Source organism: Parasteatoda tepidariorum, chromosome 8 (genome assembly GCF_982258835.1).
Source record: "Parasteatoda tepidariorum strain Cologne lab strain chromosome 8, Ptep-v5.0, whole genome shotgun sequence".
Classification (NCBI taxonomy): domain Eukaryota; kingdom Metazoa; phylum Arthropoda; class Arachnida; order Araneae; family Theridiidae; genus Parasteatoda; species Parasteatoda tepidariorum.
In genome coordinates, this window is record NC_141762.1 from 3,898,243 (window position 1) to 3,970,331 (window position 72,089).

Consider the following 72,089-nt stretch of genomic DNA (forward strand, 5'->3'; position numbering starts at 1 on the left):
ATGTCTTCGGATCATCCTCCGGGATAATTCCCAGACCGTCGCCAATAGCCCATTGTGCAGCTCTAGTGCGACGTAAATTAACAACAACAACAACAACAACAACAACTAGCATTTAATAAAGTTACGGAATAAACTTCACGTGACCAACAATATTCTATGTTCACCACTTCATTTGGAATACCTAGTGTCAAATACCTTTTTGCTTAAGTTTTGACAGCATCATATATAACCTACAAGCTGTGAGCTTTTATCATATATATAGTTTCTGGGGTCATAGTAGTCAAGTGGTTAGTGTTTATTGCCCAGTGATTAAGGGATAATGATAGCGCATTCGAACTCCGGTCTATCTCGATGGATCTCGACTCCGCTAAGATCCACCGAGTACATGCGATATGTGTGTTCCGTGGAATCGAAAGTCTAATGGTCGGTCACCGAACTGCACCACGGGTGCAGAGATCTGGAGAAAATTTCTTTCTTCTTCAGATTTATGTCTAAACGGAGGAAGTGGCGTCACAAATGAGTGGTACGGCCATCTATAGGCTGGGTTCAGAGATAAGCTGTACTTTCAACATTGCAGTGCTTTCTTGTCAAACGAAAAGCGCACCCTCTTCACTTAATTCTCAAAAAAGAAAGATGGCTATTGATCTTGGTTTATCCTAGTGTAGTTAGACAATAACAACAACATATCTACAACTAATAGGGCCCCGGTAAAACTCTCTAAAGGTAAGAGGTTCGAATTCTCCTGTAGCCCTGTATGTAATTTGAGCTCTTCTTCTCAAATGTATGCTATCGATTCTTACATTATAAGTCGTTCGTTGAACACGCAAGGTCTTATAAGAATATTTATACCTTAGATATCTAATATAACAGTGGATAAAAGCTAGAAGTATATATATAATATTTCCTGTTATATAATACATATTATTCTATATTAGAGGTATACGTGTTATTTCCTATATTATTGCGTTATATTTTACCATAGTATATTTGATTATGACCTTACACAATCATTTCAACAATCTTCAAACAACCATACTTCATTTTATTGCTACTATCTCACCACTCAATGTTTTTTTAAAAAAATTTTGTATAAAAATGAGGGGTGTATGTTCATTAAAAAACGTCTTATTAACCATTGTCAATATTAAAACTATTCATCATAAATTAGCGAAAGTCATCACAAATATTCATTCGGGTTTTTGGTGAGCTTGAACGCACTCTTTTACACTGTGGAGCCTTTGTTGGTTCAGCGAGACAACTCAGTCTGCTTAATGTTTTTTCTTACCACTATTCATTGAAAAAATAAAAGTGAGTACCAAATAGTATTACTGTTACTTTTACAATTCCATTTTCATCAAACGGATTACTATCCGTCAAGATCTTTTCAGTAACGCTAATAGCGAAAATTATATATTTTATTCTTTTTATCACTTAAACTTTAGCATGGGATTCTTTAGTGAATTCGGAGCTTGAACTCTTTTCATTTTGTGTCACAGTCGGAGACCTCAGTGTCACAGCTAGCCCTCGACACACACATATTTTAACTTCAACTTTAACTCGATATCTGTGCGAGAATACTGCAACACTGAAACTGTCACTGGATATTGATCGTTGTTTGCTGTCTTTCGTTATTATAAAAGTCAGCTAATGCTACGTATTATCGCAGTTTAAAGCACAAGAACCAGTGATTTCCCCAACCCTTCCGATTACACATAAAAAACGCAAGATATCAACTAAAAAGAAAACGAAAAGCAAGCAAAATACAACTGCGGCAACTAAAAATGACGCCACCAGCAACAATGAAGACAAACAAATATTAAACGATAATAAACTAAGCGATTCATTGGAAACCGATGAAGAAAACGCTATGGAACTTGAAAAAGTTATTGATACGCTTCCATCAGCAGAAAGTGGCGAAGAAGAATTCAACAAAAACAAGAAACCTCGATTTGAAACTGATGACAAAAACAACGAGAAGATGAAAGTGACTTCTTTCAAACTCCCAAGTTTAAAAAGCAACGCATTCCACCAATCCTCATCAAAGACCCTAATTTCAACTGGAAACAAATCAAAGAACTGCTTCAAAATAACAACTGTTCAGACTTTACGGGCAAAGTGTTTGGTGATCAAATCAACTTAAAAGTAGCAGATGACGATGCTCATAGAAAAATCACAAAAATCCTAGATGACAACAAGGTCGAATATCATACATTTCTTCTTCAACAGGACAAACCACTCAAAGTCGTGCTCAAAAGCATACCTGCCGAATACGATGCAAATGAAATTGAAAACGAACTCATCAAAGTGGGATTTGTCCCAACTAAAGTTACCCAAATGACAAAATTCACTGAAAAAGGCAGAATTAACTTGCCCTTATTTATAGTGACATTACCAAAGAATAATCACAACAAGGAGATTTACGACCTCGCGAGACTCATGAATTTAATAATCACAGTAGACAACTACAAAGGGCGCGGTGGTGTGACACAGTGCCATAGATGTCAGAATTTTAACCACGTTCAACACTTATGCAGACATGCTCCTAAGTGCTTAAAGTGCGGTGAAGGGCACTTAACATATACCTGCCAAAAATCCAAAGATACTCCGGCCAAGTGTGCCAATTGTGGTGGTCCCCACCCTTCAAATTATAAACAATGCTCTAAATATCCTCAAGTTGAATCCAGACACAGTTACAGCTCCAATAACCAAAATAATGAAGTCTACCGAAATAGAACTGCTCCAACTGCAACATATGCTTCAACCCTTAAAGAAGCTAAGCTTCGGGATCTTCAAAATGCCCAGCAAGAAGACAGAAGTCTGGTTCAAGAAGCACACACAATCCTGAACGAACTTAAAAACCTTGTGGAAATTTTAAAAAACAATGAAGGATTCAACCTAATTCGCCAACTAAAAGCAACAGCGGAAGCCGTAAAATCAACCAAATCCTCAACAACTAATGAATAAAGCCACTTCTCGTAAAGCACCACTTCACATCATAAACTGGAATGCAAACGGAATTTTTAACAAAATACACGAACTTAAAGACTTTATTTCTGAGTATGACCCAGATATTATGATTATCACAGAGACTCATCTTAACAAACAGCATCACATAAAAGTTGCCAACTATACGACCTACAGGTGTGACAGGAATTTCAGAGGCGGGGGAGTTGCCCTCCTGGCGAAGAATAGCCTAATGACAACCGAATTTAACAAATCAAACCAAGCTGGATATGAACAAATCTAAATTTTTCTTAACTACGATAACAAAAACATCAAGATCACTGGAATTTACAATGCTCCAGGTAATACTCTCTCAGACGATGACATCAGACAACTTTTCCCAACAAACATGGAGACAATTGTAGCTGGAGATTTTAACTCGAAACACACAACATGGGGATGCAACAGAACCAACCGCAACGGACTACAGCTCAAGAATCTCGTGAATAAGCACGCACTCACTGTTATCGCGCCATTATGTCCCACATATCTACCAAACATGAGAAATCAAAGACCAGACATTCTTGATTTCGCTATTTCCAATTTGAATGCACCCATAGCAGCTGACGTTATAAATGCATTATCTTCTGATCACCTTCCAGTCTACATCTCGATTGGGATATCCTTAACACAGGCGAGTAAGCAGATCACTAGAACCGACTGGAATCTTTTTCAAAATATTCTCACATTAAAGAAACCAAACCTTGCAGCTCTAAAGAGTACCGAAGAAATTGATACACAAATTTCAATTCTTCAGAATGATATAGTAGCGGCCTATAATAAATCAACTGTATCAAAAAAACTCGCTTCAAATCACCTTAAACTTCCATCCGAAATCAAGTTTTTAATCAAACAAAGAAACTGGTGCCGAAAGAAATACCAAAAAACTTCTGATCCAGACTACAGAGAAGAGATGATTAATCTTAACAAGCAAATACACAAGAAATGCCATTATTACAGAAGAAGACAATGGGGAGACAAAATTGAATCGCTCAGTACGGAGGATAATTCTGTCTGGAGAATGATAAAATCAATTCAAACCACACCTCAAGTGGATAAACCTTGACATAAAGATACCGGGTATGTCTTCACAGCTCAAGATAAAGCTGAAACTTTTGCTGACTCTCTGGAAAAACAATTTTCTCCAAACCCGGATTTCAATCTGAACAATCACAACTTGGTTATCGAAGATGCTAAGCAATTCAACGTAATGCATTCATCTCCAGAGATAATTGAACCGACCAACACGGAAGAAGTTATAAACCACATCAAAAAACTAAAAATAAAAACAGCTCCTGGCTGTGATAATATCAAAAACAAGATGATCAAGCTACTACCAAAACAGTATATAAAACTAATAGTTCATATCTACAATGCTTGCTTTACCTTAAACTACTTCCCTGATGCCTGGAAGAACGCAAACGTCATACTTTTCCTTAAACCCAGCAAAGATCCTACTTTACCTGAAAGTTACAGACCCATCAGTCTTTTGTGCAACTTAGGAAAGCTCATGGAAAAAATTATCTACACAAGGATCAAGCCTCACCTTACTTCACTACCAGATGAGCAGTATGGCTTTCGGAAGCATCTTGACACAACCAAACAGCTCCTCAGAATTGTCGACTATATTGGTCGTGGACTCCATAACAAACAGAGTTCAGCACTACTGATGCTAGATATTGCAAAGGCTTTCGACCGAGTTTGGCATCAGGGTCTCATCTTCAAGCTTATACAACTGAAATTCCCAACTGGTATCATTAAAATAATACAGGCCTACTTACATAATAGAACCTTTCAAGTTAATTTTAAAAATATGAAATCAACAAACAGAAAAATAACAACAGGAGTACCTCAAGGAAGCATCCTTGGGTCCATACTATTTATATTATTTACCTACGACTCTCCCATCGACAGACAAGACTTTAACAGCATCACAGCACTTTTCGCAGATGATACAGGAATTGTCGTGAAGTCCAAAAATCCCAACATTGCCTTACAAAAACTCCAAGAAAAGATCACAGAAATAGAAACCTGGTGCCTAGACTGGAAGTTTGAAGTAAACGGCCAAAAATCGAAACTACTAATCATTCAACATAAAAGAAAAACGATCCTCCCCAAAAATCAAGTTGTACTCTTTAACGAAACGATACCCATAGTCAAAACAGCAAAATATCTTGGTCTGGTCATAAGCAGCAAACTTAATTGGAAAGATCACGTCAAAACAGTCATCAACAAAGCACAAACAGCCTGCCACAGATTACAAATCCTTCTTCAGAACCCTAAAACGGAACTCAGACTTAAACGTTTACTTTACATCTCGATGATCCGTCCCATCCTGACTTATGCATCTCCAGCTTGGTGCAACATCTCTACATCACTCCTTAAAAAACTCAAAATATGCCAGAACAAAATCCTCAGGAAAATAACAAAAGCAAGATAGTTTATCCGCAATAAAAACATACATAGCGACCTCAACATAGATTTTTTAGATCATCACATTGCAAAGCAAAACTTCAGATTTTTTGAAAAGACCATATATTGTAACACCGCACGATTCAACGAAATTTTTACTTTCGAAAACTTAAGAGAAGACATAAACCTCAGGCCGATTGCAGCTCATTTTTGTAGTGACATAATTTTAACTAAAATACAAAATATTTGATTTCCTTTTATTCCAATTACCAGAAAGAACCACCTTAAAGATTAAATACAAGATGAATGGGAAAAAGGCCGCTAACGGCCCCAGGCGCCCAGTTATATTACGATGATGATGATGATGATTATCGCAGTTTAAGAATTCTACTTGTAGCTGTATTGAGTGGACGGGCAAGAGTGTTAAAAATGGAAGCGTAAGAATCAGTATTATTATTTCAATTCTTCTTGAATTATCTGAATTTTTATTAATGTATGTACTTGCTGTTGTTTTCAAGCTATTGGCTTTATATTTATGAGAAATTTTAATAGATTTTAAATATAAATACTTTTTCCCTTCAGAAATTTAAAAATTCTATTTTCTCTTTAATAATTTATGTAACTGTTGAGACTTTTTTATTTTGAAGCCTTTATTTTCAGTACTTGGACATCATTTTTGTTCTAATTTTTTTTTAATCGTTCATAACTCAATAAAAACTCGTAATTCATATAAAAAGCTTTTTAGCGCAATTTTTTTGTTGAGATAATTTTGAAGTGGATCTTTTTGAAAAGTTTTAAAGTTTAATTCTAATTTATGGTAAGTGGTTTTCAAGTTACTTGTGATCTCAATTTCTATTATTGAAACTTGATTCATTGAGGTACAATTGCAGTTGGGCTATCAAAAATAATCTAAATTTGAATTTGATTAATTTTTTAAAAGATCTGCTTGTTTCTTGCGTTTTTTTAAGTCGTTGAAATGATTTTTAGTGCTGATTGAATACTCAGCTTAATGTAATAGTTACAAATCATAATTGTTTTTTGTATAAAGATTTTAACAACTCAACAATTTTTTAAGACTAATAATTCGTTCGATTATTTAAGAATAGAGTAATTCAAAATCAACATGACAATTGGATTTAACAGATAACATTAGGTTTAGCAAATTTGTTCAATACTTCAGCCGGTTAGAACCTTTTATTAGTGAATAGAAACCGGGGGGTGACCTCAATCATGATATTCTTAAACCAATCCTCTCGTCCATGCTCAAGTAAGTTGAAAGTAAAGAACATAAATGAAGATTAAGAGTTTCTTCCTTGCGAACAACATTTTGCATTATGATCGTAATCTACGTCGTCATTTTGTGGTGTCAAACAGTTTGCAGTAATTTGCTGTTTGCGTTTAGACTGTGCATCTGTGCACTGTTAAAAAGCCAGGTAACACTGACTTAAGCATAGCTGAGTAGTTGCAGTTATTTGGAATCTAGTATAGTTTGAAATTGCTAAAAGAATAAATTAGACTGCTTCAGTCTGTTTCCGCAAACTTTTTAGTCTTAAATATTTCAATTTTTTTTTCTACAATGGAGATTTTGGTTTTAGGCATATTTGAAACATGCCGAAGTACGAGTTGTAAGCTTCATACTATTTATTTATTAAGAGGATTTTAATGAATGCGGATTTCAATTATTCAGGGAAACAATAGTCAACCTAAATGTTGTAACAGCGGTTATTGCTTGGGGAAAATTTCATAAGAGTGCCGGTGTACAAATGCACCTTACCACTTTGCCCCTCTCATTTTTAGTTGCTTTGTAATTCAAAAAATGACTTAATAAAGTAAATTGGAACAAATTATAAAAAGAGACTATTAAGTGCTTATGTAATCAATCGAGTGTTTGCCTTACAGAAACTCGTATATATAACCTTACACCTAATATGTGAGAGAGGCCAGTTTGGTTCTTCGGGTAGTTTGGTAGGTATTCCTTATCCCTAGATAGTTTTCGGTATTATATACCCTTTGGTGTATATAAGGTACCCCAGTTTCATTCAACAAGATTATTTCATATCTATAATTCTTATTTGTAGAGATAGCAACTAAATTATCTTAACCAATGTATGAGTATAGTTGTAAAAAAGTGTTCCGTTTAAATGTTTTAACTAAATCTAGTAAAATAAACTAAATATAGTCTTTTAAAAATAAAATCTAATAAGCCTGCATGCTATGCTCTTTAACTAAATCTAGTAAAATACCATAAAAATTTCACAATTAAGTATAATGTATTTATAATATATTCTAAGATTATAAGAATTAAGATTATATTTTCCTTGCTTGATTGTTCTACACTATCTGTGAAGGTGGAGACTGGGCTCCCGCTATCTTTCTAGGTATACAATAACGTTTTGTTTCTAATGTTAATTGATTCTTCATTCTAATGTGTTAATGTTAAACCTTTAGCTAATAATACGATGATCGCTTAAATTTGACTGCTTCACCTAATGCTTTTATTCTATATTTATTTTAGTTGCTCTTAATAAAAATCTCGTTTAGAATATCCTGAATCATTTTACTTTATGTATTGAAACTTATGGAGAATCTTGATGATTCTTTGTGCTCGTGATTTTAAATGTGATCAACTTCTGTAGATCTAAGGCAGTCTCCATAAGCTTCGAATATGTTGATTCAACTGGTGAAGTAAAGGATAAGAAGAATCCTATAATTTTTCTACATGCTATGCTCTGCTCCAAGAAAATATTGGGTGATATTCCTCTGACTGTGGCCAATAACACAGGAAGACGAGTAAGTAACAAATTTTAGATGTTTGCAGTCTTCGCTGCTATTTAGATCTATAAAAGTATTGCATGAAAGATCAAATTAATGATTTGAGAACCAGCTACTCGCTATAAATGAATAAATTTTAATAAACCAAACGAACAGATAGCAAAAAATAACATGCATATTAATGAAAAATTTCTAACTAATAAAAAATAAACTAATGTAGTGTGCTTTGAACCGTAAATATCAGATATTTGCTTATTAATCGAGAATTATAACAGCCAAATGCTTAACCATGCGTGATATCGGTAGCAAAGCAAATTTCGATTAGTTTCAATTTGAATATTAGTACATTGTCTTGTTTCAAAATTTATAAGTTTTTTTGAAGATCTAATTCCAACTTATAGAGAACGTTGTTACTAAAGTAACGCAAGTAATTGATCTGAATATAAAGTTTTATCGCAAATATTGTCTAAATCAGTGTGTAAATTATGTTCTCAACGCTAAAGCTTACGTTGTACTAATTTCTGATTATGGTTTAATATCAGATTAACAGTTTAGTGTCTAAACCTTCAGTTTAGCGTCGGTTTTATTACTTAGCAGAGTAAAAAAATTTTAAGATTGCTTTAATAGGTTGTTTATCTTTATGAATCTATAATTATAAAAGTTGCTAGATATTTTTACTTTCTATAATTATTAACTATACGCTGTAATCACAAATGGTAGTTCAGATTAGGATTGTTCACAAACTTTGCTGTTTACATAGACACTTAATAGCTGAAAAATTTCCTTAAATCAATTGGTTACGAAAACAATATTTTTGGGCCTTTGAATGCTAAATAGCAATCATACTAAATAGTCCAAAGGAACTATTTATTCGTCAAAGATTTGAAGTACAGCTACACCAGTAGCCGTTTAGGTGCGTAGATCACTAATTTTAAGTTAAAATTACTTTACTTTTGTAATTTCCCTGAATTTGTAATTTTCCTAAACTCACAAAGTAAATTCAGTCTAAGCAAATTTTTCTGGTCTTTAAAGTTCAGTTTTTAAATAATTTTTTGAGCTTCATAATTTGTAAATTATAGCGTTAGTTCTTCAAAATACTATTTGATAAAATGCATTATAAGACCTGCTTTAATGAAGACTAAAGACTGTATCAAAATAAAATTGAAAAAACCATTCTGTGAATGAAGCTTTACATATTAAAAGTCCTAGTTGATATCCCTTAAAAATCCAAGTTTTGCATTTAATATTTTAATGAATGTATTTTCTGAAATTAATCAACCTCAACCGTTTTAGATTCTTAGATACAGTTTCTGGAAATGCTTCTAAATGTATAACTATTAAAATGCATCATATTCTGTTAATGGAAGGTTCCGTTAACAAAATACAAATTGGGTTTTTCATTTATCTCTTGTTTAAGAGCAGAAATATTAAATTTATAATTTTACTATTTATTTGACTGTTATTTTTTTACTATAATTAAATGAGGATTGCAGTTTTAGAATGCGGGATTTTATATCAAAGCACATTACTTTTAAAACTTGTTATTTCCCCATTTTCGCTAATAATTCAGAAAGCAGATAAATTTCTGCAGAGATACTGCTTGATCATAATTAATGTTCTGCCTTTCAGGTTTATACTTATGATGCCAGGAATCACGATGAGACAACACATGCCGACGAGTCTAACTTTAGTTTCAGCTTTAATGTTGACGACCTTTTTCTAATGATGGATCAAATTAAAACTGAAATGCCAGAACATCCAAAACAATTAATTTTAGTAGGTCACGATATGGGTGGAATAACTACCATTAGAGCTGCTCTGAAAAAGGTATATTTAATTTTTATAGTATATAATTTATATTAGACAACAAGTGGCTAATATTAACTTTTTGATCAGTCTTACACGAGCGTGCATTAATTAGGTTTAAAAGAAGAATTTATTAAATCTTAACTTTTTATTATATTTCCCGTTGCATTATTGGCAGATAATTCCTAATTAGCCATTTAATCATTCGGTCTGAATTGTTGCAAAAGTCTGATTTTAAAATGTTTAAATTTCTTATTTTGAATATTTAATGCAGTTTAAACATGGCCCAGTGATCTAGATTCTATTTGCAAGAATCTTTCAGGCAAGTGTGTTCAAAGCTTTGCCCTATCACTTTTTCGAACTAAGATTTGCATTTGAATATTTATATATGCGTTGCCCATTAAACAGCAGCCAACCTGGTTTTGATCCAGTGGGTATTTTAATAACATTTAAACTTGTTCTTTCCCATTATGAATGCCATATTTAACATACTGTAGCATATACTAGTCTCTTCTCATTGCGAAAATACTTATCCTGGTATTTGCCGGAAGTAAAATAGTCCATCTAGAATATCTGAAGCCTTTTAAAGTGTCTAGTTTAAAAAGTGCTTATATTTTAGAATGAGTAAATTCTAATTTTATTTAAAAACTTCCTTGAATGAATAAATTCAAATTGCCATTTTGTTAAACCGAGATTTATAGAATCACTAGGTTAAAAACCATAAAATTTAGCTTTTAACAAGAGTCTTAAATACTTGCACACTAATGCTACTTTTAAGTATTTTAGTTTCTAAGTATAAAAGAATTGTATGGATTATCAATAATATTAAAATTTAGGAAACAGCAATTTATATAAATTTATTCAAACTATAGAAACTCGATCTACTTTGACTTCCAGGCATTTATCACTAAACCTCTCGGTGAGTGATACAAGTAGCGTGGTCTGTTACACTGATGTGAGCAATGGTCTGAGAGGTTGGGATTGTAATTTTTTATAAAAATGAAACTTTTATTTTAACAAATCCATGCAACCATGCAGGATATTTTAGCAAATAAATTACTTCTATCATAGTCATACGTGATAAAAGCTTCGTTTATTAGTTAGTTCCTTTCAAAATAAACTATTCCCCAAGTATTTCAGAATTAAGGAAACTGATTAATCGTGCCTCTCAAATTTAATAAGCAAATTAGCAAACTGTGTTCAAAAGCATCAGTGTATGCAAATTAATACTATGTTGTTCTCTATAATCTCTGTATATCCGTTGCTTTGTTTATTCAGCTTAACGTTACACTTTTGGTGCGCAAAACCTCACTTAACTTGATTTAAACTTCATATTATATGGGTATGTAGAAAATGTACAGAATTTTTAAACTTGTTGGAAAAGCTCCATACTAGCAGCTATATCGGCCACAGGAATAAAATTTAAATTGATATGATGAAAGGGTTATACTTATGAACTGGAATTTTTTGAATTATAATTTATTGCAAATTTAACTACTTTTACGCGTAAAATATTAAATATCCGTTGTAGACTATTTCCCTCAAAGACTCACTTTTATAAGCTCGCGCTCGAGTAGATGCCCAAAATATCAGATTATGAGTTGCATGATATAGAACTTAATATTTATAGTGAAATTTTTAATAATTAAATAAACTTAATTGATATCGATTAGGATAATTTCCTTTTTGATTTTTTATTGGTTTAAACAGTTCCTCAAAGAATAATTATTTCTCTTTCATAGTTTACAGAATCTGTACTTGGGTTAAACGCGTTTTAAACATTTAGATTACCTGAATTTGAAAAATCTTCACTTTTAATAAGACTTCAAATGTTAGAATGTATATTTCGAAAGCATATCAATTTGTCAAATATCGATATTTTGGGGTAAAAAACAATGAGATAGAGCTGTTTGAAACCGGGCTGTTCTAGATATTTAAAAATTTTTATCAATGATCTTCAAAGTCTGAGCACGATCGTTAAGTTAAAAGTGCGACAACTTGATAAAACGAGTTCATTTTCACCAGATGTATTGGATCAAACTTTATTCCACATCAAGTTAAGTGAAGTTTCATTTTTAAAAGCATTAAACGTAGAAAATTTCCTAAAATAAATTTGGAACAAGCTAATAAAGCATTTTAAGGTATTTAAAATCTAAATGTAGTAATGCTAAACTTTGTTTCTTTTTAGCCTGCTAAATTTGAGATGGTATTTATTGTAGAAATGTATGCAAAGCCAGTATCTAACGAACTCATTAGTTTCGAGTTCGTGACTACGTGGACAAATTGCAACCAAGAACTTCTTGAAGGTACCCCAAAAGAGGATGTCACAAAATTGAGTGTGGAGAGTCTATATGGAAAACTGGAACAGTGGATGGTAGGTTTAATTCTATACTTTTAATTTTTTCTGCACAAAGGGAGAAATTAATTGGTGAAACCATAGACTACATTTTATTTAGGAAATATGTTAAACTTTAGCAATCAACGTTATTTTTTTGCATATGGTTTGCTTTTTAGGGAATTAAAATCTCTAATTTTTTCTGAATTTATTTACTTGATTAGACCTTTAAAAGTGTCCAAAATGTCGTGAACATATCAGATTATAATAAAATGAGAACGCATTAATATTTACTTTTAAATTGTTAAACGCACGTTAACTATTTGCTTATTTTATTTCAAATTCTATTAACATTCTTTTTTCAAAGTGCTGGAACACAGTTTTAAGCTGTTTCTTGTAAAGTAACTTCAACTTCAGAAAAATTTCAAATCTGGTTTTTAGTTCTCAAAACCTGAATTTAGGCATAAACTATTGAACACTGCAATAAATTTTCAATTGCTAGTTGAAAACTTTACTATAAAGCAGACAACAATGCAAATAAAAATATTTAACAAAAGACTAAAAATATTCAAATTGTCTATTAAAATTCTTGGTTATTTTATTAGTTTAGAGTAAAAATACGAAAATTGATCGTAGAATCAGAATCGTAGCATAAAATTGATCGTAGCAATTTTTATTAAAAGGAATTCCATTTAACTGCTTAACATTTTGTTCTGAAAGAGTGCTTTTGAGCAACTGTTTTTAGATTTCTGTTTCAGAGAGATACTTTGGTAAGGTACTCGTATGCAGCTTTTGATCTTTTTTACCTCCTCTTTTAGTCCAAATCTGTTTGCAGTGAATGATTTTCTTCATTTTTAGTTTTGTTTTGGAATTATTTATTTACAGAAAGAGGATAATGAGAAGGCATCTTACCTGACAGGAAAGTTTGAATACAAGGGATCGGAAAAGTCTTGGGACGCATGCTACAGCACAAATGCTCTTGTTAAAGCTCTTAAGGACCTTGAGAAGCACCAAGAAGACTACCAGGGAGTGTATGAGGGACCTACTTATTTCCTTTATGGCACCAAATCTCACTATGGAGTGTAAGTTTGATAGTTTTATAATTTGTTTATTCCAAATATGAAATTTGTTTTGAAAGTTGTGCAGAAACAGAATTTAAGGGAGCATAATCATGGTTTTAATTCTATAAAAATATAGCTAGAATTTATATTATACAAATAGTCTAGCTAAATGTCTGCATGCTTTAATGCAGACTAGTAGTTTATCTAAGAGTTTGTTTTATGCTGAAGCAAGCTATTCAAAAGGCTATGAAAGTATAAAACTCAAAGCAAAAACTCATCAGTTTGAGTTTTTTTGAAATGTTATTAGTAAGGAGAAACAGTAAGCCTTTGTCTTTAAAATAATAAAATTAATTTCAAATGCGTAGGAAAGATAAGAGAAATTTTAAATTCTATTCTATGTTTAAATCTACTAATAATTTGTTTTCATATATTTAATGACAAAAACGAGCATGTCTTTAAGACTTGAGCTCTACAGTAATCCTGAATAACTAATTTTAAGTCCTGTGATAATGTATTTTGTAAATGATTAAAGAAGACTTATAACTATTTTTTATTATAGAAATGATGCTAAGGATTCCATGAAGAAACACTTTCCAAAAGCTAAATTGGTACCATTTGAGAAATGGTCACACGTTTTTGTTACTGACAAGCCTGCTGAACTGGCTAAGGTGGTCGTAGAGAAAATCAACGCAGCCTAAAAGTTTAAAATTTAAGTAGTTCTATGTAACTGTGTGGTTTTACGTTTGTTCACTAAGCAAAGCTGCAATGTATTGTATAAATTGATTAAAGTATATTCTTTTAAAATTTTGATGCTTTTTAGTTTAAATGTTCAGAATAATATGAGGATCATATGTGAATAATCGCATATGTTTGCTGCAATTAACTAAATCTGCGTAATACTGTTTTTATTTTAGCTTGTGTCAATTCACACGCTCTAGTACTAACATGAAAACTTTTTAATACTTTTTGAATTTTTGTCTTAATTAAATGTTAATCGCCACTCTAAACTAGCACCGAAAATCTTTCATCCAGCTCTCTTATGCGGAGAGCGATTTTTGTTAATAAGCAAATATTTTTACATAACTTAAGCTAAGAAAATTAAGCATAATATTATCTTGTTGCATCGTAATCATAAGAGGGAATCATGAAATAGGTGTACTTTCTGCAAGAATAATAGTTACTTGTTACATTATGCTATTAAGCTATTTGATTTATGAACAAGGTTATAGTTCGTTAACCAGGAGTTGACACAAGGTCCCGCCTTCATCACGTGGTATCCGACAATACTATTTCGCCATTTTTGGGAGAAGGAGGTAAACAATCCTGAGCAAGAGTGCTATTTTGCGATTGTATGACAAAAATGTATTTCCCAATTTTCATGTGCAGTTATTAACATTAAATATTTCATAAATTTTAAATTAATAGTTTGTCCTTTTTGAGAAGTTTTGCTGCAATATATTTAGTTAGAGTAACGAAAGATATAATAGCAAATGATAAAGCGACTGAAAAAGAATTCACTGTTTGCGTTTAGCACACATTAAAGGTTGTCTCGATTTTAAGCACGGAGACGTTTCTAGTCTTACTCCTGAATGAACTCTTCGCCCGAAGGCGTGGAACCTGGTGCTAACTCCCAACTTTCTGGGTTTCTGATTATTGTTCAACTCTGTAGCCTTGTAATTTTGAACCCAATCCAGAGGACTAGGGAACTCCTTGATCAAGTATTGAGCAAAATGTTTGCTTCGAGGAGGAATTTTGGATGGAACTAACCCGCATTTACGTTACATGGAGAAGAATTGGGAAGGGGGCTCCAACCCTTGATCCCTCTACCACGGCGTTTTTACCTCAGCACAGTTGTCTGTGCAAGCAGGATGAGGAATTCGTATTGACCAGCCATTACTGGAATTCAAACCCAGTTCACTTCTTTAAAAGGTGAACGCCCTATCCCCTGATCAATCACGGCTCTAACATAATTGTAAAGATTAGAAGAGTTTTTTATTTTATTGACTAATTTCGCTTCTTTTAAACCATGAATGTCCGTATTTTTAACTTGTCTAGTTTATCTTTAAGAGTTTAAGCGAATGCGTTAGTGAAATATTTTTAAATTGAGAATCCTAAATATTTTAGCAGCTTTATTTTTGTTTCCTGCAAGACACTTGAGGCATCGTCTCTTTAAGAATAGAAACCTTAATATTTTTGTTGCTTTATAAAAGTGTTTCGATAGAAGACAATAAAAAAAGTAAAGTTAAAAAATTTTCCATTTATTTATTTTGTTTTGCCCTTGAGGTAAAAAATCACATCGTTAAAATTGTTCAGGTAGGATATGGTTTTCATTTATACCTGAAAGTACTTTTCTGGCCATATTGTGAGTGAAGCCAAATAATGCTTTATTTTGGTTAAGTCGTAGCACTTTAAAACTAAGTTATCAAAGTATTTATTCAAAATTAAATTGCTTACAACATAACACACAAGTGTTCAAAAATTAAATTGAAACTCACGTGAAGTTAGCTTTTAAAGACTGAGGAGTAAAATTGCAGGTTGTCCAGGGAGCCGAAGGCACAATTACTGACAGAAGCATAATCATCTGTTGTAAAAGAAAAAATTAGGTTATACAATTCAATAACAGTTTTGACTAGGCAAAGAATAGAATAATTGAAAAAAAGAATAATAGAACAGAATACTCAGAATGAACTCGCACTCTAGATCGTATGCTCCAAAACGTTATCAAAATGTAGAATGCAAAAAATAAGTTTTTCTTTTCTGATCTTCTGAGAGAATTTTAATTATAAAATGTTATTTGATTAACTATAAAATGTATTTTTGTAAATTTAAAAATGTTTATTGATTGACTATAAAATGTAATTTGTTAAATTATAAAACGTTATTTAATTGACTTTAAAATGCAATTTTATAAATTATAAAATGTTTTTTGATTAATGATAAAATTCAATTTTTGATAAATCATAAAATGCTACTTATTTTTTTATTTTATTATTTTTTGTTTTGTTTAAAAAAATTGACTGAGAGATCTTTAAGGTCTTATTAGTTTTATAAAAGAAAATAATAAGCACTCTGTATAGTTTTCCCATCTTGTATAAAAGTAATTATTGTAATAAAATTGAATATAAGATACTATGGGAAAACGATTAGACATGCGCATAAATATAAGGGACTTTTTTAAGAAACCACTTTATACGACCTACGATATCTGTCATCACTAGGTAGCAGTGTTAAGAATATCTATGCTATTCACTTTTATTCTGGGTAGCAAGGAGATTTAAACAAAAAAAGGATAAGAGCTCCCTCGATGAAGAGGAAACTAGTTATGTGGGGAAACTTAAAGATGGTATGGTTTATTATGACATTGGTGTGACATTAATGGTTTCAGTGTATGAAGATTCCATACACTGAACTCTGGAAGATAAATAATATATAGGAAAATGAGGCTGTAGAAATACATAAAGTGGAAGTCATGGTAAGGAACTAGGCGAGCAAGCTTAAATAAGTGGCGTATATTTTTTTTTAGAAAATCAGTTTAGTTATATTCAGTTAGACTAATTTAGTTAGGATTGGTTTGAAGAATTAGTAAGTTTATGAATTCGTCGCATACAGGAAGAATATTTATTACTACGTATACATAAGCAGGCTTGTGTGCTCAATACAAAGAAATGCTTTTAAGATTTTGTCAATTTTAAAAAACAGAAAAGCTTTGTCAAATAAAGGTCACAAATACACAAAAAAAGCACGATAGCACAGCGAAGCATCCGGAGTTACAGCTGGATTTGAACATGCAACATCCACGCTTCAGACCGTTTTGGAGGAATAACAATACACTTTATCCATTGAGGTTCTAGAGAAAAAAGAAGTTGGCAAAAAAGGAAAAAGATCGGGGTGTGAAGCGATATCATTTTTTAAATAAATTTATGCTTAATCATAAACTGAAATTGACATAAATTGCTTACAATACACTTATCTGCAAGAGATAGTGCACAAAATAATAGCTTAAATTAAAATGTCCTTTTCAATTAAAATTTGGAAACGGGCATGTGCAGATTAAGGTAATAAACGCCTGAATAAATAAATGAAAGAAATAGTAAAAAAATCTACTTATTGGTTTCCGTATGGTATGGTTTGGTATGGTTTTCCAATTGTTTTGGATCAATGTAAAATTTAGGTTATATTTGTAACTCTCAGATCTTAATAATTTTATGCATAATTTTTGTTTATTCATTAATTATTTTTTCTACAAGGCTGATGAATGCACATCAATTGCTTTATGTTTACTTACTTTTCAGAAAAAAGGGCCCTTATGATTTTTACTATCAGTTTAAAGGAGAAAAACTTCTGAAAAAAAATTTGATTTTCGTTATTTATAAAAAAGAAAGAACAGTAAATATTAAAAAACATATGTATGATATTTTTCATGGTCAATGATTCCCTGCCTATGTTGACTTTTTCTTCCCCCCACAAAACACCAATGTGGGATAAATTAATACAAAAGCTATACGCTACAAAAAGTAAGCATATAAAAATAAACATTTAAAACAACGTATTTATGCGCATCTATGCATTTCCTTTTTTTACTTAGATTTCAGCAAAAAAAAACAAAAAAAAAAACTTTTCAAATATATATTTTTTTCTATTGTTTACAATTAGTTTAGTTTAGTTAAAAAAATCATAATAAGAAAATCTGCTTTTTAAATACTAATTATGAAATTAGCTTACAACTAGTATCTTAAAATAATAGTTATTAGAAATGCTCTAAAAAATCGTGTTCCTTTCTGTATTCTGTTCAAGATTTTAGTACGATTCTCGGTTTAAAAAGAAAAACATCGGCGTTTTGCTTTCTTAAAAGCCAATACTGGCCACTTTTTCTCCTTTTTTTTGCTACCTCATCCCTCAACCGACTTAAAGAGTAACCCAGTTTCCAAATTCTTAGTTATTTAATTTTTCTCACTTTAAATACTGAGAGAGACGTCATTCTAATGTCATAGTCATTATTTCTATGCTCATATTTCTTTGATATTTTACACTACGGTCACATTGTATGTAAAGAATTTGAGGGAGATTTTCTTCTGTATTTAAATATGCCATTAGAATTTCTCTATCTTAAACCAACAAAAAAAAAAAAAAAAAAAGACGACCGGTGGCTGAGCGGTAGCGCTTCGCGCTGTCGTGCCACAGGTCCCTGGTTCGATCCTCGGGCCGGGCAAGGTTGACTCAGCCTTTCATCCCTTCAGTGGGTCGATAAATGAGTACCAAGCATGCTTGGGAACTAAACACTGGGGGTTCCGCGTTCGGCTGACCACCTGACCGTAACATCTGCTCCTGCACCCCAGAGCCCAAGGTCAGGAAAACTGAGATGGGCACAGTAGGCCTTGGCCCTCTATGGGCTGTCGCGCCACTGAGTTTAGTTTTTTTTAAAGGAGAGTACGTGCCTTTACGATCAGTCCGCAGTGATGCCATAAAACACATAAGAGCATCACAAAGTCAGAATGAAAGTTAAGTTCAGAAGTACTGCTGGAATCGAACCCTTTGCCTTTACGCTTCAGAACATTTGGAAAATGGGCAAAATTTTCCCGCATATACCAGTAATATTGAATTCTGAAAAGGCTTAAAATTCGTTGCCATATTAAAGGAGACCTGGAACGATTTAAAAAAAAAACTACTCAAAGAAAGAATAAACAAATACTGCTGGAATTGAACCTTGAACCCATATATGGCAGTACTTTTACTTTCGTTACTTGTACCGCCAGTACAAGCAAAAAGTACGTACTTTTACTTGTACTTCGTTGCTTTTTAAATTTAGTACTTTTACTTGTAATTTCGTTACTTTTTTAGGGAAGAAGTACAAGTATTTGTAACGGAAATGTCGAATGAAATCGTTATTTTTTTCTAAAACTCAATAAGCTTTCTAAAAAAAAAATTTAATTAAAAAAAATGCTTATGTTTTTTTTAATTTATAAAATTAATGTGCACTATATATGCATTCACAGCTAACTTCGTGTTTAAATACCTTGACCTTTTAAAATTGTCATTCCTGAAAGGAAGAAGACGACTCTTCGGATATTTTTTTGACTGCAACTATCATTATAAGTGGAGTGTTCTCCAGAATTGTGTGTCCAGAACAGTCATTATTTATTTTCTGAAAATTGCCTGTGATAAAGGATGACATGAATAGCAAAGAGTTTGAATACCGGTGGTTTTCATCTCAAGAAAAAGTTTCAGAATGCTAAAAAGTGCGCTTTGAAATTCTGTAAACCAAGTATAATGAATGTATACGATTTTAATGGATTAAATTGGATAATTTTAGATGGGAAAAAATTTAAAAAGATAATCGAAGAATAAAATATTAAGCAAATTTTTTCGATTTTGTTTTTCCCCATGTTTTATCTTAAAGAGGCGGCAGTATAATTCGTCACTTATACAGGCCTGAAAAATAAAAGTGTTATTTGGCCTTTTGCTATTGATTGGTTACAGAACTTTCGTTGTATACCATTAGTAATTGTAAGGTAACAATGGATTGATTGATTGATAATGTGAAAGCGTTGAGTTGGTAAAAAAATTTGTTATTACTGGAAAATTTGAAAAAAGATAGGAGAAGAATAGAATCCATAAAATATTTAGCATAATACGATTTAAAAAATTTTGCAGAACTTTTACATTGAATGTTAAGAAATTAGAATTTTATTAATTTGCTATAACTTAAATATGAATTCGGGAATTGCATATTAAGTATTTTTAAAAAATAATTCGATTAAAAATTCGATTTAAAATAAATATTCATAAGAATTTTTTATTCTAAAAATCATTTCTCGAAGTATAAAATTAAAATTCCTATGTAATCTTTGTTTTGAAGTAAATATTTTCGATAAAACTTAAAACTAATTCCCTTAAAAATTAAAAGATAATAATTTATAACTAGAACAATTCTTAAATTTATTGGAAAATGTTTTTTTTATTTAATTTTAATTGCTTATTATAAAATGTTTAATTTGTAGTATTAAACATGTATTTTAAAATATAGACTTTTCTTTTATTAAGTAAAAGATATATTTATTTTTAATGTTACATGATTCCTAAAAATTTATTATTTTAATAATAGATGGCAGCATTTGTTTAGTTCAAAGTAAGGATTTCTTATGAAACATACTTTATTTTAATTATTTGCAAACTTTAATTACAATTGAAGTATTGTGTTATAATAAATGTTAAAATAGAACATTTTTAAGTCATATAAATCGTTTTCAACTATTTAATTATTTAATATTTAATGTTTATTTTAACGTAAAATCTCTGTTTAATCATTTACTTTTTAAAAACAGGATTCAAAATATTTAAAAGGGTTTTAAGAATTTTGTATTAATAAAATCTGTTTAAATTTTTTGAATGGTTAGAACAAAAGTCCAGTAAAATAAACTCAATTTTTTTTTTTTTTTTTTTTTTTTTTTCAAAAAATTTTGGGGTCATATTTGTAAATTGTAATATTGAATTACTGAAGAAATTCTGTTTTTAAAAATTCGTTTTTTAATAATAACAAAATATTTGGAATTTTTATTAATCGAAATTTAAAATATTAGCCATATTACAATTAATTGATTTACTGATAATATGATTACTGATAAAATGATTAAATGAAATTTTAGTACAGAATTTTTTATTTTAAATTTTAGTACAGAATATAAATGAAAATCAAAATTATACTGTATATTTATTTTTCATTTACACAGCAAAAATATTCCACTAAAATTGCCGTAGTGGATATTCCACTATCCACTACGGCAAATCTTACATTAACAAATTAAAATGTTATAGAACAAATAAATAAAGTTTTATTTTAATTAATTAAAAACTCTTTTTTTATTTAAAAAAATTAATAAAGAAAGTTGATTTTTTATGCTTTAAACTTTTATGAAGAAAGCTTTTTTATAAGTAACCCTTTCTAGTTCAAACAAAAATTACTTTTAAAATGAATGTTGTTGTTCTTTTTTTATGATACTTGATATTTATCTGGTAAGAGATTGAGTGTAATATATGAAAGCATCAAATAATGAGCTGCGTGATACGCAAATCTTTTCCTTATGTTGGGATAAATAGAGTAATTTGAATTAATCTATTTTCTTTTTTATATTATTCTGTTTTTTATTATACAATTCTTTTTAAAAAGAATTTCTGTAAAAAAAGAACTCAATAACTCAAAAAGAAATCTATGCCTAAATTAAAAGGAGTAAAATAGTTTGAAAATCAATTACTTAATTTTTGGTGAGCTTCTTAAAAATTCCTGAGAAAAATATAACAATTGTTCTAATGATAATCATATTTTTTTTTCTCACCCTAAGTTGTACTGAATATATTGTCATTTAAAACTGTTATGTGTTACAGGAAAATACTGTTTCCCCTATGATGTTTTGATGATTTTTTCGCCTGCTCTTCTTTTTTTTTATATTTCTCATTTACAGTAAAATTTTTACTAGCGTTTTCTTTACTTATCACTAATTTAAGTAAAATTCTGTTTTATGAAAAGCATAGCTAAAATATATTGATACACTTTTAAAACTCAATAGCCTATCATTTATTACAGGGCCGTAACCAGGGAGTAAAATACGGAGGGGGGCTTAAACACCTCCCGAAAAGAAAATAATTGTCAAAAAATAGTTTCTCTTGTAAAATAGGGATATCTACAAAAATATATTTTTTCAAATAGCTAAATAAATTTTAATGAAAGATATTTATCGAAAATTTAAATAAATCTGTTTGCATTTCTAACTTTAAAGGTCCGGAAAATTGGAAGTATAATTCAAATATGGGTGCAAAATGCAGCTCTACTGCACAAACTTAAGTTAAATGAACCCTCAGGAAACTGATTTGAAAATTTAAATGGTAAATTTTTCCCTATGAGTTTTTAATAAACATTTCTATCAATACTATTAAAATAATCTTAAATAGTTATATGATTATACCGTTATAAATTGAAGATAAATGCAAGATAAGATCATTACGAATTTGTAATTGTTAAGAAATGCGATATTATGTATTACAAATTTAAATCTCTGCCGAAAGAAAATCTTATCTACGGCTTGATATATAATATATTAAAATGTATAAACGAAGGCTAAAAGCACAAAATTATTGACAAAAGACCCGAGACTTTTTATCTTGCTGTTGAAAATTTCTTACATTATATATCTTTCGCAAGAAAACATAAGTTTCAAGTGAAACAATTCCTAACAGCATGCTTCTCTGAAGAGATAAGGTGTAGGGTTGCTTTGCTTTTGATTCTCTAGAATCTCGCCAAAAAAAAAAAAAATTGTCTGTAAATTGATAGGTGTAGCTTTTTACTAGAGAATGAGATAAGTAAGTTTTCGAAAAGCTGAGGAAAAATCTATAACTCATGTGTTGCGATTGTATTATAGCATAAAATGTATCAATCAGAAAAATCTTTAATACAAAATTAAGCAACTTAATTTTACATTAACCAATTAAAGAGTAGAATAGTTTTTTTTTAAAAATTAGAATTATTTTATTTGGAAAATTTTATTTTAAAGTCAATTGTTTTAATATCAAATTAGACTAAAATAAACATTAAGATTTTCTCCCTTTCAATATTGCTTCATAGTTAAATTTATCATATAATTAAGTTGAAGACTTGAATATTACTCTAATTAAAGCGGAAAATAGTACAAGAGTCATAGCATAGTTTAAAAAAAGCTATAATTTTTTTCTTCTCCTAAAACGATTTAATATTTAAATCAAAAGACACATGAAAAATTACTCCTTCCCCAGTAACTATTGAATAATGAAAGAAACATAACTTGCAGTAGCAATGCAAAATTATATACACACGACCTTTAATTATTTTCAATGCTGATTTGGAAAAAATGTTTCCTATTCAGGCATTAAAAAGATTTCTTGCAGATAATTTTTTGGGGATTAAGAACTATAAGTATGTGTAAAATGTTTTTAAATCTCTGGAGTTAGTGGGAGGAACCTGATTGAAATCGAAAAAGAACTTTAAGAGTACCGAAATTTTGACTTTTATCCAGTTGAAATATTAGTGTACTTTCCAATTTATAGCTGAAGATACTGAATCTTAATCTTCCAGAAAAGGCATAATTATTTAGATGAAATAAAATTAGTTTGTAATTAGGACTTATTAGTGGAGCTCTTTAAACCATGAACAGATAAAAAAAATAAAGCGGTATTTCTTGCTGCCTATAAATGGCAATTTTCATGCTACAGAAGGAAATCATTTTCAGACCTCCCTTTTAATTAGAGGAACTATTTTAAAATTAGTTAGTAAAATTATTATTAGTTTATTAGTAAAATTCGGATAATAATGTTTGATGCTAATAATAACTTTTTCAAAAACACGCCTTAGTAGATAAATTACACATCATGCACATATTTCACTAATAAAATGATTTTTAGATTGCGACATGATTTATACCTTAACTGCAGCAAATTAATTGCCTTCAGTTCATGAGCCTCCACAGTCCAATTTTTGGAATGATTCTAAATGTGTATAATTTAACTCACAGATAATAGTTTTTCGTCATAGATTATTTTTTGGTATCCTTTTTTTTTCTAATGGGAGGCTCCGTTACCTGTTCGCTTCGCTCGTCAATCCCAGTAGTTGCTTGTCATTCATGATTGTAGATCAAATGAGGAGAACTGTTTATGTCACCCTTTTTTTTTTTAAATAAAAATTACGATTGTATTGCCATTAGTCGTATTTTGAAGATTACTAAGTTTAGCAAATAAAAAACAAGGGGGGAAAAATCGGTACTCTCAGAGAGCAGGGGTGAAAGCGAGACGGAAAAGAGGAAAGGCTGGTAGTAAAACCATTTCAGTTATAGCTAGTTTTGGGGAGGAGTTTACTTATTCTTTTTTTAAATTTTTCAACAATATCTACTTTATCTTGGAAAAGAAGCAGTTTTATATATATGCCAGAATTATAAAAGAAATCTTGATAGTTACAGATATTTCATTTCTTTCGAAAAAAATGCTGGAATGAAATGTTTCACGTACCAGGTTTTTCTCTTTTCCGTCTTGTTATACAAGGGCTTTCACCCATGTCAGAGAGTTATTACACAGTAAAGATGCGTCGTGCTGTGGTAAAACAGTTTCTGTCTGTGAGCCTTTTTCTTCTCAGAACCAGCTGCAGTGGACATAAACCGTTCTTTCCCTTTATTCTTAAAAGTTTTTTTGCTCTTAAAACTCTATTAAAAACCATTTTGTTTGTAAAATATATAACTATTATAATTTTCACGTAAGCATATTTTTTAAATAAATCCTAACAAAAATTAGATGATAGCTGATTTGAAAATAATTAAATGTACTTGAATAAATAATTAAATTAGGAACAAAATGTGCGAGACCATAGCAATTAAAATAAGAAATAATTTTTCTTGTTAATAATATATAATGATTATCTTATATGATATACCGGATCATATTCGAAACAGTTTTTATCTCTCTTTTTTCTTAATATTATTTAAAACGTCGATATAAATGTTAAAATTTATATTTGGCAACATTTATTAATTTTTTTTCTTCTTTTTTGTAAATTTTTATGTCAAGGGAAGTGTGTATGAGGTTAAAAAAAACGCGTGAAAGATAAATTTTTCTACATTCAAATGGATGAATTTCCAATAGAAAAATTATTATATAGGGGGAAAATCTTTAAGCAGTAATAACTTTCAAACCAATGGGAACTTCGAAAAAAAAAAAGAAAAACTCTGTGTTAAGTTTATAATCAAAGTTGGTCCTTTCAGCATACCCAATTTCAACTTAGTTGCATTCCTGCAGCCTGTAGATTGGCTATATATTTTCTCGCTTATCAAGCTTAGCAGTTACAAATTCTCAAATTAACTATCGAATGATAATTTTTTTATCCCATTGTAATCCCTGTATAGTTTTCTACACACCTTAGTAATTTACAGTTTTTAAGTCTTATAGTAGTTGAGCAGAAATACAAAATGAATAGCAAACGTTAAGTTAAACTTCCAAAACAAGCGGTGTCCCTTTCAATTTTCTGATGTAGAGAAAAATTTTTTTGATAAAAAAGAAACAGCACGTATCAAGTTCGGTGAACACTGCAGCCTTTTTATTTCCAAGTTTATATGAAAGGAAATTTTTAGGATTGGTCAGAGGAATTCCCAGGCTGAATTTTTTTATTTTTCTTTTCATCAGCGAGTGATTTTAATATGTTTACATTAAATTACCTTAAAGTGTTTTTATATTCCTGTATGGTTAGTTTATACATAATTACTGTCCTTAGTCTTAGCATCATATAAATATGAATACTGAAGAAGGAAAATAATTTAGTGACGTCCTAAGAAACATATGCAGATTAGCTCTTAAGCAATAGCTGTAGAACAAATAACAGTGGTGTTGATGAAAATGTGTGCAAGCTTTAATGATGCATTTTTATTGGTGTTTTCATTGACAAGACTGGTAAATCATAGAGTATTTAAAAAACTTGAATGAAAATATTATTTTGAATTATTTATATAAAAACAGATACAAATTTTACCCACTACCTCCTCGTTGCTCAGACTAAATAACGATAAAATTACAATAATTTAAATATTTTTAGGTATGGATGCTCTAAAATTAGTAGTTTGTAGTTGAAACACTTTTGTATGTGGTAAGAACTAAGCATCTAAAATTGTTAAGTTTTTTATGTTTCAATATGAATTAAGCATTATGTATTATTATTCTAATGTAACTTCAACGTAAGAATCATGAAGATTTTAATGATCAATTTTACCCAATGCAATTTTAGAAATTAAAAAAAATTGTAAGTATACTAATGTGACTTTCATGATGTTTAAATATTGATTACTAGAAGAAGTACATACGTTTATTTTAGAATAAGAAGTTGCAGTTTGCTTTGAATAGAGATGAACTGTTGATCAGGTGCAATTGTGGATCCCCTTTCTGTAGGGTAAAAAGAAAAATTTATGATGTCCGGTTATGCGTTTTTCATCCCTCGCTAAGTTGGTGATAGTTCTTGAGAAACTTTAGGCTTTATCAGCACCTTGTTTCTTTTTTGCATGGATCTCCACAAAACATCAATTTCAGTTTTTACTTCTTTCCTTATATTGCTGATCATTTTAATTATTTAACATTTTAATGAAATTACTTTTTTAAATAATTTGTGATTATTTTTCCATTAAATTGCTTTTTTTTCCTAAAAAAATAAATAAATAAATGAACTAATAAAAGTATAACAACACAAAAACTACAAATTCTTATATTTTGCAGTTTAATTATAAAACAGTTTTAACGTAATTAACACAGAAATCTTTTACAGCTCAAAATTCAATTTCAAAAACAAAATGTTCGAACAAAAGTGTTTCGATCGGTGGGGAAAATTACAAAAGCAAATAAAAAAATATGTACATTAATAAACTTTAAATTTAAAAATTAATAATTTTAGAATTACTGTTGTTGTTCATTTACGTCGCACTAGAGCTGCGCAATGGGCTATTGGCAACGGTCTGGGAAACATCCCTGAGGATGATCCGAAGACATGCCATCGCCATTTTGATCCTATGCACCTATGCAGGGGTGATGGCACCCCCCACTTCGATATCCCGACGACCTACAGGCGAAGTCGAGCACTTTACGGTAGCACAGTTTAACGAGGACCAATACCGTACATCCTCGGTCCCTACGCAGACTGATCCAAGTGGTCACCCCCCCCCCCGCACACTGACAGCAGCCAGTGATGCTTGACTTCGGTGATCTGCTGGGAACCGTGTCTTAACGATCAGTCCACTGCGGGACTAGAATTACTATTAAGATCTTATTTGATTAATTAGTAAGGCAACTTTAATTGATTGAGGGCTTCAAAATGGAGAGAGCTTCACTTTAATGCTGTATACATTCCACTTATAGTTTGGTACTGCTAAAATTAGTACTACTCTAGCCTATTATTGTTTGCGGTTAATGAAAGGACATAACGATCGAGGCCACACAGCATCATTTGGGTCGGCTGTTCAACGGCAGTTATAAAATAAATTTAAGAACGATTGTAGAAAAAGGCACCGAGAGTGCAATGAAATAGAAAAATTATTATTTGTTTGAAAATTATTGACTACAAAATTTGGTGTAAAAAATACCATGCGGGCAGCTCTGTAGAACACAAAATTGCAAATACTAAGTTGAAATTTAACACGCTGTAAAGGTTAGTTTTGATTATGAACTCAACACCGGTATTCAAATATGTTCGAAAATTAATTGTAATTTTATTATTGCTTCATATGCATTTTTTTTTTTTTTTTTTTACTACGCAAAAATGATAAGATTTATTGTTTAAAGTTATGATGAGTTGTAGAGAAAATACAGAGAAAATTTAGATTTCGATAGTTAAGTTGAAACTGTTAAAATAAAATAAAAATACTACGTTAGATCGATTTGTTTGCTACAAAAGAAAATTTGATCAAAACTACCAAAATATTGTAAAACTTACCTTATTTTTGGCCTTATGGGAAAAAGCTCAGTAATTTTTATCGAAGAGGTTTGGTAATGTTTTCGATTAATAAATAAAATTAGATTTTATAATATGAGTTGAAATTCGATAAATGTGGTAAAATTTGGTAATTTTAACATGATAGTTTAGAAAATGGTATAAAAAATATCTATTCAGAAAAATTTACTAGAATTTAGTTTTATATTTTTTAATAAATGTGAGGTTAAAAAAGCTGTAATTTTGAAAGCTAGAATATCCGGTAAACTGTTACCATTTAAATAGAAAAATTACCAAATGAATGGTTTAAATAAAGTATATATTTTTGTTTTATTATCAGAGTTATGGTTTTGTTTAGGAGAAATATCATTATCATAGAGTGCGGTAATTAACTTTTTTCTTTGTGAAGTCCGCTGAAAGGTAACTTAGTTAAAATTTGATTTGCTGAAAGGGTGGATTTATGTGTAAGCTTAACAAGAATTTTGTTTTGAAATTCCAATTTGTTCGAAAGCTATTGCAAATTTAATAGTCATTCGCGATGTCTTTCTTCAAGTTTTTTGTTTCAAATATTGACTATTCATCAATTGTTGTAGAAAATTTATTTTTTCCTCAGAAGATCTTTAATTTACAAGCTCGCGCTGAAGTTGTTGTCAATCAAAAGTAGCGAAAGAGTGGCGGATTTGTGTGTTGCTTGATATCACTCTTAATATTTATTTTCACATTTTTAAAAACACATTTTTTCACATTTTTAAATTTTTAAAACTTTGCTTAAAATAAACTTTGTGTCCTATATTGCAATTGTCAGAAAATAAGTATTTTTTAATTTGAAATTTTTTATTCCTTTTGGTGTACTACATTACGTTGAAAAAATTGATCCTTAGTTCAATTGGAGTTTTAGTGATATTTTTTTCGTATATGATTCTAAGATTGTTTTTGTTAAATTTTTGAAGATTATATCTTATAGATTAAGACCACAAAGCAATTACTATAATTATTGTTACTGCCTCTTGATATAGCAAGTGAAAGAAAAAAGAAAAGTGCTGGGGGGAAAAAAAACTGCATATTTCATTTCTCGGTAATTTTTCTTATCAAATAAATATTGAATCCGATATTAATTGATATTGAAATGATTTTCGCACTGAAAATTGTTTTTTAACTTAAGTTTTTTATAAATAAATTGGTAGTTAGTTGGGTAGAGTTTAAACGAGATTCTGGTTGATGTACCAACATTTGCTTTTTTAATATCTAAATTGCAATCGAGCAATGCGCATATTTGCAATATTGTGTGTTTCTTAAATATTTTTTAATTTCTTGAAATAAAACTAACACTAAATAGGTTACTTATTATTAGTACATAAATACAGTATTATTTAGTTGTAAATACTAGAAGAAAATTCATAAAATATCAACCATGAACATAAAATTTTTTTGAAATATTGTAGCCATTTCTGTTGTTAAACTTTATTTTTTAAAGCTCAGAAAACTGTAATAAAAAAAGTAAAGTTACTATTAATTAAGAATAAGTATTTACATAATATAATTAAAAAATTTTAAGAAACTTATTTTATGATCAGATTTTAAGCTAAAATCAAACTTTGATTTGAAAAGCATTAAATACTTATTATTCGCGTGCAAACAGGAATTAAAGAATATTAAATATTTTTAAAGACACAGTTATACAAAAAAAAAACACGTTTAAAAGTAAATAGTATAGTTTGTAAAATTATTAATAAAAACAATTATGAACAGGGAATATTGGGGGGTGATGTAGATTTTAAAGATGCATACTAGTTTCAGGTGGAATAGGTACTTTTTTGAAAGCTATACTATTATATAATTTGAGTAAAATGACTTAATATATGAAAGAATCATATATCATAAGAAGTTTAAAAACCATTTCATCGGAGATATAAAGTGCAAAAGAGTTTTTTCTAAATGGCAAAACACATTATCATTCACTATTAAGACTCTAGATATCATACATGCAATATAATTGTTTTCATATCTTTAAAAGTTCTACAGTTTCAAGACCGGGTGTATAATGGAAGAAATTTTTTAAAAACAAACATAAAAGAAAAACAAATAGTAAGTATAAGAGTTTGTTATGTTATGAAACATAAATAGGGCAAAAATAACATTTATAGAAAAGCAATTTTTCAAAATCATTATTCATTTGAATGTCGACGAAACGAATGCCGAGAAAACAGCCCTGTCGACAAATAGACTTGGCGATAAAATTAGCCTGTCCACGAAACGACCCTGTGGACGAAATGACCCTGTTGACAAATAGAGTTGACGATAATTTTAACATGTCGATAAAATTAGCCTGCCGACGAAACGACACTGTCAATGAAATGACAATTTCGACGAAACGACTCTGTCGACGAAACGACCCTGTCGACGAAATTACTATGTCGACGAAATGACCCTGTCGACGAAATGACCCTGTTGACAAATAGATTTGACGATAATTTTAACTTGTCGATAAAATTAGCCTGCCGACGAAACGACACTGTCAATGAAATGACAATTTCGACGAAACTACTCTGTCGACGAAACGACCCTGTCGACGAAATGACCCTTCAACGAAATGACTATGTCGACGAAATGACCCTGTCGACGAAATGACCCTGTTGACAAATAGATTTGACGATAATTTTAACTTGTCGATAAAATTAGACTGTCCACGAAATGACCATGTAGACGAAATGACTCTGTCGACGAAAACGACCCTGTCGATAAAATTACCCTGTCGACGAAATTACAATGTCGATGAAATGATCCTGTCGACGTAATGACCCTGTTGACAAATAGACTTGACGATAATTTTAACCTGTCGATAAAATTAGCCTATCGACAAACGACACTGTGGACGAAATGACCCTGTCGACGAAATGACTTGTCGACGAGACGAGCCTGTCGATGAAATGACCCTGTCTACGAAATGACCCTGTCGACGAAATGACCATGTCGACGAAATGGTCTGTCGACGAAACGACCCTGTCGTGGAAACGGCCTGTCGACGAAATGACCTAATCGATGAAAAGGTCTGTCGATGAAGTGGTGTCGAAGAAATGGCCTGTCGATGAAGTGATTGTCGATTAAATGAACCAGACCCTATTTATTTTCACATTTTTAAAAACTATAAGCTTAATAAATAACGATAAAAACCGTTCCCTGTTTAAGCTTTAATAAGTTTCGTTAACGTATAAAATTACTTCTCATTATTTTTTCTCATTGAGTTACACAATCTATATTCCTTAAGTAAAATATTTTTTTCAAGTATAGATAATTATTTTTCAAATTTATTAAATCCTCTATTTCATTACTGTTAAAAAAATGTTCTTACATAAAGCTACAATACTTATATGTTTTGAAAATAAAATGTTCTGTGTTTTGTGAAAAATATTGCAGTTTAAGAAAATAAAGAAAAAATCGATGATGAATGATAAGCAATTACGGGGGTTGGTGAGCGGAGTAAGAAAAGGGCAAAGCCTCCTAATTTTTATTTTTGTAGAAATGAAAAGATTTTTAAACCGAAAATGGAAAGGTAGTTTTTAATTATGCATTGAATAAAGTTTCAAATGATAAAATAAAAAATAATAAATGTTCTTACAACTTTTAGTTATGCAAATAATAGCAAAATAAAAACTGTTATTACTTTAAGAACTTTCTATGCATATTTAAAAACTGCGTGCAAACTAATAATGAATTTCTAAAATCAATGTCGTTGCCTTAAGCGTAAATAAAATAAAGTTTCAAAGTTAAAGTAACATTAAACAAGTTTTTCTGTTAAATAATTTAAAATTCGTGAATTTTAACGCCATTGAAAAAATAAACAAGCATATCTAAATATACTTTTGTAATCTAAATATCATCCGTAAGAAAATTAAAAGGACATCATTACTCTCTTATGAAGCAGTTAAATGAAATAAGTATTTAGTTGGAAATCTCTAATTCTTGTATCCAAGACTATGAATTTGTAGCAATTGATATTTAGGCTTTTATATTTTTGTGATCATTAGCTTTCAACCAAAATTATTATTTTGTAATGTAAATGGATAAAACTAAATAACCCATTCTTCCTTCATTAAAAAAAGAAATAAAAAACAAAATTTTCTTTCAACATGGAAAGTAGTTTATAAATACTTTTAGAAGGAAATATGCATTTTTTACGAACTCATAATGTGAAATGCTAATATTATATTATACACAGTCATTTTGCTAATGTGAATAAATTTCTCAATTAAAGACAAATGCTTAATTATTTATATAAAAAAATATTTCACAAAAAGAGAAAAACGTCTTTTTTTTGTACTTTTTATATAAAAAGTGGATGAAAACTAATAAATGGTCTTTTTACTTAAACGTAATTAATAACGGCAGCTTCACTGTTCATTATAAAGAAACGAGATTCTAATTTACTGCTCCGTTAATAAAAACATTTATGTAAGCATTATTTCAAAATATATATGCAGAAAAAAAATTTCTTAAAAAATTACTCGACTTCAATAATTATTTCATCAAGTGAGCTTCCTTATCGATATCTATAGAAAACGGCGCCTTTGGCAAGCCTCCTATCGGCGCCCTTCTTAAAATATTTTTATTCTCTATTGTTTCACATATATACACACCAGCATATATATATACATATATATACATATATATATATATATATATATATATATATATATATATATATATATATATATATATATATATATATATATATATATATATATATATATATATATATATATATATATATATATATATATATATTATTATTATTATTATTATTATTATTATTATTTTTTAAATAAAATAAAAAAGCAAAAATTTAAAAAAAAAGTTAAATTAAAAATTTTTTTATAAAAATTCGGGAAAAAAAAGATATAATCTCTTTATCAGCTCACACTATTATATCCATAAAAAGGAGTGCTTTTCAATATTGTATCAATGTAGCCAGAGCAAAATATATCAATACAATAGTGTGAGGAGCACTCAAAAAACTTTTTTGAAACAAAATAAAACACATTAGGTAATAAACATCACGTAAAAAGCAGAAAATAAAATGTAAAAAAAAAAAAACTGAGCAGAACACAATACGAAATCTGTAAAGCGAATAGCTAATTCAAATGAACTTACATGTACGGGAAAATTTTGGAAATAATGATTTAAATTATTTCCGTAATAAAATTGTCAGATTGCACAATATGAAAACAGAAGAGCAAATTGTGGTAAAAGCGTAAATAGAGGGATTTGTTTTAAGGCGCGTTCTTACTGAAGTACTGAAGCGCGCTTGATTTGTTAGTTACCAAGGATTGTCTCGAAAATGGATGTGCGCAAGGTGATATTATACTGGCTAATTTAAAGATTATTGTAGTTCATTTACGTCACACTAGAGCTGCACAATGGGATTTAGAGAAGTTTATAATAATTAAAGTTGATATTTAATCATACAATTTTAATGATTTTAAAAATATAACATTTATTTAAGAGGGAAAGGAACATGATTGCCGTTTTGCACATATTTTTAGCTATGCAATTGCCCGAAATGGATTTGCCCAAGAAGTTTTTAATAAACTTATTTATAATGACATACAATTAACTCAAGGATTTCACATAGAATATTATTACTTTAGTTGGGTATCCATTGTTTTTTATCAAATTTTGAAAGAGTTTATCGATTTGTTTTTGGGATAAATAAATATTACTACAAATTCTTTTAATTCTGTTCATTTCATTAAAAATGGTATTTAAATAGATATTTTTAGGAACATTAGAATTCTAAGCAATTAGTTTATTTATATTAAAATTGAAATCATTTCTGTTATCGTTCAAATCAACTAAGCAGATATTTTCTTCGTTTATAATACCCAAATCGAAAAAATTAAAATTAATATTATCATCATGATTACGAAGCAAAGATTAATTCCTCGGGGTAAATATTTTAATAAAATTGTACAACCCTGAAAATTAAAGATAATTTAATCATCAATAATCTAAAAATAAATTTAATATTAAGAGCATGATTTTTTTTCTTCATAATAGTGCAAAAACAAGTTAGCTAAGAGAGATAAGAAATTAAATTCTTTTGGTATTCCATCGATTTGAATAAAATTCTTTTCCATTGTAAAGGTAGTCATTAAAGAGACAAAATTAATTAGAATTTCTCAATGATCAAAATCGCAACTAAGGATATTTTTAAAATCATAGTAATAATTCAAAAAGATATCCTTTAGTTTAGAAAGGGGAATGCTATTGAAAAGATCCTGGAAATCAAAAGTTGCAATAGAATTAATTTCATTATCTTTAATATATTCTAAACTCGGGTGATTATTAGTAATAATTCAAGAAAAACCTTCTTTAATAATATTGTTAATAATTAATATTAAAGTAGTTAGAGAAAATGGAAACCACTATGTACATATTTTTCCGGCATTGTGCTTGAAATTTTTAAAAGGAAAATAAAGGCAGTTAAAATCTAGAGATTTTAGTTTCGTTTCGCATTTTTCTTCTTTTTTAGGATATTGAAACTTTTTTTTAAAATCGAATTGTAGACTTAGAACTATCCAAAAGAATTATATATTTAAATAAAAGTTTGTATACTCAAATTAAAAATTCTTATCTTTAATTCTTGTTTGTTCATTTTATGCACATAAGTCCGAAGGTGGTAGGAACCCATCAAGTAAATCAGAAAAAGAATTACCTTTATAGTCCTTATTATTAGTATCAGATAATCATGCATTATTACAATTTTAATGGTTCGATAGGGAAACGTTAAATCTTTCATTTTAAATTACAAAATATATTACGATAAAATTGTAAGTTACTTTATTTTTCTTTAAACCCATAGAAATAAGCTAAAAAATTAGTATATACAATAAAAATCAAATATAAAAACGTACTTCCCCTTAATAAACACGCTTTTCATCAAATTTAGGTTTTTGATCTTCAAAATATTCCCCAGAAGTTTAGAATAGAAAAGAGGTCGAAATTCTGTGCATCGTAATGATGCTTCCCCTCCCCCTTATATATTTTCTTTAAATTTGAACTAAATGGAATGTTATTTTTATGTAAAGAAACAAAAAAGTTACAAAAGTGCAATAGTAACTAAGTAGCGCCTCGCAATTAAATGCAATTTCGGAAAAGAGGCATAATGTCTTTTCCACCACATTAATGGGCATTCCGAAATGCTTATTTTTGAAATATTTAAATACTCATTCATCTCACTCTCAGCTTTTGCTATTGGTGTACATTCCAAATGGCGAATTAGGAAATCGTTTAATAAATTACTATTTGTTTTCTTTTCATTTCTCTGTTTTTTTTTCATTAAGATAATTAAGAAATAACTTTAAAATTACTTAAAGATTAAAAATCCTTACTAGATCAAAAATCTCAAACAAATATGATTGTTATAATGAAAAATTATTGACTAACTTATGCTATTTATGCTTTCAATACAACGTTCAAATATATTAATATATATATTGATATTAAGCTATTAGGAATTGTTCAGCACTCCATTATTTAAAATGCACTAGAAAGTTTATTATATTCAAAAGTAATTTTCTGCATCAGCTATTAATTAAAATAATATATATATATATATATATATATATATATATATATATATATATATATATATATATATATAGTTGAGCGTTTGCCATTTTTAAAAATAGTATGGCATATGTATACTGTTTCAAAAAAAAATGACGCGATCTTCTTTATTTATTTATTTTTTTTTTGATGGACTACGAGGCCTGAATTGCTTGAAACTTATTGAATTTTTCAAATCAGATCAATTTTTTTTAAATTCATTTTTATCGTATGAGATTTTTTTATTCATTTTTAGCGTACCGAGCGTAAAAGAACTACTTGAAATACTCATATCTTACGCAGTTGCTTGCAATTTTTTTTAAAATTTTAAATCAATACTGTTGTAATTAATTTTGAATTGCAACAAAAAGTTTGTTTAATTCCATAGAATATTTTTAAAGTTATAGCAAAAGACCATAAAACAAAAAATTATCTTTTTTTAATAAAAAGAAAACCTTCATAGCTCCATTAATATTTACGCTAGGTTCACGAAATGCTATGCAGTTACTAAAAACAACAACTTAAGTAATTGGTACAAGTTCCAAGCTTATTGCTTGATTTTCTGGCATAGGGTGTTAAAAAACTTGTTATTTTTCATTACTTATTGTAGGTTTCCAAAATCTCTGAAAGCTATAAATTTTATTGCTTAGTGCTAAATATCGAGTGAAATAAACAACTCTAAAGTTACAAAATAATCCTTTAGGAAATTCTTGCGAATAGTATGAATATATATATATACATGTATATATATATATATATATATATGCTCCCGTGCTTTGCTAGCCCGACGACCTGCGCTCAAAGTCGAGCACTTTACGGTAGAAGAGTTTAACGAGGACCGATACCGCGCACCCTCGGTCCTTACGCAAGCTGATCAAAATGGTCACCCACCCGCTTACTGACAGCAGCAAATGCTGTTTGACTTCAATTCTCTAGTAACCGTGTCTTTACGATCAGCCCACTGCTGGAGTGTATATATAGGGGAGAGTGGGGTCAATTGTAACATTTTTTACTTAACTATTTTTAACTAACAAAAAATTCAATATATTATTAGTATTAATTGACAGACGAGTAAAGTAGACTATCCTCTACTAGAAAAAAAAAAAATACCTGATTTTAAATATTATTATATTAGTTATTAACAATTTTTGACAGTCGTGCAGTTGTTACAATTGTCCCCACTTACGGGGTCAATTGTAACAGTTCATAAATTCAACTAAAACAGTTAATTATATATATTATCATAGTTGTGATATATTTTTTTATTGATCAAAATAGTAGTGATATTTTAGGAGTAAAAATAATAATGAGCAGAAACTTAAAGGGTTAAACTTTTAACTTTAAGGGGTTAAAAATTTTAATTTATGCTGTGAAAGGTGACAAATAAAATAATGCACATACAACATAATATAAATGATATAGGAAACTATTGGTGGTTCTTAAAGAGTTAAGTAATGGTTTGTAAACACAAGATTATTTATTTTCAGCTGTTACAATCGTCCCTTTACTTATTGTTACAATTGTCCCCAAGACGCCATTTCAGCTTCATTTGTTAAAAACAATGCTAGTTAATTAGCAAAACTAATCTTTTTTTTATTGAAATGTTAATTAAAGTGTCCACTTACATATTCGGTTACTAATTTTTATTTGTTTGAACAAAATTACTCTGTTACAATATAATATTCTAATACCAAAAAAAGTACTTGCGTGGCGTGAAAATATCTTTTGTGATGTAACTCTTTCAAAAGTACACAAAAATGGTTGCCATCAGGGGTGTACATGTAGATTTATTAAATACACCTTGTGCGCCACCTAGGAACCAAATCTAGAACCCGACACTCGAAATTTTTGCTCTGTTACAATCGTACCCTGTTACAATTGACCCCACTCTCCCCTATATATATATATATATATATATATATATATATATATATATATATATATATATATATATATATATATATATATTATGAAAAAAATTATACTCTAAGTATTAAATTTGTTTTTAGATATATTGATGACTTAATTATCTTTAATCTCCAAGATTATACTATTTTATTGAGTGATATATACTCTGAGGAATTAATCTTACTTCGTAATTATGATAATAATATTAATTACAATTTTTTGGATTTAGGTATAATGAAAGTTGAAAATATCTGCTATGTTGATTTATACGATAAAAGAAATGATTTTAATTTTAATATTAATAAACTAGTTACTTGGAATTCTAATGTTTCTAGGTGTATCTATTTAAATACCACTTTTAATGAAATGAACAGAATTAAAAGAATTTGTAGTAATATTTATTTATCCCAAAAACAAATCGATAAACTCTTTCAAAATTTGATAAAAAACAATGGATACCCAACTGAAGTAATAAAATTTTACATAAAATCATTGAATTAATCGTATATTATTGTGGATATATTTACTAAACATTTTTTTGTTTTTTGTTTTTTTTGTTCATTTTTATGATTTTTCCATGTGCAAATCCTTTTCAGGTAAATCCATTGCCAAAATTATTTACTAAATAATTTCTTTGTTAATTTGTATAATTTTTCCATGTGCAAATCCATTTCGGGCAAATCCGTGGTTAGAATTATTTACTAAAAATTCCTTTACTAAATTATTTCCTTTGTTAATCTATACAGTTTTCCATGTGCAAATCCATTTCGGGCAAATCCGTGGGTAAAATTGTTTGCTAAAAATTTCTTTATTAATTTATACAATTTTTCCATGTGCAAATCCGTTTCGGGCAAATCCGTGGCTAATATTATCTACTAAAAATTTTTTCTTTGTTAATTTTTCCATGTGCAAATCCATTTCGGGCAAATCCGTGTTAAAATTATCTATTAAAATTTTTTTCCTTGATAATTTAAATAATTTTTCTATGTGCTAATCCATATCGTGCAAATCCGCGGCTAAAATTATTTGCAAAACAGGCACTTTATGTTTCTCTTTTCTATTTTATATTTTTTCTTCAATAAACATCTACCTTCTAAAACTATTTATGATCAATTTTTAAAATTATCTAGTATAATATTACCTTGCGCACATCCATTTCGGGCCCATCCTTGGTAACTAACAAATCAAATCTCAGAATAGTAAATCACTTCAGCTGTGCAGTAAGAACGGCACTTTAAAACCCTCTTGTTACACTCAATTTGCGCTTTTGTTTTCATCTTTTGTTTTCATCTTTTGCAATCTGGCAATCTTTCTGCGAAAACATTTTTAAATCATTCTTGAAAAATATTTCGACCATGTAAGTTGATCTGATTTTGCTGCTCGCTTTATAGCCCCCTTTTTAATGTTTTTCCTTTTATTTCATTTTATTTTCTGTTTTTACATGTTATTTTTACTTTTTGTGATCTATTTTACTTATTGTTATTTTTATAAAAAAAATTTTGAGTGCTCCTCACACTATTGTATTAATATATTTTGCTTTGGCTTTATTGATACAATATCCGAAAGCACTCTGTTTTACGGATATAATCGTGTGAGCTGCAGAAAAGATTATATCTTTTTTTTTTCCCCGGTTTTTTGAATAAAATTTCATTCTTTTTTTTCAATTTATATATATTTATTTAAACAATTGTTTTTTTTTTTACTTTCTATTCCCCCCCCCCCTTTCTTTTTATTTGCCTATAATTTTTCTTTGTTTTATTCTTCATTTTGAACTTCTCTAATGAGTTCTGTTTACTTGCAGCTTAAGCGCAATAAATGAAATTCATTGTTTTTCTTAACTTTCTTCGTGTTTTTTTGTATTTTTTTATGTATATATATATATATATATATATATATATATATATATATATATATATATATATATATATATATATATATATATATATATATATATATTTTCGCGTAACTGAAATTATAGAGGACAATTTCAATCTGTTCAAAAAGTTATAACTGCATTATGCGTTTTTTCGCCATTTCTTAAACTTCTTTTACGTTGAATAATTCCTACTAAACCATTCTTTTTTTTTCTAATTTTTTTCTTCTTCTTTTTCTCGAAATTTTCATTTTGGACGCGAGTACTAACACTTGACTTCCATGTCAAAGGCTACGAAAACTGAAACATTTTAATAAAACACTGATTTGATGCTGTTAAAAGTTAATATTTTTATCGAAACTTTTAAAAACATAAGTGGTTCAAAAGAAATTTAAAAATTTTCAAATTTTTAAAGGTATATGAAAGCTATATTTATAAATTTGTAACAAATAAAATTAAATCTTAACAAAATGTGCTTAAAAGAGTAACTAGAATTTTAAAAACAAAATCTTTTTTTTAAATTGATTTTCAGGAAGAAACAGAGCTAAAATGATTGAGGTAGATGTATAGGAGTTGTTAAACGAAGCGATAGTGTAATGAACCTCCAAATAATTAACAAAAAAATTACTGTTTTACTTGAAGTTCTTTAAAAACTATAGTTATGTTGATTTCGTAAAAATGTAAGACGAATTGCATGTTGTTTACCTACTTTAGCGAAGATAAAACATAGTTAATAAGATTAATATTTTAAAAATATTAGTTCAATCAACATAAAATTATTATGTTAAAAATGTTTGTTCCAATCTCAATTGGAACAATAATTTACTAGACTTTTACTATTACTTAATTTTTTAAATTACTCGACTTTATACAATATGACTTTGTTTAAATTTGACAGTAAAATATTGTGTTTTAAAAACATTATCAGTGTACAGAATTGCATTGAAAAAATATATAATTGTAATTAATTAGTAAACATGATTGTGGTAGAATATTTCATTATAAAACAATATTGATGTAATTTTAATTTTCAGGGAAGATGAATTACCGCGTTAAAAAAGAGAGATTGTTTACTTTTTATATTTAGAATACATTTTAACAAGATTAATAACTAATCATATTAGAAATGTATGAAGAAAATTTTTAATTGTCAAAATAATTTTTGCATTGTAGTTCTAAATTTAAAAAAAAACACACACGCACACACACACACATTAAGAAATATTTTTTATGTATAGATATTTTGACGGTGGTACTTGTTTTTTTATTCGGCATCACCATTTTTTTTTTTTTTTGCATGTTCTTAGCTGCAATATTTTTGTAACTACAAATCATTGAAGACGACTATTGTACGCGTCACTCATAAGAAGGCGGACAACAGTTTCATCCATTTAGATTTGGCTTTATTTCGCTATTCTGGCGCACACGCTTAAAATTTTTATGCTAGGTAGAAACATTTGCTGATAGGAGTGTGAGCAGGTGTGTGAGGCAGGTGGGCCTCACACACCTGCAGATAATTATGGGGTTAAACTCAGGTAGGAACTTCCGAGGATGGACAGTGATGTAGCCCCCCCCCCCATTTATTTTAGCACAATAGTTTATTTAATAAGTTAAATAATATCCGACTTCATAGTCCTGAAATTTCTGAATTCCTGATAAAAAATAAAAAAAATTGGAAAAACAACTTTATTTTTATTTTTTTTTTTTTTTTAGCTCTTTGCTCTGATTTCTGATATGTCTGTGCTCAGAACATCACATATTCTACAAATACTAATGCATCAACTACAAATTAAAAAAATAAATAATATATATATATATATATATATATATATATATTATTTTAATTAATAGCTGATGCAGAAAATTACTTTTGAATATAAATGCTAAGAAACATATATTTACTTTGCTTTCCTTTCAAAATTATTGAAACCCCTCTTAAAAGTAATTTATTAAAGATGTCACGAATTTAATTGCAGATTTTAAATAAATCAGGGCTTCTTAAACTTTTTTATATAGCGACCCCCTTCAAGCTTAGGAAATTTTAAACGACCCCCTCCTCCATATAATGAAATATATATTAACCGTAGATGTAGATGTAATATCGCACTATTTTACAATGTAAATAAAATAAGGATTAAAGAATACGTACCCATTCATTTCACATATATATAATTGGAAACGTTGACGGGATATCGGTCGTAATAAAACACAATAAATAGAATGACATAAAACTATATATATATTTATTCAATAGAAAAAATAAACTTTTGTAACAATTTTTTTATAAGAAAACATAAAACTATATCTATATATTCAATAGAAAAAATAAACTTTTGTAACAATTTTTTTAATAAAAACATATTATTAACATCAAACAATATTAATGTGACGGATGTGATTGTTTATTTTTACACAAATAATTAAATCTAGGCTCAATTTGAGTTAGTGCAGATCGTAATAAATTTTCAACGTTTATTAAAGTTGAACGGTATTTTGATTTTATGTAAGTTAATGTGGAAAAGGCTGATTCACATAAATATGTTGTACAAAATGGCAGTAATTTGTTCATTGCCATTTCCGATAGTAGGGGATATTCTGATTTGATTTCTATCCAAAATTCATGCACAGGCACTTGAGAAAATCTAAGTCGCAAGGTAGTATCACTTGTTAATTCGGCAAATTCTTCTTGTGCTTTTAAGTTTAAAAAATTAATTTCTTCCATTTCAATTGAAAATGGATTGCAAATCCATTGTTGTGTATCGATATCATTGGGAAAATACCTATGCATGTAAACTTCCATATCCTTCAAATGATTAACTATAATTTTTGTTATAGGAGTATCTTTTTTTGAAATATTGTTACTAATTATATACTCGTCAGTAAATGGAAACATTTCGAGCGATCCACTTTCCACTCTGTTCTTCCATATAAGAATTTTTTTAACAAAGGCCTCAAGTTTATTTTTTAACATAAACATATTAACACAGACTCCCTGCATTGATAAATTCATATCATTGATTTTATCAAAAATATCTGCCAAATAGCATAGCTTGAGAAGCCATAAATTATCTTGAAAATAATCGGCCAAATTAGAATTTTGCTCTGTTAGAAATATAAGAACTTCATCTTTTAAAGTTAATAATCGTTTCAAACTTCGACCTCTTGATAGCCACCTAACTTCAGCATGTAGCAATAAACTTGTATAATCCGAATCCATATCAATGCACAAATTTTTAAACAATCGACTATTAAGCATATATGGCAACGTTACTTTTAAAAAGTAACGAGTAAAAGTACAAGTATTTTTAAAAAAAAGTAACGAGTAAAAAGTAAAAAGTTCTTATTTTAAAAAGTAACGAGTAAAAAGTACAAGTAAAAGTACAAGTAAACTAACTAACTCAGTGGCGCGACAGCCCATTAAGAGGGCCAAGGCCGACTGTGCCCATCAAGTACTAAACAAGTACTAAACAAAAAAAGTAACGATTTAAAAGTACATTTCTAAGAAATCGAAAATTCAAAGTAACCTAAAATTTTATCGAATAATATTCTTATGCTCTTTAATGTTTTTGGAAAATTGTTGTTATTTATTTAATTATTTTTAATTTTGAAAGTTGTGGACATTAATTTATTTTTAAATTCGGAAGAATATTATAATATAATTCTTAATATTTAATATTATAATATAATCAATTGATTTTAATTTTTAGTTTATTATTTTTATTTATTCAAATTACCATTGATTTAAAATTGTTTTACTTTATAGAAGCGCGTTTTAAAAGCACAAACATAAGCAAAGCAAACACGGGGTTTCAGACAGCTTTGTGATCTTTGAGCTAGTAAAAAATAATTGAATGCGCAGTATAAGTTGCGACAGAACAGTCTACAGTTTTATTTGTAACAATGGCTAATGCTGAAGTCATGCGAGAAAATCATTTTCCGAACATTTCTGCCTAACGGAATAATTAAAATTTGTAAATGAATTTTAGTATCAGCGGCTAAATTAATACCTTCGAGTTTTCAAGAGTTAAAATAGTAATTATAATAGTTTTCATTAGCACAAATAGTTCTGAAGTTCTTAAAGATTTGACTGGGCGTTGTTTGACAAGGTCGGGGATTAACATAATTTTAGTAAAAAATTTACTAGGTAAAAATGTATTTAGTAAAAAATGTATTAAGACAAAAATGTATTATTAGTGAGTTCAAAACGAAAATTGAAAAACGTAACAAAAAAATCCAACAGTTTTTATTTAAAATGTATTAAATAAATGCATCAAACTCGAAAATGAATGAAAAGAACTTGCTAATTAATATTTGTTGCTAACTCTAGGATTGGCATGATGTTTTCTGCTTTAGAAAATTTAAAATCCATGGGGTTTTTTTCTGTTACGTTATTAGTGATTGTATGGTGTTCAGCTTGGACAATTCTTTCCAATTTTTTTGTAGTCTCCTCTCTAGCTTTTTCTTCCAACCAATTATATTTGATGCAAGGTATCAGACCTGCAGCAAACATAAATCGTCCTGCGATTTCACATCTCGAAACCTTTCGCTGTTCGAAAGAGCCGTCTTTTCCCATTCAGGAATGACAATTTTAAAAGGTCAAGGTATTTAAACACGAAGTTAGCTGCGAATGCATATATATTGCACATTAATTTTATAAATTAAAAAAACATAAGCATTTTTTTAATTGATTCATTTTTTATTTTTTTTTAATTTTAGAAAGCTTACTGAGTTTTGGAAAAAAGTAACGATTTCATTCGACATTTCCGTTACAAATACTTGTACTTTTTCCCAAAAAAAGTAACGAAAGTACAAGTAAAAGTACTAAATTTAAAAAGTAACGAAGTACAAGTAAAAGTACATACTTTTTACTTGTACCGGCGGTACAAGTAACGAAAGTAAAAGTACTGCCATATATGCTATTAAGTGCTCGACTTTTAATAAAGTTAATGATTTTGACTGCATCAAAAAACACAGTGTTTAATTCTGGTGCAATTTTTTTAACAACAAGTGCCTCTCGGTGAATCATACAATGTGTAAATGTAATATGATCATTTCCAGCTTTAACAAATGCTGTAAAACCAAGATCTTGTCCGGTCATTGCTGCAGCACCGTCCGTGCACACACCAACACAATTTTTCCAATTTAATCCTTCTTTTTCAAAAAACTCATTTACTTTTTTATATATATCTTTTCCACGAGTATGACCTTCCAGAGGACGACAAAACAGTATATCTTCATGAATGCTTCCCTCATAAATATATCTTACAAAAAGTAACAACTGTGCCATTTTTGAAATGTCTGTCGACTCGTCCAGTTGTATTGCAAACTTTGAGCTGTCTTTAAGCCTCATAAGAAGCTGTTGAAATTGATCATTGCTAATGTCTGAAATTCTTTTGGACACAGTGTCATTTGATAATGGAATTTTACTAATTTCAGCAGCATACTGTTTTCCATGAGCAATTTCAGACATTCTTATAGCTGCAGGTAGTAAAAGTTGCTCTCCAATAGTAAAAGGCTTTTTCGTTTTTGCTATCAAATACGAAACTTCATACGATGCCAATAGATATTTATCATTCAAAGTAACATACTTCTCCAAAGTGTTCTTTTCTTTATTTGATGTTTGCAAAAGACGCTCAAAATATTCTATTGGCTTTTTTGATAACGTTGCATGTTTAGTATTCAAATGTCGTTGCAGTTTTGACGGTTTCATGCTTTCTGCAGCCAAAACTTCTTTGCAAATTAAGCACACTGGTTGTTCTTCACTGTTGTGAGAAGAGCATGTGAAGCCATACTGCAAATATGATTCGTCATATTTTCTTTTTTTTGTTTTGCTAGAAGTCGGATTTGAAGCACTGCAACTTGGTTGTGACGGCGTGGCAGACTTATTAGTTGGAATTTTAATTAGCCATTTATCCATGATGGTTAAATAATAATAAATAATTAAACAAAATGTAGTTGAACTTTAACGTAATAATTAAAAACACCAACTGAAAATTACACAGTAAATACACAGTAAATACACACATGTCACTACGAAGACAAAGCTGAGTCCAAACTGAAGTACAAACAGAAAAATAACAACACTCGAATCTTTACCAGTGCAATGACAACAAATTACGATCAGATCAACACCGACGCATGGCGTGTTCAAAGTGTGCAGCGCACAAAGGCACCGTATCACAAAGACGCCGAAAAAGAAGCTTTCATTTAATTTTTTTTATTATTCTTTTATAAAAATAATATGCCGATTCGCCTAGCCTAGCTTGATTATGCTTCCGTATTGTATGTGTAAGCTGTAAGGCGACGCGGCGTCTGGGTACTTATAATCACTAAGTTATCTTGCAAACACTGACGCCGGCGGCCAGACATCAATGTCGAACGTTCAGTTGAAAATCGAGGAGCGCGTTGTATTTATTATTTTAAATGCTACTTCCATATTTTCATTTATAGGCCCTACATAACAGTTTTGCATTGCCACTTTTTTCAAAAAATAGTTATAATAAAACTACAATAGTATTTTGTATGATTTTTATTTGTATTTATATTTGTACGTAGTGTGTATACTAATTTTAAAATTTTATTTATAATGATTGAAAAGTATCAGATCTTTGCGACCCCCTTTCAGTAGTCTCGCGACCCCCCTGGGGGTCGCGACCCACAGTTTAAGAGAAGCCCTGAAATAAATATTGGTATAAAAATAAATTTGTATATTAAATAATTATATTGGTTAATAAATAATTAATATTGGTTATTTTTAATACAGAAGTACTATTAACATCTAATTATCGATCTCAAACTGTTACGAATTGCTCATCAATACTAGAATTAGAAAAATTATTCAAGCTTTGTTTCTGGAAATAAAAAAATTTATATTTAGAGCAAATTATACTTTTTTAAAAAAGTTTTTTTACAGTTAACTGATAAATGTATAATGTACCAGCAATTTGGTTATCAATATAATGTCGCATTAAATAAAATGAAATATAATGTGAATATTGATAATAAATTGTAGGGTTTAAGAAAATCATTTTTAAAAAAAGATTTTTTCTATATTTATCATTCAAAACATCGAATGAATTGTTTTCATAATACTTAACAGTACTTTAAAATATTATTATTGCTACAATAGTTAACATATCTAACTAAAATGGTTAAAATTATTTAATTATTACAAGACTAATTGAATAAATAGAATCATAGTTATGTTTTTCATTCTCAACTTGCTAATGAATGTTAAAGTTTGTTATACTATTTTTCAATTAGATATCTAAAGCAGATTAAATTAGTTTAGATCAGACTACATTGTTGAAAAAAAAATTTGAGCTACTTTAGGTAGAATAAGTCTTGATATCTTTGAGCTATATATATGAACTGCACTTAAATAATCAAAAAATTAAATGTGAATAATTTTAATATGTTTCTTTGGCAGTTGATCTATTTTAAAAAATAATAATTTGCTTGCATATCCCTTTTACCATTTCTTAGTAAATAACCTTTTATTTTATGCTTTAAGCATTTTATTGTTAAAATTCTTGCTTTATTTATTTAAAATTATTAAGACACACTTTTTTTTTGGAAAAGATATTTAAGATATATTTTGTTTATCTAATATTTAATAAAATTAATGAATTGATAAATGGACTTATAATTGTAGGATAAATAAGTTTTAGTGTGTAAGTTTCTATCAAGAAAATCTAGTTGTAGGTTTTAAATATGTAAGCATTATTTTCAAAACGTAAATAAGTTATATATTGAGTTGTATTATGTTTTAAAATAAAAATTTGTACTTAATTTCACCTATCTCACAACGTTTAAAACAGTTATACACTCAATTCTAAAAAAAAATGTTTTTATATGCTTTTACTCTTAAGTGATTGCGCTTATAATTGATTAAAATTAAATAAAAAAAAGTATTTTATTGTAAGGAGATTCATTGGATGATAATTGATTATAAATTAAACAATTTTTTCCCACCATTTTGCTTTTTATAATAGCATAAAAATGTTTGCATGTAATGGCAGTTATTGTTTTATTGCAATATAAGAAGTTAAAATATCATAAATTACTATCGCTGATATCAGCAGAGTAAAACAAAACAATTTAGGCTCCCTAAATAAGAATTGTTATCAACAACATGCAGCAAAAAGCCTTTCAAGTTTAAAGCAATGAAAAATTCTAATAAAAGCAAGTAAGTGACAACAAAAAAATTGCCGAGACACCTAAAATAAAGGTGTGATACCGGCAAGGACGGCATTAAAGTTTTCTATTGAACCAAGTTTGAGGTGAGTTAAGGGTGGTACGTCAGCAAATAAGACAAAGAAGTTCGCCTAAGCACCTGAAATAAAGATGCGATACGGGCGAAAACGGCATAGACGTTTTCTAATCAGCCTATAGTTAAGGTGCCTTAACGGCAAGCGAGGCAACGACGTGTGCCAGTGAACGAATTCAGCTTTTGATAAAAAGGCAAAAAAGACATCATAACGGTACAATAAAAGCCTTTACGACAATTTTCTCTTTATTCTGTGAAAAAAAAATTTCCCCCGGTATTTATCAGGCAAAAATGGCAAAGTAATCCAGAGGCAACAAAGTAGTTCCGGGCCTTCAACGATTGTCAGAAGTTTGCCTGAACTGTCATGCACTGGGCCTCATTTTGGCCCAGATTTCCCTTTATTAACTGAACCGATACGGCGATGAAAAGCCCGCCGAAATGGCACTTTAGGTGAGCCGACATTGTCCCTTCACTAGCCCAAAAGTCGTGTGCTTGTTGGGTTGCGCTTAATCATAATAAATATAAATGTCGTGAAAATATTTTGTTAATACTATTAAAGACTATTGAATGATTTCTCAGTTCTGTACTGAGCATGACACATGAATTTAATTTAGTCCTTTATTTCACGAGTCTGTATCACGGCTTGAATATCAATACATAGAAATAGTTTCAATCATAATCACATAAAAACTTGAAGAAAAAAAATTTATAATTTCTAATTATGTTTTTACGGTGCAGATACTATATTATGTTGAATTCTTATATATGTTGTATTTTCAAATCTCATTAATACAGATGATAAACTATATAGTTTAAAATTATTAATCATAATAATAACATTATAATCGATTTCGTTAAATTTAATTGACGTAATAATTGTACTCAATGAATAATTAGATTTGAGCTACAATTTAAAAAATCTTAAAAATTACAAATATTTCTTTAATGTGATTGTTAATATCGGCTTCCAATGTTCAGAAAAAATGTTCTGATGATTGATATTTTATTTAATTCTATAGTTTATTTAAAATTGCAGAATCACTACATAAATCCATTTCAGTTCACTATAGACAAGCTGAGCTATTCATGAAATGGTTGTTAGTCAAGGTCTTTCGCTTCTTTCATTCTTAGAAAATTTTCCCTCTGATAGCTAAGACTTTTCCCTCTCATGGCTAAGACTTCGATCTCACTCTTGCGGAGAGGAAAAATCCTTCTTCACACCAGGAAAAATAGTAACCTCATAAGAGGACGCAATACCTACCCTCTCAATGCCAGCAGCTAATGCTTTTTCTATGGGAACTTCATTTACTAATAACTTTTTTGCATTTTAATATTTTGAAAAAAATCTTTCAGCATTTACAACTTCATAGTTTACTCTAAGGTTTTGTGAAATCGCTTTTTGTTTTACCATAAATTTTAAATTATTAATGGAGTTTAAATATCGGTAATAGAGTTATCTTCTAGAAATCCGTTTTTTATCAAAATTCATTCAGTAAATCCTTATTTTTGAGTTCACGTACTCGAACTATACATTTCAAGCTTCCAAAAGAAATAATTCGTAATTATTTTCTTCAATTATGAAATGTGTTATAAGGAAAGAAAGATGAAAAAATTCTTAAAAAATTTGCGAAAAGAGCCTAAACCACGCCTCCCATCTGTCCTCTCTTCATTTACCAATCGGAGCATAAGTTCTAGTAGGGGGGATCTTTTTTGGGGGGGTTAGGAGATAGCCTCTTTACTTTCTTTGAATAGTTGAGGGTTAAATAGCCTTGGGGTCTTCTATAGTAACTGAAAATAGTTTTTATTTCATTTGCTTTCTTTAGAATGAGTTATAGTCCATTCCACCTTAAGTTGACACTGGAGAGAAAGGTAGGAAATGTAATACTCCGCCTTTGAAAAGTAGTTCTTCGCTATTTTGGAATTAATTGCAGTTTAAATGCGCGTACAAATATAAATAAATCTTGCATAGTAAGAAAAGTATATCTTGAAACATTCATTAGAAGTTTTTCATGTTTAAATGTATTTAACTTATAAATACCTTCTCAGTAAAGCGAATGTACAAAGAAGAAGGAGGTGTTTTAGTTTGGCGCTGAATTAGTTTTCAAGGACAAGGAATTGGCTCATTGGCTATGTTTCTACAATGGTCAGTCAGCTTTTCCATTCGCCTTGGCTTTGCTTAAGTGTCCTATCTCTTGTGCAGTTCTTATTTCGTTAATTTTTTTTTTTTTTTTTTTTTTTTTTTGTATTTGATTATTTAATTTTCTAAATATTAACCTCATCTGTACAATATGTAATGAAAATTTTTTTCCCCTCAGAATAAATGAAAGAAAAAAAACACCCCAATAGACAGGTGAATATTATTAAACTGATGACAGTTGAGCATATTTGCTGTGTAGCTAATTCAACATGTGATTTTATTATTATTTTTTTACGACAAAAGAAAAAAAAATTTTCACTTTATTCGATCTCTGTAAAGATTCAAATTTTGCGTCTTTTGCGCCATGTTTAGTTCTGAAGTACAATTCGCTTTTTATAGGAACTTAAATAATGTAAAAATTTAAGATTTTTAGTTTGCTCAATTAAAGGGACTTTTAAATATTATCTGAAATACAATTTCCATAATAGAAGTGTTAATTCGATAGTTATAAACTAATAAAATGTATAGGAATTGAAATAATTTCAAAAAAGACGCAAAATTTGAATCATTAATTTTTTTTAAACATCGAAAGGTTAATTTAAACCAATCAATATTTTAATAATTATTTTTGAAATACAAAGCCCAAAAAGCTGAGAAATCCTTTCTCTTATGTAGAAAATATTAAGATATTTCAGTATCTTACAAAATATTTCGAGACTAACTAATTCTACTGTACTTAAATAACAAATTATACGGATTTTTCTCTTAAGCCTCCTTTCACCTGCAAAGGTCCTGAAAAGTAAAGGAAAGTTCTTATATTTCAAAATATGTATTTTCTTTTGAAGAAATGCGCCTACCCATCCAAGTAGAATTTCGCCTGATGAGAAATTGTGGATTGAATTCAATTCAGGGGTACCCCACAAAGAGTTTGCCAAAGGAACTGTCAACTGTTAAAATATTAAATGAATAACATGATAACCACCAGGATAGGTGGTTATCATGTTATTCAAAGAGTTCCTGTTTTGAGTCTAAGAGGGTGGGATATGGCAGCTGAAAACATGGGGGGGGCGAACAAACAGCACGCGCCCCCCCATATGGATAATACTAATTATTTTTTTCAGGTAAGTTCTTTTGTCTCTTAGAAGCAAATATATTTCAGAAAAAAAAAAAACTTTTCTGAAATTTTTTTTAAAATTTTTTATTTATTAAAAAAAAGAACAGTAAATATTAAAAAAACATAGGTATGATATTTTTCATGATCAATGATTTCCTGCCTATGTTGACCTTTTCTTCCCCGACAAAACACCAATGAGGGATAAATTAATGTACATTAATCTACAAAAAATAAGCATATAAAAATAAAATAACACAAAGTATTTAAAACAAAGTATTTATGCGCATCTATGCATTTCGTTTTTTTTTTACTTAGATTTCAGCAAAAAAGAATCTTTTTAAATATTTTTTTTTGTTTAAAATTAGTTTCGTTTAATTAAAAAATTATAATAAGAAAAAAAAACAGTAAGTATTATAAAACATAAGTAGGATCTTTTACATGATCAATAATTTCCTGCCTATGCTGACTTTTCCTTCCCCAACAAATCACCAATGTGGGATAAATTAATGTACATTAATCTACACAAAATAAGAATATAAAAATAAATATTTAAAACAAAGTATTTTTGCGCATCTATGCATTTCTTTTTTTTTTTTTTTTTTTTGCTTATATTTCAGCAAAAAGGAATATTTTTAAATATATATATTTTTTTCTGTTTAAAATTAGTTTCGTTTAGTTAAAAAATCATAATAAGAAAATCTGCTTTTTAAATACTAATTAAGAAATCAGTTTACAACTAGTATCTTTAAATAATGATTATGAGAAATGCTCTAAAAAATCGTGCTCTTTTCCGTATTCTGTACAAAATTTTAGTACGATTCTTGGTTTTAAAAAAAAAATCGTCGTTTTGCTTTCTTAAACGCCAATACTGGCCACTTTCTCTCCCTTTGTTGCTATCTCATCCCCGTACTGACTTAAGGCCCTTTCTACGCTGAAAGACAAGTCAAATTGAAGGAGCTATGGGTGGGAGAAAAGGAGGAATAGGCGTGGACATTAGTGGACATAGGGGGTGGAGATATACTGAACGACCATGGAAGTCCGGGTTACATTTTTTGGCAAAACTCAATATTTAAAGGGTGCGCCAAAAATAGATGATTCCTTGTTACTCCTCTTATTTATTTAATTATTTTTACACCATTCATATTTTGTCATCATTCCAAATATTGGTAATATCAAATAAAATTTAAAATAATGTATGACACTGTTTTTTATTCTTTCATATTAGGAATGCTTTAAAACATTTACTCTGCTCTAGAAAAAGATTTATATTATAAATATTAATAGTCTAACTAACAATAATTTTGTATAAATTGTTTTGGGTCTTTCAATCTTCTTTCTGCGTATCCCCAACAGTAAATAAATATTACAGCCTCGATATCATTTTGAATTTTCTTTCACTCACGTAACTATGTAATATAGCGCGTGTATATAGTCATTACATCTCCGAATATTTCAGACCATATTTTACTTAAGAATTAAAGTGCGCAAGGGTTTTAATAAACCGGGGACAATTAACTTGATCCTAAAGGTATATTCAAAGGTTTATTTTATATTTCTGATGTTATAGAAAAATGTGAAAACTTATTTTTCATGATGCACGACGAATAAATCTTAATGTCTTTTTCTACATTCTCTTGGAGTTTCAAATAGATTTTAACTTGGAGTTTCAATAGATCTAAAAAAATACAACTGAAAATTAAATTATAAACTTTCAAAAATTTAATACATTTTAATATATACAAAATTTTTTATTTAAAAGAAAAAAGTAAGTAACTTTAAAATAACACAGTAGTAATTTAAGGATTAAAAGAAAATACAACATAATGTGAAATTAATATTTTTACAATGTCTAAACAAAATAATAATTCATAAAATCCAAGTTTAAATAAAATATAAAAGTGAAATAGCGTAATTTCTTAAATGTGTGCTCCGTATATTTTATAAAACAATGTGTAATAACAATACTATAGACTAGTTTTTTACTTGTTATCAGTTATAAACCGTTATACTAGTTTTTTTTTTTTTTTTGTTAAAGCTATCTTTATCATTTTAATTATTGCTGCAATTCTAAGACAAGAATTCTGTTTCAAAATTTTTTGAACAGAACTAACGTATAGTTACCATTAAATTACAATTGACAAAAATCAAAGAGCAAGCATTTTATCAGAGACCTCTACAATTTTTAACAATCACAGGTGGTACTTTAGTAAATGAATAAAAGGTAGCATATACTTTCAAATGTAAACATAAATAAGTTTACGAGCAAAACAAAAAACAAGTAAAATTAAAAAAATCTATATATCTAACTGGTTCTAGAGATCCTGGCTAACAAATTTAAATACTTACTCTAGTTTTTGATTTGGATTCTTCAAAAATACTTGTAACAACGAGTTAGAGGATGATGTTTTGACATGAGAGTTATCTTAATTTTATTATCTGCTGGGTCTTAAAAAATAGTAGTGAAAAATATATTTTAATATATCATTTCAAAATTAAGTTCAATTAATTTCCTTTAACTTTAAATTAATAATTTTATAAACTTTTCTGCTTCAGGTATTGATACTTTAATTTTGAGCCTACATAGTTTTCAAATAAAACAAAATTCTTTGTACAAATTAAAGAATTTTTCATGAGTTGGGTTAAAAAGGGTTTGATTTTAGTATTTCACAAAGCAAAAGAATAAGTAAAGCAGTTTATACAAATTAAAATATATCATAAAAACTAGATGAGAAACATTCAAGTAATTTTCTCAAACGAAATCATGCTTTATTAAGTACAGATCTCGGCAGTTTTCAGTTTATCTCTTTTTATTAGATATAATATTATCATTTTGATAATAATGTATTTTAAACAAACTCTACGTATTCCATGCATACTTTTCCAAATAAAAATGTTTAGCGGGTAGTAAAAGAGTATCCTCTTTTCCTTATTATTTTATTCTCAGACTATTTACAATGACGCGGAAGTAACACTCCCTCCCCCTCGTAGTTGAGGGGAGAGTAAAACTGGTTCTTGACCACCGACCCCCCAACCCTGACCCCTAAGAATTCTTTCCAAACAAATGCCAAGAAGGCTTTTGGAAACCAGCCTCAATTAGAACCATGAGCTAGTAGGGAATAAAAATAATTATATTAATGATTATCCATAGTAATTTTTTTTAATGCTTTCATAATTTATAATATTATTTTTATAAAATTAGTTTATTTTATTATTAATATTTTATTATTTTCAGTTTATTTTACATAATTTTTTTTAAAATTATTATTTTATTTTCGCCTCAATGCTTTAGCATGAAAATCATACTTATTAAAATTAATTTTTAATATTTTCTTCTTCAAATTTTGTAAAAAAATTTAAAAATTAAAATCTAACTTAATTTACTTTTTAATCCAAATATATGACATACATAAAGAAATTCCATGATTAATGCAATTACTCTCACCTAATAAACATTAAAACTAGTAGACATTTACAATAAAACAAGCCAATCTGCTCTTGATATTTAATTACAATCCATTTAATTACAAAAATGTATAAGATGTAGAAAAGTGATGAAAGAGTAGAAAACTAACGAAGATATTTTTCTCAACTACATGTTTATTATGCCATAGTGTTTTAACTAATAAAATCCAATAAATGCGTTAAAGAGTATTTGAAATCAAAATCTCGGATAATATCTAAGTGAAGTTCTTAAATCATTGTCCCTTTTCATATGTAGTTATATTATTTAATGAAGATGACAGATTGGGTCACTGAAGTATTCCTAATTCAATAACATCCTAACGAAATTAAATACTTAATATCCCCTCAAAAAATAGTATACTATACATAGTATACTATTATTTGAGGGGATATTAAGTATTTAATTTCGTTAGGATGTTAAAAATAACAGGCAATTGCGAGGATTGGAGAACGAAGCTAGAATGAAACAAAGCCTTTTAGTAATTCATATTATCACAATGTATCCTTTTAGATTGTTCTGGAAAATATGAGATGTAATCGCAATCTGGAAAATAAAGTTCCAATAATTCAGATATGAAAGCGCTCGGGCATGTAGGCCCCTTAAATATTGTATAATATATTGCTCGATATGTGATAATATCCTATATATAGACTATCAGCAGCGTTTATTTCCGATGACAACAGCCAACAATAAATTTAAAATTTAGTGCAAAAGAAATTAAACTATAAAAACTGGGGTATTAGCGAAAAAAGTGAATTAGAACAATATCACGAGTAATTGAGTAGTTCCGGAGCGCGAGTAGTTGGAGAGCGACTGCAAGCAGAAGGATGTACTCCCAATTTTCTAAAAATACATTGTAGAATCTGTGAAGAAGCTAATTATTTTCAATGATTGTTTAATTTATTCTGCTTCGAAGAGTGAAAAACATGAATTATATTATGTTTAACTTTTCACTCTTAAAAATAAATCACTTAAAGCTATTTTATCGAATTTAGTTTTTAAAGTTTTTGAATAATATAATTAAAACAGGGGATCTGGGTAAATACCTTAACTATGATAATCCTGAATGATAATAAAAATATACTATATATTATATATATATATATGTATGTATATATATATATATTGTGTGCACAAGGGATGCCGTGAGCACTTTATTCTTTAGACATAACTCAGAAACGCATTTTTCTTAAAAACAAATACATAAGTAATTGAATCAGAAAAATTCCCAGAATGATAAAAGGGGCTGTGATAGCCTGGTTGGTAGGGCACTGAGCTCATGTCCAAAAGGTCGTGTGTTCCAACCGACCGAACACTCCCTGTGTTTACATGGTGACTGATGCACGTTAAATCTGTCGATTCGTAAAGTTCTTCAGGAGTTACCTTGTCTTTTGGATTGGTTAAAATTACAAGGCTATGGAATTGAACATTAGTAGTCGTAATTTTAAAATTGGGTAAATTGTTCAACAATGGTTGTAAAATATAATTATAAAAGATCAGTGGTAACTCAGGATAAAAAGCTTGCCTCCCAAATGAGGAGAACCAATTTCGAATCTCAGTGATGGCTGGTCGATATGAATTTTGCACCCTGCGACTCCCCAACCGCAGTACTGTTTTAAAATATATCCAGTGCTGGACGGACTTTGGGTAAGAGTCCCCTTTCAGTTGAGCTAACCGTAAGAAGTTTTAGTGGTTTTTCTCTATATGTACCGCAAGCGTGTGTTAGTATCATCAAAACACTTTTCACGGAGGCTGGTTTCTCCCAATGCTTGATCCAAGAGTTCTTTTGTCTTCTGGGTTAGGTTCAAAATTACAAGGCTATTAAATTGAACAATGATAGTTGCAGACTGAGAACTAAGTCGGCTTCTCAACACCGGTTATAAAATTAAGTAAAATAATTATAAAGAGAGCTGCGGAGGCCCAGGGGATAAGGCATACGCCTTCTAATTTGGAGACCCAGGTTCGAACCCAGAGGTGACAGGTTGATAAGAATTCTGGTCCCAGCTCGCACCGACCGCAGTACTGATATAAAATATTCTCAGTGGTCGACGGCTCAGGGTTAGAATTCCATTTTCAGTTGAGCGAATTGTGGGAGATTTTTGTGGTTTTCTTCGCCATGTAATGTGAATGCCGGTTACTAGTTTAATGAAGCTACGAGGGTTAGTTTGTTCCAATGCTGGATTCAGGAGTATATAATCCAGGTGTTCCATTGAATTCTGTTGTATTGTTGTAGATTAATCAGTTTCGAAATGATAAGAGACTTTAAAAGTTATAACTAATTAAAATAAGTCTAACATTAATTTTATAAAAAATTTGCTGTATAATTTCTGATTAAAATACGTATTTACAAACTAATTTAATCTATCATGATTAACTTAATATTAGTCGATTCTTCACTACTTGTAAAAATATTGAATGTCTGTTATATAAATTGAAAACAAATCGTTGCGCGTAGTAAATGGCATATAAATATTTTCTGCATGCTCATTTAAAATTTCTTCAAATTTAAAATCTTTATAGTAAGAAATGTACTCAGAATATTTAAAAATATGAATATGTAATCAAAATATTTGGCAATCCTTAGTAGTTTAAAGTTATTGTATGAATAAAGGATTTACCAGAAATTAAATGGTTATTAGAAAACTGAGCAGCGGTATTAGTGTATCGACATTTCAGTTGCTGATAGATATGATTCAATTTTTTATTCAAGATTCCGATAAAACAAATAAATTGAAATGTTTCTATATATGTATATATATGGGCTGTATAGGTCGTCAAAATAATCGAAACAATCCAATACCAACGTATTTTTTCATATTTCTCAAGGAATACTTAGAAAATTATTTTAGAACTTTTGAAGTGTTAAAGTCATGCGTTTTTTCATATATATTACTGAAGTTTAAAGCATTTAGAGATTTGAGGGACCGGTAAAAAATTAAGAACCAAAAATAATGTTTCTGAATACCTTATTCGAAAACAATAAGCGAAAAGCTTGTAAATCATGTCAATAACGTTGATTATCATATGAAATAACAATCGTATACATACTAATATAATTAAACTTGTGTTATAAAACAATTTGATTTTTTTAATATTTTAAAAGTTATTTAGCATTCTTTTATTATGCATCAGAAAGTTTTATTTTAGTTTTATTATACATAAAAGCTAAGTAAGCGAGGCATCTTAGCTCATAGTAGTCCACCATCTCATTTTAGTAGGCTTTGCTTTGAAAAATCGTTTTCTCCTCTATATTAGTCCCTGCTAGTACAACTACACATTTGAATAGCCAGAAAAAAACCGGTTTTATGCATCTACCCCATAGTAACAGGAAGAGATAGATACAGTTTCTTGTTTTTCTTATATTCATTATTTAGCTTATTTCCTTTTTTTTTTTTTTTTTTCAGTTTTCGTTTCTTACTGTTTACGCTGTTTCGAAAATATAAAGTAAACGCGCGACGGAGGCGAGATGCGAATACATGGGTGGGGGGGGGGGAATAAAGATTGTATACAGCTGAAAATTGTATTTGTAAAAAATTTTTATTTCCGAAATCTTATCAATAATGATTTATTATATTTTGCTATTTTCTTTAAAAAAAAACTGGCAACTGTCAGGAAAAAAATTAAGATCATAAGGAATAAAATAAGATTTCACTATTTGTGATTACAAAATATTCATCAACATTTATTTTTTTCGGATAAATAAACTGTCCCGTATCTTTATTATAACTGTCCGAAAATATATTGATATTTATGGATTAAAAATAAGAAATGATTTTCTTACCGGTTTCCAATATTTCCATTTTGTTTTTTATTTTCTCCCTTCTTTTACTTCTTTTTTTTTAATAATTGTCGCTGAACAGCCAACCCAATTTCCAGTTTATGACTCAACTCCGTAGCCTTGTATTTTTGAACACAATCCAGAAGACAAAGTAACTCTTCAATCAAGTATTGGGAGAAAATTTGCCTTCGTGGAGAACGTTTTGAAAGAACTAACACGTCTTTGCGTTAGGTGGACATGAAAACCACGAAAACCTACCACGAATAGTCCTGACGGATCTATGATCCGTCTGACACTGAGGATATTTTTTGTTAGCATTGCGCTCGGTGTGAGCCGTGGGCGGATTTCGTATGACCAACTATCACTTGGATTCGAAATTAAATCACCTCATTTGGAGGAGAGCACTCTATCCCCTAAACCAGGGGTCGGCAACCTTTTGAAATGAAAGAGCCAAAAGTTACAATTTTACAAAATTTCCCGCGTTTAAAGAGCCACTAAAAATTTTTGATTTAATACTATAGTATTTTTTTATGTATATTTAATTTTTAATTAAAAAAACGGTTTTGAATACATTTATTCTTTATTTTTAAAATACGTTAATAATTTTTTTTAAATTTAGTTTTCATTTAATTTTTTAAAATTAGTTCTTTTGGGGGGGATAAGAATACTTGGTTAATTAAAATTCCATGAAAATTGTAAATTTTCTTACTAATTCTTGTCAAATTTTTAACAGAAAACGCGATTTCTTTTTCTATTGAATGTGCAACGAAACACAATCTTATCAGATAGATTTTATAAAAAAATTTTTTAATTTTTCATAGCAATTCCGCAATAATATTCATTTATATTATATCAGAATTTTTTCACAATTTTCCTTTTTTAAGAAATATGTACCGTCTATTCTTGTAATTGTTAAGAAAAATTTTTAAGCACTTAATTATTGAACATTTAAATAAATTAAAAAAAATTTTGTCAAAGCAAACGTTAAATCGACTTATGATGAAGTGCTAGAAACGATGGCCACATACTTTTTCTATTTATTGTAAAAAAATTTAAAATTTATAGAGCTTCGAGCTTTCCGACTCAAATAATTTAACATTTTTTTTAAAAATTAATTTAATAAAAGTCATTGAAAGTAACGATCTTCTATTATTTTAAATATCTTTTATGCGCAAAATTACAACATTAATGTTTTTGATTATGAAATTTAATAATATGCAGGTGATTCGGAGTGACGGCTCTTAATATGCATTTAAATAAATTTTGTTTCAAGTGAACGCGAAAAAGAAAGGATAGAGGTCACACGTTAGAATTTTAACTATCGAAAACAAACTAATCACTATTGAGGAAGGCAAGTGTAAAAAGGCGATTAACGATTTTTTACCAAATTAAATAACTTTATAAATTAAAAATTTAACGTTCACCTGGCAATTAAACAGGCCTGTTATTATTACTATTATTATAAAGATTATTATCAATGTATTGTATTAGATATTTTTTAAATTCATATGCTTGTTTTTTCCCTTTTAAATTTTAATTTACTACTTCCGCTGACGTAGATTTTTATCTTTATTTTTGACAAGGTTTATAAAAATTTTTATTAAGGGTGGTCTTTTCATAACATCATGTTTTACATAATAATAACATGTGATACACATCAAAGGCTTTAAAAAATGTAGATGAAAATTAAATTAGTATTTGTTCATTAAACTGAAAAATTATCAGACATCAATTATGACTCGTGCATTTTTTTTTAAATTCTTAATCTAAGTAGGATTCTTTTTTATGCATTTCAAATATTATATGCGTATTTATTTAATTTTAGTAATCTTATTTGCGAATAATTATTTTTAATGTTTATTTATTAATAAAATTTTATTTTTCATTTTTGCTTAATAATTTATTTATTTTTATTATTCATTTTATAATTTACATTGTTATTAATATAAGAGCTGTGATTAAAATCTTAAATGGGGATATAGAAATAGTTCTTTTTTACTGGGGGGGGGATGAACTAGTTTTGGAAGTACAGATAAATTTTTTCATTCATTCTTGCCTTAAATAATTTGTAGAATGCTAAATTTTTTATCCGAATATTTCTTTATATGAAAATAACACAATATAAATAATAAATAAAATTTTAAAATATTTAACTATGTATTCAAACATTGTAGCATGATAAATCATAAATAAATATTTGTAAAATTTGATGATTTGTAAATAATGCTTTACCGAAGAACGTTTAAGTTTTTTTTAAAAATATTAAATAAAAAAAAATACCCTTAAATCGCAAAATATTTTTTTTTCTAGTTAAGGTAGTTAAAGTACAATTTTGTTAATTATTTATTTTGTTAATTATCCTGCCTTTTAATACAAAACTGCGAATTGAGTTTTTACATAATTACAAAAATATTAAGTTTCTTTATACTAATAATTAACTTAAACAGATGGAAAATTGTTAACTTAAGTCTAAAATATAATATAAAAAACATTAAATATATACGAAATACATCATAGTAACAAAAAAGATTTAAAAAAAAATTTTTTTTAAAAAAAAAACTGAAGCTTTTCTATTTTTAAACGCATTAAATTTTTAATAAAATAAGCATTAGTATAGTTTTGTTCATAAAGGATTGCAGTTTGAACTTATTATAAAAACAAATACTACGAACAAATATAGAATTTGATTTTTGAAATTTCAATTAAAAAAGATCTATAAAAAATAATCTCAACTGAAAAAATTAAATTTAAAAATAAATTGCTATTTCAAACACAAAATTTAAAAGCTTAGTAAACAACTGTTTTAAAAAAGGAAAAAGAATTCCTATATTTAGAATTCAAATGTGATTTATCTATTTCTATCTCAAGCTCCTACTAATGAATATAAATAACATAAAAAATTTTTAATTGCTCTTTTTTCTTTCTTTTAATCATTTTACTGAAGAAAAGAGAATAAAAATTTTTTATCTACTTCAGAAAAATCAATTTTTACCCATATATATTTTTAAAAAAAATAATTTTTTTTTCTTTTTTGAAAAAAAGTCTTATACTTAAATTTTGAAGCAATAATTGAGGAATTAATTTATTTTGAAAATAACATATTTAATGCAATTTAATGTTACCATAATATTTAAACAATAAGACTGCAAATAGTAAATATTCGTAAAATATTTATACTTATATTCAATAATAATATTAATTTATAAAATACGCTTTGAGTAACTAAGTATTTGTAAACTGGTACTGGACAGGTCAGTGAAGTAACTGGTGGGGTGAGTGAAAAGAAACTGGACAGTCATGTAGAGAAAACCACAGCTGTATGTGCATTGAGCCCTTTCCTTCCCCTTCTTAACGACATGGACAAAGATATTGTCTTTATTCTTAGAAAGAGTAAAAGAAAACGTGAGAAAAAGGCATTTCTAGCTAAATACTTTTAAAACACCCTGGATTTTTCAAGTTGACAGAAATTTCCGGGGTTTTGTCTGCTGTTTCACAAGATCAGAGCCGCGGGCACCATCCTTTTTTTATGCCTTTTCATAGTGTTGGTAACGGCATGCTCAAACAGACAACAGACTTGATACTTTTCTGGGTGAATACTCGGAATCGAGTCGGAATGAGACACCCCTCTAACCCCCGTTAACGACGGGCCTGAGCGTAGCGGTTTGTAATTAACGATTATAATAGAAAGCTCTTGAGAAATTAGGTACTTAAAAATATTTTTTCTTATTTTTAAGGGTTTTGGTAACAATTTATAAATTTTTTCGTATGGAACTGGAGAGCCGCAGCTTTACATCAAAAGAGCCACCTGTGGCTCGCGAGCCACCGGTTGCCGACCCCTGCCCTAAACAACCACGGCTCTTCCATTTTGATATGTATGTTACCGGCAAAGTTAGAAAGTCAACATTCTGTGGAATGTCAAGGCGTTGTTGTACCTAAACTAGCCAGTGCCTAAAAGGACTCTTATTTTTCACATTTTCTAAGCATTCAATGTAATGAAAAACCTCAAAGTATAAAATATGTCTATGATTCGTTTCGAATGTAATGAAATGTAATTCAAACGTCTTTGAAGCTCACCCTATCAGAGCAAGTAGATTAATTTTAATTTCTTCATTTGTATATGAAAATTTTGTTTCCCTTTATATGGCATGGATTCTACAAGGCATAAATTTTGTTTTATCCAACTTTCATTTTCTCTACGCATCTTGAATACAATTATTTAATGGCATTACTTAATAAATGTTATTTTTTATTATTTTTTCTCTCTCTCATTATTTTTTGCGTATTACATTTTAATTGTTGAGGAATGCGCGTGATTTACATAATAGCCTTATCAGGATCTTTTTTCTTACTTTGCCTAAATATCATTTGTCCTTCTATAGAATGCCAAGCTGTTACATATAGTGTCTAGGGAAAATATGTAATAATTCTCATATTTCATGCTTGGAAAAAAAAAAAAAAACCTGACATTCCATGCAATGTCATGGAATGCCGGTGTCTTATACTTTACCCCGGTAACAAATGTATTATTTATTGAATGTATTATTTATTATTTATAAGAAAATGTATTATTTATTGAAGGGGTAAATCATGTGTTATTTTCTGAATATAAATTCATGTATCTAGTTTCAAAACTTAAATTTAAAATTATTAAATAATGTAATTTCCCATTCCATCGAAATTGGATTATTCCATTAAATAATTACACAATTTCCCATAAGAAAATGTATATTTTTTCTAAATTTTTTTTGTTGCGAGTTTGCCGTTTTGCTATTAAAATTGCGAATAATAAAAAAAATTAATAACAGTACACATTTTTACTTTTCAGAAGAAAATAATGTTTATTATTTGTTGAAATAAAAAAAAAATTGTATTTTGATAATAACCTGAAAGTTGTAAAAATCGCACAATCAATTTATTCCAAATAAAGCTTCACATAACTTTCCCTCTGAATTCCTGTTTTTAATGTATGGGCAAATGTATATTTTGTAAACTCGATTTAAATAAAATTTATTGAGAGTAAATCAGAAAATTTCACAGTTAATGTTTTTAAATTTGTGAAATTTTTTACCGATAACTCAAAAATAATTTATTAAAAACTTTTGCAAATTTTCCGATTTGTAGATTTCTATAATTTAATGAAAGAAATACAGAATCATTCATTCAGGGGAAGGGGGATGATTATGAGACGGACGCACTGCCTAGTTCGGTATCGAGGCTCGGTGAGGGGGTTACTAACTGCTGACTAAATAATAATAATAATAATAAAGTATAGTGTCTTTCTATTTGTATAATACCAGATTTCAATGCATACCCACAATATTAATTCTTATCTTTCATTCCTGAACTTTAAGAATCGAAGGAAACAGTGGCGTGCCAACTTTTTTTTGACTGGGGGGGCGAGCCAATGGAAAGTCATAAGCTTTGCTTGATTTAATATTTTAAAGTTAGTTGTATTATTTTAATATTGTAATTTGTCTAATTGTAATTATCTAAACTATTTCCGTTGTTTATGACGACGATGATTTAACTATTACATCCACACCAATTTAGTTAACAAAAAATGATTTATCAATCCAAAACTAATTAAAAAGAAAAAAAGTGTATTAAAATGTAAAAAATTTAATTAATGAATTTTGCAATTTTACTCCTTTAAGCTTGTTAATGCTGAGCAATACATTTTGTCGATACATTTTAATCATAATGACATAGAATGGTTTTTCGCTCCTCAAAAACATATTGAATTAAAAATAACTTGTTATTTAAATTTTGATTCTAGCATAGATTTGATCTTCTAGCATAGATCTAGCATAGATTCTAGCATAGATTTTTCAGTTTACAAAAAAATGGAAAATTAACTTTATCATAATTTTAATGATAAGCACAAGGTATAAAAACATTAAAATAAATGAAGGAGTAAAAGAGATTGATTTCTAAAATTAAATCTTATTTTAAAATGACTTTGAATTTTAACAAGTCTTCTGATTTTTCTGGTTAATTCCAAGGTAAAGCTTAAAATGTATACAAAGAAAAAAAATACAATTTTAAACATATAAATATGCAGTAATTTAATGAAGTAGAATTAACTTTATCATATTAAGTTTTCATGATAAAGGACTAGGGATGAAGGAATTAAAACAAATGAAGGAATTAATTTCCAGCTCGCCATATTTAAATATGTTTCTTATTTACAGATGTATAATCTAAACAGATTATAAAATGATAACCAAACATTTTATTGTATATTAGAGGCTACGTGCTTTTATAACTTAACAATGCAATATTATTTTTTGAATTATAGCTATTCGAAACAAAATTGGAGAGCGAAAAAGACTAATGGAAATTTAAAAGAATCTTTCGAAAGACCAAATGATATTGGGAAATTATGTTATATACTTTTAAAATATTTAAAAATTTTCAAGTATAAATTGAATGAAATATATTTAAAGAATTTAAAATGTTCTGACAAAATATAGAGAAAGCAATTAACAAAAATATCATTATCATAAGCGTAAAAGCAAAAATCTGATAAAAATGAAATCCAAAAAAATTACTACAACTAAACAAAGACTAAATCTGAAAAATTTGCTGTACTTATTAAAAATTTGTTGTATTATAACATAGTTTTTATTAAGACTTATTATTTTATTAATGAGAATAAAGAGTTACTGGTCACAAAATTAATCACAAAAATTCCCATTTAGCTTAAAAATGTTTGAAAAATAACAAGGACAGAGGAATAGAAATTATTATAGAGAAAATAAAAATCCGAAAAAAAATTATTTTTAAAAATAACTGACAAATAATCAAAGTAAACTACGAAGTTTGAAAATTAAAATGTTCGGAAAAAGCATTTCAATAATACATGACTAAATATAGAAAGTAAATAATGTCAGACAAAAATCGTAATTACTGAGCCAGGTATACCTGCAAAAAATGCATTAAACTATGTCTGACGCACAAAAAAAAAGGAATAAATTAAAAGATTACTGATCATCACTGAACAACCTTAGAATCGTCAGCCCTGTGTATAGCAAAAATATTCAAATCGCAAACATAAGAAGGCTCTGACTAAATTGTCGAACTGTTTTTTTTCCTTCCAGATTACGGCTATCCCATTATTTTAAGGGTCAAGAATCTGCATACGTTGATTGAAAAAGTTTATTCAAAGCAAGTACGTTTTCATGGGGGAAATTTCTTGACTCTTAAAATCGTCTACCCTTACACTAATTATTTCGCATATTTAAAGTCAGGTTCCCGAACTATCCGAATTGAGTCCTATGAAAATGCGATTGTTTGATCTAAGAGTCCTCGCTTTGTTTATTTATTTATTTACGCTCAATACATTGTTTGATTTTGCTACAAAATAGAAAACTTTAGCCTCTTGCTAGTTCACGTTCATAAGTAATTATTACATGTACATAAATAATTATTACCTGCACTGCACAGAATCAAAAATTAAAAGTGCGTGAGCATGCGAGATATTACAAAAAAGTGCTAAACCTCACCACTCAAGTAACGAAATAACTTTTAAATTTGAGCAAAATAATAATTTGTGTTTGCACGGTTTAGCCGTTTCTGTACATGTTCCGTAAATTTTCACATTTAACTGACCAATTAGAATATGAAAAGACAATAGCTTTCTTTTATCTTTGTTTTTATCGCTTTTCTAGTAAAAATAATGTGATGCAAAAAAAAAACTAAATATAATTTACTACTAAATGAATATTCAATTATTTTAATAATTCTTTATAAAATTGAGCAATGTTTTAAACTTTTTTTTAAGATTTGGGTGTCAATGTCGACGATGAATATGCGTTTGCTTCTTCTAAATGCTACAATTAATAATTTTAGTTGAGATTCCTCAAAATTGTCAGGAAATCGCATGAACAATTGGAACTTAAGCGAAGATTTTCGTTTTAAGAGATCCTGAAAATTGATTAGTAGAAGAGAAATTGACATTGAATGTATTAACTATAAAATCGGTCATGGCTCCCGATTTCTACTTTGCCCAGGGACTTCTTTTTTCTCTTTCAGACGAAATCTTAAAATAAATTATCCCATTTTTTTCTTTGGTGCATACTTCTATATTCATTTTTGCATATTTTTAGCTTTCTGAAATTATTTTATAAGAAATAACTTTTTTTTTGTACATAAATTTCAAAGTTCTAAAAAAATTTCTGAAGTTAATTTTTAATTGAACTATAGGTTATAGTTTTATTATGTTACGCAAACGAAAAAAAAATTAGTTATAGAACTTTAAAAATTGGATAAAATGAATTTGAGAGCTGATGATAAAAACGACATGCGACGTGCGTTATTTATGTTAATTGATGAAACAACAATCTTATAACAACAACAATCTTAACGCCAAAGTTTCATTGATATTGTCTATCAAAGAAATTTTTTTTAAACAAAGCTATTAAGGCTACAGGCCATCAAATAAAACCAAAATATTTTGATTCAGATTATTATTATTATCCGGTATGCAGAAAGACAGGTATGATGGAATTAACAGGTCAGACACTGAAAATTGTATTTCGAAGGTTTTATAAAATCAAAAAATGGATTTAATATAAAATGCAAACTTTGAAGAAAGTATAGCTCTGTCTATATATAATATGGTTACCATATGACGTATTAGATTAAATGATATTGTAAAATTGAAAAAAGAATAATAACAGTTGGAGCTAATTTAATTAACTAAGTTATTACTTTATTATTATTTTTAAACTTAATTTTTCAGGCAATTTCAGTAAATATCTGTATTGTTGTATAAATTAAGTTTATAAAACTGGCGCATATATCACTTATGGGCAATGGAAGCTCATAACTTAAAATTAAATAAATAAAGTAATCATAAAAAGTCTTAAATAAAGTATCCCTAGTCAACAAGCTAATTATAATGCAAGTCATGAAGTGTCAATTTCATAAAACTTCTTGAATCTGTTTAATATATAGCTATAAAAAATGAAATTACTTATTGATTTCAAATTAAAAATTTTCAACACGTTTTATAGAAATTTGATGGAATTTTACGGTTTTATGTATCACATGTGCTCTTCTTTTAAAAAGCCACTATAAAAAAAATATTCAGCAGTTATATAATTAACATCGAGCTAAAAATAAAGTTACGTTACTCCAGTGTGTACAGGGACCTAAAAGTATGGCTATATTTTAAAGAAGATTCTTTTTTGAATAATTTGCCTATTGAAACTTCTGATCAGAAAGGCATGTAAATATATTCGCGACGTCATATATGAGTAAACAATCATGACAGGGAACTCTTTATTTATTTGAAATTCCAAAGCAAATATAATACCAAAGAAAAAGGTTATACAGCTTTTTTCCTAAATAAAAAATTCTTTTTAATGGCTTGTCTTGACAATGAATTTTATTTGCTTCGGATTTTTAAAGAGAAAAATAAAATAAACAAAAATATAACACAATAACATATATATAACATATATAACACATAATACATATATAACATATAATATAACACAAAATGCGGAAAAATAAATGAAATTTAAGTAGTTTTATGTGTAGTATTTTTCTCATATTGTTCCAGTTTAATTTATCTGGATTTAAGTCGTAATTGTCATGTTTAAAACGGAAAATAAAAATATTAAATTGATAAAGAGAAATATTCACATTTTTAAGAAATGATGAATTACAATAGTATTGATCGCATTAATTTTTTAATCTCCATCAACAGCATTTATAATTTCAGCATTAAAATTTTTGAAAATTAATACTTTAAATTCAGAAGAAATATTCATGAAAAAAGCTTTCACAAAGTTAATTAACACAATTTTAGCATCCTATGAAATTATGATTAAAAAAAAAAAAAAGACTACAAAAATTACGCGGATAATTTTTTCCCCTCCAATGTTACGGAATGTGTTTTCCCCTCCAATATTGCCCCATTTTTAAAAATAAGTTTTTTGTTTAATTAAAGTTTTTATTACTGAGAATAATAAAATATTATAAAAATTTTTAATGAACCTTTTTTAAAGAATAATTTTTTAACATTTTTATTGTTAAAAATAAAAATGGTAGTTAAATTGTTTGTATTAAAATAAAAATTATCATTCTTTAAGCGAATTATCCTTATTTATACAAATTATTGTTGGTGTATAATGTTTTTTTTTTTAATTGGTTTATTTCACATGAGAGAGAGAGAGAGAGAGAGAGTAAATGAATAACAGATTTGGTGTTAGAGTTCTGCTCTACGTAATCATATGATATGCATAATATAATAATAGTTATCATATAAGATAAAAATAAAATAGTAAATTTAAAAAATTAGGAAAAGGAAAAAGAAAAACACCTTTCAGAGCTGATATGATGCATTCTCAATCGTGTTATTTTCCTGTTTTTAGAATCAATAGTTTTTCGATCATTTTTATTTATTTATTTTTAGTATATTTATCTGCAATGAATATCACTTTTGTGACAAAAGAGCAGAAGAAAATTAATTTCAATAAAATAAAGACATTGATGATCTTAAGGAACCGATATTAAAATGTACCTCCTAAAAGTTGAAAGAATAATCGAAAATACGAAAGCAAATTTTATATTTGAAGGTACTTTATTTATTATTTTTTTATTGACTAGGATTTTCTTAAAAAATTAAAGGTTGAATTTCATTTTCGAATAAAAACAAAGTTTTTAAAAGTAAAAAGAATTGAAAATATTATTTCACAGTTAAAAAAAATTAAATTCGTAACATAAACTAATCCATACACCAACAACAAACGGTAAAATCATGAACTAATGTACTATTTAAATGTATTTGATATACGAACAACTATCTGAAACAATTCAAATAGTACATAAATGCATAATTATTAAAGCATTAAATAATTTAATGAAATTAAAACATTTGCTTACCTCCTTCGATATCTATTTTACGTTTCCTTGTTATTTAATTTATCAAATTGATGTAAAAAAAATAACTACAACAACAACAAAGAAAAACTACCAAATAATTTAAAACAATTAAACAAAATAAAAAAATATGCTTTCTTTTGAAATTGATAACTTAAATTATGTAATTAAAAGAGCTAAAAAAAAAAATTAACAGAGAGCGTTTATTTACGTTAGTCTAAGAAATGTCTCATCACAAAAAGACCAGACCAGAGAAAATGTCAGCAAGTTCTGCCCAGTTTAGATCCCTTAAAAGCTTAAAACACCTGTTTTCTCAGAAAATCTAGATAATTGCTTGTTTGAGACGATTTACGAAGAGATATCCAAATAAGATATGTTTCTGTGGATATCTGACATTTTAAAAAGAGGACAAAGGAGCAAAAGGCCATAAAAATGAAAATTTAAGAAGCAAAGTACTTTTACCCACAGTGTGTAACATGAGGTGGCTGTTTTTGAGGAGTCAAATAACTGTCTTTGTGGGGGGTTTGGCCACCAGAATTATATGCCAAAGTGGGTGGAAAGGAAATTGTTGAAAGTCAGGGGTGGCTTTGAAACCAATTTTTATCAGTGAAGGTTGCATTTTATTACTCTTTCCGCCAGGGAAGGGCAAAAGAGATGAAGTTGGGATGAGATTTTATTTTAATTATATTGAAAGTTATACGTGAAAAAAAAGTCTTCGTCTTAAGAAAGTTTTTCAGACAGTTTTTTTTTCTTTCTGAAATTACCAATTTAACTTAATTTTATTTTCACGAATGTTTAAATTTCAATAAGGGCAAAGCAAATTATTCGCCTTTTAATTAAATTTCAGAGGAAAATAAAAGTTTTAATTTCAAAAATAGCTTTAAAGTAGAAAAAAAAACAGTACTTTTTTTCAAAAGTTACCAATTTAACTTGACTTCATTCTCACGAATTTCCGAATTTCAGAAGCGGCTAAGAACACTATTCGCCCCCTCAATTAAATTTCAGAAGAAAAAAATGTTTAAAAAAAAAACTTTAAAGTTGAAATTTTTTTTTTCTAAAATTACCAATTTAACTTTATTTTCACGAAAGGCTAAATTTCAGAAGGGGCGAAGCACATTTTTCGCTCCCTTAATTTAAATTCCCAGTAAAATAAAGTTTTTTGATTTCGAAAATAACTTTAAAGTAGAAAAAAAAATAGGGCTTTTTTTCTAAAGTTATCAATTTAACTTGACATTATTTTCACCAATGGCTAAATTTCAGAAGGGGCGAAGCACATTTTTCACCCTTCAATTAAATTTCAGAGGTAAATAAAGTTTTTTACTTAGAAAATAGCTTTAAAGGGGAAAATTAGTGCTTTTTTCCTAAAGTTATCAATTTAACTTGACTTCATTCTCATGAATGTCTAAATATCAAAAGGGGTCTTATGTCTAAATATCACTCAATTAAACTTCAGAAGAAAATAGTGCTTTAAAAAAAAAAAAACTAAAGTTGAAAAAGGGTTCTTTTTTTTCTTTCTAAAATTGCCAATTTAACTTAACTTTATTTTCACGAATGGCAAAATTTCAGAAGGGGTGAAGCACATTATTCGCCCCCTCAATTTCAATTCACAGTAAAATAAAGTTTTTTATTTCGAAAATAGCTTTAAAGTAGAAAAAGAAATGGATCTTTTTTTCTAAAGTTACCAATTGAACTTGACTTCATTCTCACGAATATCTAAATTTTATAAAGGGCTAAGTACACTATTCGCCTCTTCAATTAAATTTAAGACAAAAAAAATGTTTTTTTTTTCCTTCCAAATTACCAACTTAATTTTATTTTCACGAATGGCTAAATTTTTGAAGGGGCGAAGCACACTATTCGCCCCCTCAATTGAATTTCAAAAGAAATTTTTTTGTTTCTTACATTTCTTTTATAAAAACTTCAAAGTTGAGAAAAAGTTCTTTTTCGTCTTCTAAAATTACCAATTGAACTTAACTATGTTTTCAAGAATGGCTAAATTTCAGAAGGGGCGAAGCACGTTATTCGCCCCCTCAATTTAAATTCACTGTAAAATAAGTAATTTTTGATTTCGAAAATAACCTTAAAGTTGAAAAAGAAATGGTTATTTTATTCTAAAGTTATCAATTTAACTTGACATTATTATCACGAATGGCAAAATTTCAAGAGGGGCGAAGTACATTACTCACCCTTCATTTAAATTTCAGAATTAAATAAAGTTTTTTTCTTAGAAAATCGCTTCAAAGTTGAAAAAAGTTTTTTTCTTCCTTTAAGTTTACTAATTTAAATTGACTTTATTTTTGTGAATGTCTAAATTTCAGAAGGGGCGAAACGCAATATAGGCTCTTTTATTAAATTTCAGAAGACAATAAGGTTTTCTTTTTGAAAAATAGCTTCAAAATTGAAAAAAAATTTGTTTTTTCCTAAAATTACCAATTTTACCTAAATTTATTTCTTGCCTTCATATTTATTATAACCTCTTACTTTAATTTCAGAGGAAAATTAGGTTTTTTACTTGGAAAATAGCTACAAAGTTCAACTAAAAAGTTACTTTTTTCTAAAATTTTACTTTTTGACTATTTTTTACTCGGAATTTTACTTGATTTTATTTTCTCGAATGTTTAAATTTTAGGAGGGGCGAAATATATTGTTTGCCCCCTCACTAAAATTTCAGAGGGGGCGACTGCCCCCTCTGCCCCCCCGGCTGGCACGCCACTGGAAGGAAACATCAAAGACGTAAAGCGTTTTCCAAAATAAAATTCGCAAAACATTAAGAAATTTCTACAAGTTAGGAAAATTACTTATTCCACCAGTAAGGAGAGGTTAAATTTTGGCTACTTTCTTTCGAATGAACCGCCATTCCTTAAACCAATCAATTACCAGTTCTTTCCGAGGGGACTAAGGGGTTGCTTTTTTTTCTCTTCGCATAATTAGGTAAATAGACGTCTTCGTTGTAGATGGCAGCACAATAACTCAGATAGCTAAGATTTAAAGTTCAAATTTCTGCGCAATTTTTCTTCGTCCAATTTCAAAATATTTCTAGTTTTTTTTTTTTAAATGAAAGATAAGAATATAATCTTAATTTCCATGGATTAAAAAATTCGATGAGAGAAAAACTACTATGGATAAAAATTGTTTGAAGTTGGATTGAGTTTTTTGAATTTAAAAAATAGTAAAAAAATTTTTTTTACAT

At 28.6% G+C, this 72,089-nt stretch overlaps 2 protein-coding genes across 5 annotated transcripts; one reads left to right on the forward strand and one right to left on the reverse strand.

Annotated features, from left to right (window-relative positions):
- The first annotated feature begins 545 nt into the window (after positions 1-545).
- Positions 546-14,193, forward strand: LOC107448417 (sn-1-specific diacylglycerol lipase ABHD11). 4 transcript variants are annotated; one of them, XM_043049168.3, is made up of 6 exons: positions 546-723; positions 8,052-8,205; positions 9,817-10,014; positions 12,182-12,367; positions 13,214-13,410; positions 13,949-14,193. In XM_043049168.3, exons 2-6 carry the CDS (start codon positions 8,140-8,142, stop codon positions 14,085-14,087), a joined length of 786 nt encoding a protein of 261 aa, XP_042905102.1. In that variant the 5' UTR covers positions 546-723; positions 8,052-8,139; the 3' UTR covers positions 14,088-14,193. The 4 variants fall into 4 exon arrangements, with proteins under 4 accessions (XP_042905102.1, XP_015919086.2, XP_071036867.1 ...); XM_016063600.4 differs by lacking the exon at positions 546-723 and adding an exon at positions 5,577-5,852; XM_071180766.2 differs by lacking the exon at positions 546-723 and adding an exon at positions 6,095-6,232.
- A 306-nt stretch (positions 14,194-14,499) lies between these two features.
- LOC122270283 (zinc finger BED domain-containing protein 5-like) lies at positions 14,500-45,165 on the reverse strand. The gene is made up of 3 exons (XM_087149381.1): positions 44,422-45,165; positions 15,885-15,970; positions 14,500-14,551 (listed from the first exon to the last, which is right to left on the reverse strand). The coding sequence occupies exons 1-3, from the start codon at positions 45,163-45,165 to the stop codon at positions 14,500-14,502; spliced, it is 882 nt and encodes a 293-aa protein (XP_087005507.1).
- Positions 45,166-72,089: the final 26,924 nt, after the last annotated feature.

What these genes read in the sequence shown, in the direction of transcription:
- LOC107448417 (XM_016063600.4), top strand. Translation starts at nt 5,722, where the DNA reads ATGGGAAAAAGGCCGCTAACGGCCCCAGGCGCCCAGTTATATTACGAT. An exon ending in GAAAACTGGAACAGTGGATG is followed by an intron (nt 12,368 to 13,213) that starts GTAGGTTTAATT and finishes ATTTATTTACAG; the next exon opens with AAAGAGGATAATGAGAAGGC. An exon ending in ACCAAATCTCACTATGGAGT is followed by an intron (nt 13,411 to 13,948) that starts GTAAGTTTGATA and finishes TTTTTATTATAG; the next exon opens with AAATGATGCTAAGGATTCCA.
- LOC122270283 (XM_087149381.1), bottom strand. Translation starts at nt 45,165, where the DNA reads ATGGATAAATGGCTAATTAAAATTCCAACTAATAAGTCTGCCACGCCG. An exon ending in GAAAAGATATATATAAAAAA is followed by an intron (nt 15,971 to 44,421) that starts GTAAATGAGTTT and finishes CTTTTACAACAG; the next exon opens with ATGATTATGCTTCTGTCAGT. An exon ending in TCTTTAAAAGCTAACTTCAC is followed by an intron (nt 14,552 to 15,884) that starts GTGAGTTTCAAT and finishes TTATTCTTGCAG; the next exon opens with AAAGTACACCTATTTCATGA.